The sequence below is a fragment of the Rattus norvegicus genome, chromosome 2, assembly GCF_021556685.1.
Source record: "Rattus norvegicus strain SHRSP/BbbUtx chromosome 2, alternate assembly SHRSP_T2T, whole genome shotgun sequence".
Taxonomy (NCBI): domain Eukaryota; kingdom Metazoa; phylum Chordata; class Mammalia; order Rodentia; family Muridae; genus Rattus; species Rattus norvegicus.
The window spans coordinates 113,038,950-113,107,890 of record NC_141535.1 but is presented as its reverse complement, the minus strand read 5'-3'; the positions used below and the strand labels follow the sequence as shown (position 1 = coordinate 113,107,890).

Genomic DNA, 68,941 nt, shown 5'->3' with positions numbered 1-68,941 from the left:
GCCTAACCCCAGACCTTTAAAAATCCCTTCTATGTATTTAACCCTGGTATGGAGAAAGGCATACAAAGAGTGGCTAGGTTCCCAGGTGTGCTCAAGACTATAAACAAATCAATTTTCTCATTTTATATTTTATATTCTTTTCTGTTGATGTGGGAAAGAAACTGAACACACAACCAGGTCTTTGGCTGGAGTGCTGGGTAGTAGGAAGACTCATTAAAAGTCTTAAGAAAGAGATCACCTTATTTAAGTAATAAATCAATCCAGCAAAACCCACTTCTCTATATTTTTATGGCAATATAGTTTGGCACAATTGTTTGGGAAGAAGAGACTGAAATTACCCTTCTCTTGTTTGCATATCAATGTATCTACTGAAAGTCCAGCTTAAAGAATATCAAATGTTTTTAACTGAAACACTGAGTTCATTGTCAAGTTGGATATGGTGATAAAATTATTTTAGAAAAGCTAAACGTTCACTAGCAGAATTATTTAAGTAAATTATGGTAAATTTATATGAAATACCTAATTTTTAAATATTAACTTTCAAAAGTCATAAAATTTATACAGTATAATAAAATCCAGGTTGAATGCATGTGTCTATGTAATTGTGTGAAGAAAATACTTTGTACAATGCTGCTAACAAACCTTATTTCCCTTTTGATATGATGACTTTTATACTGATTTGAGCAATGGACTACATTCTTAATTATCAAGACAGACAACTACAAGTTTGCTGTGATGGTTAATCTTAATTTCCAACTTTAGTGGATTGAGAAGCACTTAGACTATTAGGAAAGCACACCTCTGAGTGTTTCTGTGAGGCTGTTTCCTGAGAGGACTAATGAAGGGTGTACTGGTAGTCTTGTGTGTCAACTTGACACAAGCTGGAGTTATCACAGGGAAAGGAGCCTCAGTGGAAATGCCTTCATGAGACCCAACTGTAAGGCATTTTCTCAATTAATGATTGACAGGAAGGGGTCCAGCTCATGGTGGGTGGTGCCATGCTAGGCTGGTAGTCTTGAGTTCTATAAAAGAGCAAGCTGAGCAAGCCAAGGGAATCGAGCCAGTAAGAAGCATCCCTCCGTGGCCTCTGCATCAGCTCCTGCTTCCTGCCCTGTGTGAGTTCCAGCCCAGACTTCCTTTGGTGATGAACAGCAATGAAAACGTGTAAGCTGAATAAACCCTTTCCTCCCCAACTTGCTTCTTGGTCATGATGTTTGTGCAGGAGTAGAAACCCTGACTGAGACAAAGGGTAAGAGAGAACTTTTCTGAATGTAGATGGCACTACTGCAGTCTGTGTGTCTGGGTGGCCTAAATGGGGTGAAAAGAGAAAGCCTGAAATGAAGACAGTTTTCAGTCTTCCTTCTGACCACCATGATGTGAGCTGTTGGGCTCTACACTTTTTATGAACTACTGAAACAACTGCAAATGTGAGCCAAAATTAATCTCCTCCCCATTAAGGTGCTTTGAAAGGCACTTTGTCTGTGTGACTAGAAGTCTGATCACTGTAGAAAACTGGTAGCAAAAAGCTGGCTGTAATTAAACCACCTACATTGTTCTCAGGCCTTTGGAACTGATTTGCAGGAAACACTAGAGAAGCTGAGAGAAATGTGTGAGAAAAAGCAGCGAATGCTCTGAGAAGAGTGTAAATGGAAAATCTGGAGGAAACTCAGGAGACCAGAGCACCGTAAGAATGTAGGAAATGGGGGCTGGGCTGAGGAAGGATCCTACAGGAAGGAGGACTTAACTGGAAAGTAGATTTCAGGCCACAGGTCACAGTATTGCTTACATTTCCTGTGTCCTGAAACATGTGAGGCTGAGGTTAAAGGAGATCAACTAATCAATCTGACGAAGGAAATCAATGCAACTCAGCACTGAGGCAGTCGAGTTGTAGTAGGCTGCTTTTAGCCAGGCATCCAGGGAGAAGAGGAAGCAAAATGCAGAACTAAAATACTTGAGGACCTTGTAGTTCGATTAGAAAAGCTCTGGTTGCTTGACATTGTTGTACATATGGGGTCTCGAGCCCCTTCAAGCTCTTCCAGTCCTTTCTCTGATTCCTTCAACGGGGGTCCTATTCTCAGTTCAGTGATTTGCTGCTGGCATTCGCCTCTGTATTTGCTGTATTCTGGCTGTGTCTCTCAGGAGAGATCTACATCCAGCTCCTGTCGGCCTGCACTTCTTTGCTTCATCCATCTTGTCTAATTGGATGGCTGTATATGCATGGGCCACATGTGGGGCAGGCTCTGAATGGGTGTTCCTTCTGCCTCTGTTTTAATCTTTGCCTCCCTATTCCCTGCCAAGGGTATTCTTGTTCCCCTTTTAAAGAAGGAGTGAAACATTCGCATTTTGATCATCCGTCTTGAGTTTCATGTGTTCTGTGCATCTAGGGTAATTCAAGCATTTGGGTTAATAGCCACTTATCAATGAGTGCATACCATGTGTGTTTTTCTGTGATTGGGTTACCTCACTCAGGATGATATTTTCCAGTTCCCTCCATTTACCTATGAATTTCATAAAGTCCTGGACTCTAATCTCATAGGTAGAAATGAATATTCTAGTAAGAGCACCAGTGGAAGGGGAAGCCTTTGGTCCTGCTAAGACTGAACCCCCAGTGAACGTGATTGTTGGGGGGAGGGCGGTAATGGGGGGAGGATGGGGAGGGGAACATCCATATAGAAGGGGAGGGGGAGGGGTTAGGGGGATGTTGGCTCGGAAAACGGGAAGGGGAATAACAATCGAAATGTAAATAAATACTCAAGTTAATAAAGAAAAAACGGAAAAAAATAAATGTTAGTATCCATATAAAAATAAATAAGAAAAGTCAGCATAAAGTTGAGACTAAGAAAACCAGGGTTTCTTTTTTTGTAATTGTGTGTGTGTGTGTGTGTGTGTGTGTGTGTGTGTGTGCGAGAGAGAGAGAGAGAGAGAGAGAGAGAGAGAGAGAGAGAGAGAGAGAGAGAGAGAGGGGCATGAGCTCTCAGAGACCAGAGGTGTCAGATTCCCCGAGAGTATAGTCACAGGTGGTTGGGAATAACCCAATGTAGGTACTGGGAAACCAAACTTGGGTCCTCTATGAGAACAGTATGGCTCTTAATTACTGAGTCATCTTCCTAACCCCCAAACCACAGTTTCTAAAAGACTACTAGCATTAAAAACACAGCCAAGAATTTTGCATCAGGGCAATGACACATCTCAGGAACTAAGGAAACTCTACCCATTTTAAGCTCAAGAGTATGAAAAAAAGTAAATGCATCTGAAAGACTTTCCATTGAGAAGAGAGCATCTTCAGGGTACCTTGATTGCATAGAGCAGATTAGGAAAGTCCCACACTAACCCCGACGTTCCTATAACTGTGGTCAAAGGAAGCCCTGTTATAACTCGAGATAGCAGCAAACCTTGGCAGTGTCTATTTGGCAAAATATGAAAGTTATGAGGTGATAGACGCTCCAACTCAGGTTTCAAGGGAAATCCTGGGAGTCAAGCAATGTGTGACAGGGTCAGAATTCCTGCTGACACCCCTGCTGACACCCCTGCTGACACCCCTGCTGACACCCCTGCTGACACCCCTGCTGACACCCCTGAGAGTGCGGTGTGTGAACCACAGGGTGCAGGGGGCCTGAGCTAAAAGTGAGATGAAGATCCCAGGAAGCTAGACATTCTAGACTACAAAATGTCTGCTTAGGAAAGCCACAGACAAAACTTCAGGCCAGCCTAGAGGAGAGACCAGGCATTGTCCGTCAGGACAAAGATGCCAAATCTCTTGGGAATGGATACCTGGCCATGTGTCCCTCTTACACATGATGCATCTACGAGACTTCCTCCATGTCAGCCTTGCTGTTTTGGAATCTATTTTGGTTCCTTTTTTCTTTCTGTTTCTCCTTCTACCCCAGTAGAATGTTAGTTGTTTGCTAGAAGCTTCTGACTGGCTGTTTAAGTTTCACAGAGGCCCACAGCTATGTTTGTCTTGAGTCTTAGAAGAGACTTTGGGTCTTTGAACAAGGTTCAAACTGTTTAGGCAATGGGAGCTCTTGTCTGTGGAGCGATGGACGTGACCCATTTGTGAGCCAGCAGTAGAAAGTTATGGTTTAAGAAAATATGTCTGGGGACTGAAGAGATGGCTCAGTGGTTAGGAGGTCTTCTTCCAGAGGTCCTGAGTTCAATTCCCAGCATTCACATGGTAGCCCACAACTGTCTATAGCTGTGGTCTCATGGGATTCAATGCTGTACTCTGGTGTGCATGGATGTACATGTAGACAAACATTCATGCATGTAAATACACAGGTCTGTCTTTTTTAAAAAAAAATGTGTTTGGGTGGCACTCGGTCGGGCCGTGCACTTGTGATCACTAACTGTATCAATTGACTAGATTGAGAATGGCTAGGGTATTAGTAAAACGCATTGCTGAGTGAATCTATGAAGGCATGTCCAGGGAAGATTAATCAAACGAGGAAGAGCTGTGCTAAGTGTGCATAGCACCATCTCACAGGCTGGGGCATGAAGGATATTAAAGAGGAAAATAAAGAAAACCCCGAGTACAGCCATCATCTCTCTCTGCTTCTTGGCTGCCATGATATTGGCCACTGTGGCCTGCTGTGCCTCCCCCTGCCAGGATGGACAGAAACAATGGGCCAAAAATAAATCCTTCCTCTTTTAAGTTTGTTTAACTCGGGTGTGTTGCCATAGCAACAAAAGCCTAATATGTATGTCGACAACACAGATGTATTTAATAAGATTTTTGAGTTTATCTTCTAAAGTTAGAAGATAGAAACAAATTGTATATGGGACTTTTATATAAAATATATTAAGGCATTATCAATTACATTTTACAAAATCCCTATTTTTTTATTTTATGTGTTCAAAGTGCCACATGTGTACAACCACATGTAGTAAGTTTTCTTAGACACTGAGTCAGACCTTCAGCCCCCTTTTTAAAATTGTATTAGACAGAATCAGTTCCTTATTTTTTTTAAAAGACATGTCAGAAAAAGGCCTGTTAGGAACATTGAAAAAGGTTATGAGCATAAGTCTTGGATGTGTATCAGAAGTAACATGGTAGAAAGAGGTAACCACTGCATATTCCCAAGGATGCTGCCTTAGAATAATAATAATAATAATAATAATAATAATAATAATAATAATAATAATAGTGCTTGGAAATGGTTACAATGAAACACTATAAAGGGAACTCAGGTCTGGAAACAGAAACCTGAAAAGAAAATGATTGGTACTTAAGAATGAGGATGTTTATGAGGAAATTGGACAGTCATTTTTTTCCATAATTGATGTGTTTTGTAATTTCTCTTCAGTGCACTGTATCAGCAGGAGGTCCTTCTATCCGCATGTAGGAAGTACTGTGCAGAGATGTACACATACCAAAGAAACACAGTCCGTCCCTCACTGTACATTATGCTTGCTTTATTTCCTCTGTCTTGTTAATTAAAATATTTTTATTAATTCCTTGAGAACGTCATTCAATGCAGTTTGATCATATTCACCACAACTCTTTCTCCTTCATAATATGCTCCCATTTCCTACTCCAACAACTTCATATCGCCTTTGTCTTTTTTTAATAACCCATCAACTCCAATGTGTGTTGCCCATGAGTGAGGCTACCCACTGGAGTAAGGTCAACCCACCAGGAGCCACATCTTTAAACCGACTCCCTCCCTCAGAAGCCATCAACTCTCCATGGCTCTTCAGGTATGTGGACTCAGACTCCTTCCCAGTCTGTGTTGGAATGTTGATGGCTTGTTCTTGTACAGGTCTCATGCAGGCATCCTTATCTGCTGGGAGGCCATGAGTTCAGGACACTATTTTACTTCTCTTTAGAGAAGAGAAGGTTTTCTCTGGCCTCTGACTCTAACAGCCTTTCTACCCCCTCTCCTGTGGTGGTTCCCAAGTCTTGGAGAGATGGGTAATATTGATGTCCCATTTGTGCCCAAGAACTCCACGGATATTAGTCTCTGCACTTTGACCAGTTTTGAGTTTCTGCATTAACCACTGTACAAACAAACCTTTTTGATGAGGTCTCAGAGTGTCACCAATCTATGGGTTGAGAGACATAAATTTAGAGGTCAGTTTGTTACTCTATTCATTTAACAGAATAATGGCAATAGGTTCACACCTGGAGTCTGTGAGCTCCCTAACCATAGGTGTTGGTCAGATTTACAGTACTAAGTACACGGTCCCTCCTGTGGGGTTGGCCTTAGTGAGGAAGTGGTTGGTAAGCACTCACACACACACACACACACACACACACACACACACACACACACACACACACACACACACACGATTCCCACTCATTTGCATATCCTGCCACCCAGGGCGTTACTACAGTTCACAGCTTTTCTCTTTAGCAGTGTGCATAGCATCTTGCAGTGCTATGTATAAGCAGAGCAAGGGGACAGTGAAGGAACCACCAAAATGACCTCTCCATGGGTGGGGGACTTTTCATTGTAGACAGAAGAGGAAAACAAGCAGATTGGCGACTGTCAGGGCTATCTCAGAGCAGAGAGGACAGCAAAAGTGGAGGGAGAGTCCTGTCAGTTGTCCGGGGTTATGTCGCAGTGGAAGGAGGGTGAGTTAGCTGAAGCAGCCTGGGAACTAGCATAGTAGGGGTGGGGAATGAGAAGGGCCAGGAGACTAGCATGGGGGCTTTGGTATTTATAACAAATACATGTTACTAGAGGTTGGAGGAGTCTGGAGTTTAACGTGGGCTTAGATATGTGATGGCAGGTATATGACAAGGGAAATGGCTTTTTCTGGCCAGCAGGAAGCTGTTTCACAGGTCCCTGAGAGAAATGCTGATGGAAGGAAGACAGTCATCTTTTGGGGTGTAGCCTAGAGACAATATTTGGAATCCAGTACTTTATACATTTAAAAGAAGATAATATAGAACTGGATATCATGACATATATCTAATTCTGGGATAGTACTCATAATCACAAGTTTTAGAACAGTCAAAGCTGGAAAAGACACTTTCACTTGCATTCGACTGGACTACCAACCCCCATTATGGATGGGGGAGTGGGGATGGTGCAGATGTCCCAAGCCTCCCCAGGCTCGCTCTGGGCACGGTATGTGCTGGAAAGAAGAGGAGCCTCAGTGGTGTGGCCACTGTTACAGTGTCTCACTCAGGTAAACCACCTCCCGAGCACACACAGATAATCCTAATTGAATGCTCGTGCAAGGACCACGAAACACACAAATAAGATGTGAAAGTATGGGGGCGGGGCTTGGGAAATCGTGATGGGGGAGGGTAATGGGCCACTGTGATCAAAGAACTTTAAGCATAGGAATAAAATTCTGATTTTTTTAAATAAAAGATTTTTTTAAAAGAAGCTCTGTTTTTAAAAAGCTTGTATGTATATCTATATATAAACATAGGTGTGTGTGTGTGTGTCTGTGTGTGTCTGTGTGTGTGTGTGACAAATAGAAGAAATCATGTAATACTCTTCATGAAATCTTAGGCAATGCCTTCACTAACAAAAAGCAGTATTTTTGCCATGATATGTGTATAAATGCAAACTGATTTAAGGCTATGAAGAACTTCACTGCAATTTAAGTTATATTTTACAACTAAATGTTTTTTTTAAAAAAAACCTTCATTTTTTTAAGTAGTTTCAAAAATAATCAGGACAATTTCATATAAACAATAAATAAATTGTTTTGCCTGATTCATTTGTGTTGTGTGTAGTAAGAGGATTGGGGACAAATATTTGTTAATATGCATCACAAGTACTAACCATAATACACACTAAAAGGGATCAATTTATATCAGTTTATATCTTGGATTCAAGTGTAACTCGAATGCATCTTTTTCTGTTTTTCAAATATGACTTGTTGATTTTCTTGAGTTGCACATAAGGGAGTATGAAAGTATCTAGAAGTGTCTTAATTGAAATACTATTAAGATTGCTTTTCCTAAACTATAGTGACTCGAGCCCTTTTGAAAGGAGTCAAAGGCAAAAAAGTATTAAATATACTTATATCTACAACGAAGCCAACCAGATCAACGACTCCAGATTCAAATGCTTGAAATAACATGGCTATTCTAAAAAAATTATGGCATACACTTTTATAAACAACTCTTTCCTGTTTTGCTTTAAAATTAATTCTCTATAAAATATCCTCTTTCAAATAGGGCACAAAATTGTGCTGCATCAATGCTATAGCCCCACCTAGTGGCAAATGTGTGTGATTGCAGCCTCTGAGGATCCTGGAGTAGTCAATCGCTACAAAATGTTAGCAAAATGGCGTGTGTGGGCGGTCCGCACATGTGAACAAACTAGCATGCCATTGTAGACTCCTCTTTTTGTAATTATACGGGATTCAGAATACCCAGTCTGGTTCTTTTAAGAGCTTCTCTTTTCCGTGGGTTTGCCTATGACATATTAGTTTCTGCCCTATGTAATACTCAGCTCCCAAAGGTCATTTCCATTCCCTTGTCCACAGTCTCCTTACATCTGGAACTCTCAACCCTTAATTTTACGATTTGGAGAATCAGGGAAGAAAAGGGCACTAGAACTTATCAAAAGCATGGATCCTGTACCCTATCTGAGAAGATGTACAGCTGTCTGATATATTCTTGTACACTTTGTCAGCTTGAGTGCTGTGTAAAATGTCCCTGGTATGGTTTCCTGAGCCGTTTTGCTAGTTAGTGTCTCCCTACAAATATATTTTGCACGATATTTTCAGGCTGAAGTGTTACGTTTTCCTGTACAAATACACACATTTCCGTTTCACTTTCTTGCCCTCTTTCTGCCATCTCGAAGCCTCTCTCACCCTCACCCCAAACCCCCCCCCCCCCCGGTTCCATCCCTTTCCAGTCCTTCCATGCTCTATTTCCTCCTATATGTTCACATCTCATAGATGTGGCGTGGCAGAAGAGAGTGTGGTATCAGGCTGATGACAAAGCGCTTCAGAGTCCAGTTGTTCCGCCATTGTTAGGACTCTCAAATCCCGCTCTGATGGACCACCAGAGAGCAAGACAACGGGCATTAGAGAGAGGAATCAGGGTAAAGGGCTTGCCGCACAAGCATTAGGACCAGAATTTGGATGCCCAGAACCCATGTTAGAGCCTGGCTTGGCTGTGAATGGATGTAGCCCCAGTACTTGTGAGCAGTGGGGTGTAGGAGGGTGGAGGTGGAGGTATGGAGGAGAGAGGACCTGGAGACAAGCAGATCATCAGGCTGTGTGCATGGCAGGTTGGGGTCGGGCTCACAGTCTGACACGGCGAGCTCCAAGTTCAGTGAGAGACCTTGCCTCAAAAAGTAAAGAGAGTAAGTAAAGACATGGCCCAGCAATTAAGAGAACACGATGCTCTTGCAAGAGACCCAGGTTTGGTTGCGAGCACCCTCCTGGCAACTCACAACTGTCTGAATCTCCAGTTCCAAGGGATCCAGTGCCCTCTCTGGCCTCTGTTGGCACCAGGGACAGAGATACATACAGACAAGCAGAACACAGAGCTGTGTAAAAAGTAATGAATGTTAGAAAAAAGACTAAGGTGGAGAGCAACAGAGAAAAATACTCAAGTTCCACCTCTGGCCTCCACAGGTACGCACATGTGCACACACACACACACACACACACACACACACACACACACACACCACACACACACACACACACACATGTTCATACACATAAATCCACTGGCATACACATGTACACACTCACATTCATACAATGCATAATGCACACAAACAGAAATACATAGTATATCATACATATGTATATACTAAGTATATATTATATAAATTAATATATAACCTATAGTACTCATTATTGATGCATACATTAATATATTATATTAAGATGTTATTGATTACATTTTAATATAATTAATGTAGTAATTAATATATTATATTAATAAAAACATATATTAAGTCTTGGGCTTTACCCAATGGAGATTCCACTAACACTATGTGGTCTTGATTTATGTACCTGGATAACAGTCCTTTTTTTTTTTTAATTTTCTGTATGTGAGTACACTGTCAGACACAGCAGAAGAAGGCACTGAATCCCATTACAGATGGTTGTGAGTCAGTCATCCTGTGGTTGCTGGGAATTGAACTTGGGACCTCTGAAAGAGCAGTCAGTGCTCTTCACCGCTGAGCCATTTCTCCAACCCGGTAACAAGTCTTGAAATCAGGCACCCTGTTTTCTCCCACTGTACTCCAGTTCAAATTATTTTCACTGTTATGGGTCCTTAATCTTTTCATATAAATTTGACATTCACAGTTTTTTGAGTGAAAAAACTTGGGCTCTTGATTTCCTTAGGGAGGTCTACCTCTCCCACTTCACACATGCTGGGGGTAGGGGAGATATTCCACCCACTGCCTTCTACTCTAGTTACAGCTATGCCATCACTGGATTAAGTCCATCGGTTTACTCTCAGGATTGGCTTAGGGAAGGACACCTGGCTTAGTTCCAACCAAGGAGACTTTAGCCCTGAACTTCCTTTTTGCTTGTCAGATTGGGTTTTTGCTGTTTGTTCATTTGTTTTGTTTTTCTATCCTTTGCAACTCATCGGTGCTTAGCCATTGAGAGACAGCAGAGCAGCTAGGAGCTAGCTTGACACTCCCAGCTATGGTCACAAATTCTGTAAAAGAGAACATTTTTTTATAAAACATGCCCTGCAGACACAGGTGCTCCAACTGTGAAGCAGCAAAGCAATAAGAATTGTCTGAGCACAAACTCAAGATCGCTGACAAACCCACAAAAATAACAAAGTACGTCCTTTCTCAGACACACCAGAAGAAGTGCTGTTCTTTCACTGGGACAGCCTTAGGCAACTGATCTGAGCTACAATCTTCTCTGAGGTAAAATCATAAAGATGTCTGTCATGGCTGAACTTGGTTGTCAACTTAACTGGATCTGGAGTCAGGCTCTCCAGTGAGGGATTTTGTTTTGTTTTATGGTTGTCCATCTGTCTGTTTTGTTTTCCTTTTTCAAGACATGGTTTTTCTATGTAGTCCTGACTGTCTTGGAACTTGCTCTCTAGACCAGGTTGGCCTCGAACTCACAGAGATCTGCCTGCCCCTGCCTCCTGAAGTGCTGGGATCAAAGGCGTGTGCCCCCACTGGCTCAGTGAGAGGTTTTCTGCATCAATTTAAATGTGGAGGGCACTGTGTGGTGGGAGCACATAGAAAAGGACCTAGAAGAAGAAAGGTTTCTTGTTGCTCGATGCAGGTCACTTGCTCTTGCTCTGCTGATCCATTTGCTAATAGAATCTGCTCCCACATGCTTCCAACAGAGTCCCAGGCCAGATCCCCAGAAATCCTCCCATCTTCTAGTACCGGACTGGAATGGCCGAGACTCAGCCTTTGCTGAGACCCGCTGAATTCTCAGCCTCTCTAGGGATGAGACCGCCATTGTTGGGCTACTCCAGCCATATTGTGTAATCCCCTTTTAAATATATATTCATTCTGCTTGCTGTTCCTCTAGAGAACCCCAGCTAACAGTGTCCAGTCATAGGATGACTAGTACTTCCTGAAAGCCCTAACCTGAGCAAATGCCTACCTTGAAGTCATTGCCAAATCACCTGTTAACAACATTATACTCAGATGTCCCCCACAGAACCAGTATGTTTATGCAGTGTGTTCCCCAGAATGGCCCCAAACTAGTCTCCTCTGTTGTGTTATAATCGTGGCTTGTCTAGACAGATCACACCAGGCCAGTACAGTGCCATGGGAAAGGCTTATTGTGGGGGAAAGGACAAAAGGGGTGATGAAGGAAAAGAAGGGGAAGGTCAGAGGGCTCTGCTTTTTATTTGGGCTGTGATGTGACCGTACTGTGTGGCACACAGATAAAGGTGGGCGGGTGGACTAGGTGACTCTGGCTATTGCCATGGCAACAGATGCACCGGTCCATTATCGCTGGATTCAGAGCTGACCTGCGACTTTAAAGCTGGTTCCTGACTGTAAAGCCAGTTCCTGATGCCAACACCCTCCCCCAACCAAGTCACATGTTTTAGGCTCTGATCTATTATTATACATAGTAAAATACAAAACTTGCTTAAGTCTTTTTTTTCTTCCTACCCGATTTTATTTTCATCTTGGGAAGGGGACACATGCCACACATGCATGGTTTGGAGCCATTTTGACAGGTAGTTTGGGAGTTTTGTGTATTTTAAGATTTGTCTTATTTTTAATCATGTGTATTGGTTAGGGTTCGATGCGAGCTATAGGTACCTACAGGACACAGGTACAGGGCCCTCTGGACTGGATTTATATGTGTTTGTGAACCATTATACAGAGGTTCTGGGAATCAAACTCTGGTCTTCTGTAAGAGCATTAGCACTCTTAATGCTGAGCAGTCTCCCCAGCCCTTCTGCAGGGATAAGGAGGAAAGACCTAACGGAAGTAGACCAGAGGCAGGATCAGGGAGAAGGAGCTCACAGCTGTAGTTCATCTCTTCAGAACTCTGACTTCCTCTTGATAGCTGTTGTGTTGATAAGGGAAGCTCAAGCTTTTCCCCAGTTTTGTTTATATTTGTGTATCACATTAAATGTATTTCCACTGACATTCCTTACTAACTTTTTAAAGAGCTGAGTCTTCTTTGAGACTTTATCATCAAATGGCGTTTGACTTAAGAAGTATCACCCTCTTGAAGACACTGCTATGCACCAATGCTATAAACCTGAGCATGTGGATCCAGATTAATATATGCAAATGGAGCTAAGGATACAAGTATCTCCAGAGCAATCCAACAGCAGATAACACTTAGTCACAACCTATCAGAGAAGCAAAGACCTATCTGATAAGACAGACCATGAAGAACTGTGGGAAATCAGAAAAATCCTAAACTGCTTATGGTGGTTAGAATCAGAATGGCCTCCATAGGCTCATATATTTAGGCTTAGTCATTCAAGGGCAGTACTTGAGGATCTGGGGTGTGATCTTGTCGGAGTAGGGGTGGCTTTGTTAGAGGAAGTGTGTCAATGAAGGTGGACTTCAGATTTCAAATGATCCAGCCAGGCCCAGGGTCTCGTTCTCCACCCTGCCTTTGGATCCAGATCCAAACTCTCAGCTTCTTCTCCAGCACCATGACTGCTTGGATGCTGACATAGTCCCCACCATGATGATAATGGACTGAGCCTGGGAAAAGTGTAAGCCAGCCCCAGTTAAATGCTTTCCTTTATAAAGTTGCCATGGTCACCGTGACTCTTCACAGCAATAGGACACTGGCTAAGACACTGCTTTAATGTCCAGAACCATGACCAGACAGACATATGAAATATTCCAGCAATTAAAAACATGTAGTTGATAAATTTATAAAATGAATAGACTTACCTGAAGTGAAAACCTGAAAACTTCAGGTTTCTTTGGAAAGTCATGTCAAATGTTTTTCTTGGGTACACAGGTAAAAGGATGTTTTGCTAAAGGATTTGTTGAAAACCAGAACATTCTACCATCATATGTGCAAAATACATTTGTTCACGCGTATTTTCTGTACATGTAAATACTCTTGTGCATGCATCTTCTCATTTTTATTTTATGTACACAGGTATTTTGTCAGTATGAATGACTGTGTAACAAGCACTTCTGTGCTTGGTGCCCATGGAGGCCTGAAGAGGTCACCAGGTCCCTTGAACTGGAGTTAGAGACAGCTGTGAACCACCATGTGGGTGCTGAGAATCAAATGCAGGTCCTCTGCAAGAACAACAGTACTCCTAACAGTTGAGTCATTTCTTCATTAGGGTATGCAAATATTTCATCAGATTAAAGATACCCACCACAGGACATGTTGACTAATTGCTTTAATGGCAGCCCTCAAAAGAGACAGGCAGACCTCTACTTTAGAGGCCAGTCTGGTTTGTACAGTTAAGATCCTGGCCACCCAGGACTATAAAGTAAGACCATGTCTCAAAAATGAAAACATACAGGCTGGAAAGATGGCTTGGCAGTTAAGAGTACAGGCTGCTTCTCCAGAGAGTCAGGTTTCAGTTGGTTAACAACAATCTGAAGCCCAGTTCCAGGGGGTCCCACATCCTCCTCCACTATATGGGCATCAGGCATACACTGGGGCACACAGACATACAGGCAGGCAAAATACTCAGACACATCTTACACGTTGCTAATTTTGAGGAATGTTCTACATAAATCACTCCAGGTAATTACATTTTCACTGTTAAGAGACTCATTTGGTGACTGGAGACATGGCTCAGCTGTTAAAGAGCACTGGCTGCTGCTCTTCTAGAGGTCCCGAGTTCAATTCCCAGCAACCACATGGTGGCTCACAACTATCTATAATGAATTCTGATGGCCTCTTCTGGCATGCAGGTGTACATGCAGAGAGTACTCCTATGTGAAATAGATAAATCTTAAAAGATTAACTTGGTTGGACTCTTCAACCTCCAAGCAGTTTGAACCCACAGTATTCAGTACTGTATCTTTACCCCACCCAGCTCCCTCAGCTGCTGGATCAGAGATCTGCACTACCACAGCTGGTGCAACAGGGAACCTGGATTTGATTTCTAGCAACCATATGGTTCACACCCATGCCTAATAACTCTACATACATACACTTGCAATCTGGGGCTGAAGTTCTACTTAGTGTCAAGTTCTCAGAGGATGGAGACAGGCTTGCTGGGCAGTCGGTCTAGCCAAATTGACAAACAGTGAGCTATATGAGAAAGTGACTGCTTTTCAGAGGACAGGGCTCCATTTCTGGCACCCATGTAGTGGTTCACAACCATCTATCTATTAACTCCAGTTCCAGCGGATCCAACACCCTCTTCTCGCTTCCTCGGGCACAGCATACATGTGCGACACCAAAACACAGGAAATTAAGTCTTAAAAAACAGGAAAAAAAATCTTCAGAGTATCATATCCAAAATACATAGCCCAATCAAGAGTTTTCTCTGAATCAATGTTTGAGTTCTTGTCTTGAATAATTCTTGACCAACAAAGTACCCAGCAGCATATCCATACTGGATATGCACTTGGTGTTTCTGTAGTATTTGACACTCGATTACATCTGAATACAGCATAAAACCATAGCTTAGCTGACACTCACGAAAGCTCAACCACTCAGACTCCGCTAGACTGCTTCAGTTCCAGAGTCTCAAGAACTATGAAGATCTGAAATTTCCACCTTTGAACTCTTTCCCTGAGCACTCCTTTTATTTTTCGAATTTCCCCAGACTTCCTGTTGAGATCAAAAAGGGTCTGAAGGAGGGAGCAAGGGCATACTGGCCCCAGGTCTCTGGCTGTTCTAGCCTGGAGTGCTCTTCCCTCCGTCTTCCCTTATCTGCTGGGTTGGACACACTATCTTTTTAGGAACTATACTGCAAGGCTCCCTCCCCTGCAAAGCCTGCCTCTTTCCACTTACAGATGCAATCCCTTCTCTGTGGCCTGGTTCCCTTTATCTTCTTTACCTTTATCTTTCTTTAAAGCATATGGGCAAGAAACTACATTCAATTTCTTTTTCTTTTTCCACTGGGCTTAATAAGGTAGACATTTATGATTAAGGCAGTATCCAAACAATACCGAGCAGCAGCTACCAAGTTAAGTAAACGAGTATTTGTAACTCCTGATCAGTTTATGTATGTCTACCCAGGCCCTAGTACATAGTATTAACTGTAAAAATAACTTGGGTGCTTTCAAATACACAAAAGCTTCTTGTAAGGAAGCATGAAGGAAGTGATAAATACATCCCCAACAGCTCCAACCTATAGCCAGTCTCTTATCTTTCGGTCACTGCAATCACTTCACGTTCTGCCAGGGACATCTAAATTACTTGACATTTCTCCTTTTATCCTGGACTCATGCCACACTGAAATCAAGTGACAGGTGGTGGGGAATTTGGGAGGTGATTAATTAGGATACGAGTACAGACTCTTGATTAGGATGTCTTACAAAACTCATACCTTCTACCACATAAGGGCCTACCCAGCTGGTCCTATGAACTAGAATAGAAACTAGACCCTGCCCAGCCTCTACAAGATGGAAGGTAAATTCCTGTTTACAGCACAACAGAATTGTTACAGCAGCAAAACAAGACTAAATCAGTCCCACTCAATTATCTCAAAACCATTGAATCCACCCATTTCTTTCTCACCCTTGTCCTAAACCACTGCATACACTTCATACATGCAGCCTGCCTCCCACAGACACCTCTATCAGATCCCAACACCCTGAAATCGTCCTACTCCTCTTTTCTTCTCTACCTCGTTCCTCCCACCCCATATTGCCTACTGTTTAGGACAGACCCAAGTTTTTGTTGCCTTACCTAATCTGTGGTTCCTTTGTAGTGCGAGTATTGTGGTAAGCAAACAGGAAGTTTTTCATTTGCAGTTTACACCAACTAGCCCAATGCCAGAAGACAAAACATAAGCAGGTATCCAACTTTGTGGAAAGCTGAATAGGACACAAAAGCTAAGAAAATTCACGAGTCTTGTCACACCAAGGTTGTTGAGGAAAATTAGCAAGCACCTGGCACCTCGAAGCCAACCACTGAAATCTACAAACCAAGCTGGCAGACACACCAAGGACTTTGTAGGACAACCAGAATACTGGAAAAAACTGAAATTAAGATTTCTGCCTCATTTCCACAATCTGGATTTGTTCCAAAAACTTTCAAATCCCACTTATTGGGGAGTAAGGGCCCATCTAGGCAAGAACTCACAAATTCCTTTTCAGTGGCACCCAGCTGTTGGGTATCTAACAAGCAGTGAGCATGAATAATTCACCCACAATGAGCCATTCTGTTAATTAGAAACACGAATCACTCAATGACCCAACTTTTTTCTAGGCTTCTAACACACCGATGAACCATACTTGCTTTTATAGAGTAAAATGATTTTTATTTGCTCAACAAGTCTGATTTTAGGTTTCTTTAGCATATTTCCATTTTATTAAAAGCAAAGGCCAATTAGTCCTCAGACTCTGAACCATCTTCATCTTGACTAATTTGGAAGTAACGAAGTTCGTAAGTCTCCTTGTCAGATGCGACCACACGAAGCCAATCACGGAGATTATTCTTCTTAAGGTATTTCTTGGTAAGATATTTCAAATACCTTTGAGACAAAACCAAGATTTTATTAGATGTATATACAAGCAATCCCACCAAGACATGCACTGTCACATCTGTCTTGCAACTCCAATTCACTAGACTGATTTCAAGAAGTGACCAGGACACCATGAATCTGCTGTCTCTCTACCTAAAATACACCAATATTCCTTATGTTTGAAACTAAGCAGCGAGAGTCATCTGACTTTTTAAACAGATTAATATAATAATTTTAGCAGAATGCCTGCAACATACTCCATCATAACTTAAAACAGAACTGACCTTTTTGAGAACTGTTTCTCAGAAACAACTGTGATTTTATTCTTCAGGCGTTCAATGTGAACAACATTTCCAAGATTTCCAGTTTTTCCATTGACTTTAACCTTCTCCCGTAGAAACTGTTCCTGTTTTCAAACAGAAAAAATGCAAAACTAGGGAAGAAAACCCTAGTCACTAGGGAAGGTACCCTAGGAGCACAGCTTAGGTTAATACCGAGTACTATATTTAAATGCCAAGATCTATACAATTACAGTAAGATACTTACAAAATTTCCAGAATCAAAAATTCCATCTTCTACTGGATGAGTAAGGTCCAAATGAAACCTCCAGGTTGACTTCTTAGGCTTCTTGTCTTTCTGCTACAAACACAATTATGATGGTATGAAAGCAATTTATTCAGCTTAGATACTGAATACCCACCCCCGAATTTATCAAAGCAGCACACGTTGTATAATGGGGCTATACACAGAGTTAACCAATACCTAAAGGAGCCTGTACTACATGAAAAGGGTAACTTCATTAACTCGGTTTAAAGCAAGGTTTCAATTCCCACGGAAACTTCATTTTGCCAGTAAGTGCCTATCAAATGTAAATATATTAGAATATGTAGTGAGGAATGTTGCTTGATTCTGAAGAACTGCTTCCTACTGTAACTGAACAGAGAACCAATGTAAGTTTCAAATCAAAGCTCCCACCTGGTTGGTGTTTAACTTAAAACAGCATTTTTAAAGTAATAGGCTTCATTTATGGTTTGTTGTAATTGGTCCAAAGCACCTAAATGGCTACCAACTAGTAATAGTCTGCGTCCTCACCACCCTCCAATTATCACCAACCCGGAACTGGCATTTGAGTGAATGACGGGGCTGAACCTGCCCACTGCCGTGCAATGGCCAGGTAATCCCGATGGGTTTATCGTTAGACATTAGCTTTGAATCCTTACTGAGCAGCCTAATCTTTAACAGTATTTGGCTAAAGTGACTTTCCAAATGTTTAAACCATGCTCTTCAAGTTGCTAGCGTCACCCTGGCCACCCTGCTTATCTTCCGGTCAGCGACCACAGGCTATCAGAAACCAGGGAGAAACCAAGAGGCCCGGAGACCGACCTCGCCTGCCGATACTAAACTAGTCGCGGGCCCGGCTCCAGCCCCGCCAGGCCGCAGAGCACACAGGGCACAACTGGGGCTCTATTGTACCAGTAGAGAACCCCGGGACGACTCTATTATCACCGCTTTCTCTCCTGCCGCGCTCCCACTTGCTAGACCTAGCAAAAAGCTACCTTGTAGCCCCCTAGAAAGGCACGCGCACGTATACTCACCGGCGCCATGATGAGCAGCAGCCTTGAGAAGAGGACGGGCCTCCGCTGTACGCACGCTTTTATATAGGAACGTGCTGCGTCATACGCAGAGCGTGCGCGCTGCGCAACTCGGAACCGGATATCCACCGGAGCGCTCAGCAAGTCACCTAGGAAACGGAGGCGCGGCGTTGGGGGTGCGGATGCCTGGGCGTTTGGCTTCTGCCTGCGCCATCTAGCGGGCGGCGGGGGTTGACTGATTCTCTGCTCTGGCTGTGGACTTTCCAAACTAACAAACCAGAGTGGAATATGTTCAAGAAATGCAGGAGTGATGTGTCACAATTCAGGAAGGCAGAATCTCAATGTTGCTTTATGATCGTCTCTATTATATTGAGATTATAATCCTCAGAAGTTCTATGTTTTGTCTAGGTTTTAAGGTAGAGGATGTCCTTCTGAAATGAACATGTTGAGTATACTTTGGGTTTACAGGATGGGCATAATTTATTCTACTTTCTACTTACTGACTTGACAATTTGCTGAGATCTAATTATCAATGTTTACAAAGTACACAGGGCTGGAGGTATCTTGATGACAGAAAGAAAAACAACCTTTGAGTTTTGAGTGGTTATAAATTGGTGCCGGGCCAGAAAAGTGGTGAGCCTGTTGGTGTTCAGTAATAATACATTTCTGTGGGTGTGAAACTCTAGTATTTAGGGACAGGAGATGGGATGGATTTTAGTTGTACATTTGGAAAAGGCCCTAGAATGTACGAGTTGTGTTTGTGTTCTCTCCAAGCGATTGGTTATAGGCATTAATACAGTGGAGGTAGGTTTAAGAAGAAATCAATTTCATTAAAATTTAAAATCTGTTTGCCATAAGAATCACAAAAACTTTCCATTCCAAATGTTCAGTCAGGGATCCAGGTTGACATTTCTTCCTAAAGGGCTCTCTGTTCTGCAGAGCAAAATAATATTTGAGTCATTAGGTATTTTGAAAATAAGCCATTAATTGACATCTAAAAATTTTTGTTTAGCTCATCTTTGGTAACTTTCTATGTCATAACAATTAACACTTAATCTATTTACATAAAGGAGACATAAAAACAATATGTGATTCTAATTAACTGGTAATCACCAAATACTAAATTAGAAACCATAATGGGTGAAAATTATTAGACTTTTTTTCTCTGGATTAAAAAAATGTTAACCAGATAGCAAGAATTAATGTCAATAATTCTCTCTGAGCCCTGGATTTCCTACAGAGTGTATGGTGGCATATACGCCTGTCTTGGTGACTATTCTGCTGTTGTGCAGACACCATGGCCAAAGGCATGTATAGAAGAAAGGTTGTTGATGACTTACATAGAGGGTGAGTCCCTGACCATCAGAGTGGGGAGCCTGGCAGCAGGCAAACAGGCAGGCACTGGAGCAGTAGCAGAAAACTTCCACCTTGATGCACAAGCACCGAGCAGAGAGAACTAACTGGGAATGGTGTGGGCTTCTGAATCCTCGAAGCCTACACAGTGACACATCTCTTCCCACAGGCCCCCATTTCCATCCTTCCCAGTTGGGGCGCTCAAATATATGAGCTTACGGGGGCCACTGTCATTTAAACCACTTGTCTTTTGATTGTTTTTTGGTTTTAAAATGCTGAGAAAAATTAGAACAAGGGCAAATGTGCAGTCCCAACTACTTGAAAGTTATATTAGAGTCTCTCTCTCTCTCTCTCTCTCTCTCTCTCTCTCTCTCTCTCTCTCTCAGACAGGGTCTCACTATAAAGCTACGGCTAACTATCATAGAAGCTATGAAGACTGGGTTGGGTTTGAACCCACAAAGATACTCCAGCCTCTGCTTTATAAGTGCCGGGATCAAAGATGTGTACCATCATGCCTGGTAGACAGATATATTTCTAATAGATTATAAACTTAACTCACTGGATGTACTTGATATCAGATCATGAATAGCTGGATCAGTTAAAAAAATACAGGCTATTGTAGATTAAGTGTATTGCAAAACTCCATATTATATAGCCACCACCTAAAATGGGTAAGACATAATGTTATAAATGACTTGTAATGCATGGTTAAGATATAGTGAAGTAAAAGAATGTTTTGGAGGCCCAAAAGCAAGCTATGTTCATACATATCCGAAGTTTGAATTTTCACTTCCAAGATAGAATTTAAAAAAAAAAATCTAAAACTGCAGTTAATATGTGCTTGGACTGACACCAGAACTCTCTGCAGAAAAGCACCTTTGATCTTGTCAGGAAGAAGTCCCTGAGCTAAGCTCCCAGAAATATGAGCTGGCAGCTTTTTTCTTTTCTTTCCTTTTCTTTTTTCTTTTTTCTTTTCTTTTCTTTTTTTTCTTTTGGAGCTGGGGACTGAACCCAGGGCCTTGTGCTTGCTAGGCAAGCGCTCTACCACTAAGCTAAATCCCCAACCCCCTAGCTGGCAGCTTTTAAAATTACTAAATCCACAGGAAAACAAATACTATGAATAAAGATCAACTACCCATACCTATAATATAAGGCCAACAGAGCATAAATATATTGAAAATATCCAGAACATAAAACAAGTAGTTTCAGTATGATTAAGAGCTAAAAGTATCTCAAAGTACGAGGGAACTAGAAATAGTTAAATTTTATCAGTATTTAAAAAAAAACCAAAAAAGTATTACTTACACTTAAAGTATAAAAGTTGAATTATAATTATTTTATGATGAACAAGAGGAAGAATTTAGCTAGTAATATGTAATAGACAATTATAGAAGCTGAGTGTTGTGAGTGATCCCAGTAATTCCAGTTACTGATGAGTTTGGATGATTAAGGTTGCCTTGGTTCCAAGAGTTTGAGATGAGCTGACAGCATATTGAAACTCTGAAGAAAAACAACAGCAACAGCGAAATAGGAAGGACAAAGAAGGGAAAGAGGGACGGGGGAAGACTGATTAGAAGGTCTAGCAGGTAAGGTGCTTGTTCTGCAAGCCTATTTGAGCTATTTCTCTCTCTCTCTCTCTCTCTCTCTCTCTCTCTCTCTCTCTCTCTCTCTCTCACACACACACACACACACACACACACACACACACACACACACACACACACACAATAATGTTGGGAAAAAGGAGGGAGGAAGGATGCAAGGAGGCAAGCAAGAAAAGAAATTATAGATACAAACAGTAGAGACAAGAATGCCAGAATTTGCAAATGAGTGCATTTGGGAGATCCAGTAGGATGAACCAGAGATATTGGGAAAAGACAGATAAATGGTTGAATTCTCAGATCTAGGGAGTCCTTCAAGGTACAAAAACAAAAATATTTCCAGATAGCCCAGAGAGGGATCCAAAATATCACACTAGCAGCAATAAAGCTAGCAATGTGACCGCTATAAAGAATAAAACTGGAAGGTGCATTTCAGACATTTTTAGCCAGCCTGGTCTAGAGTAAGCTCGAAGACAGTCAGGGCTACACAGAAACACTGTGCACAAAACAAAACAAAACAAAACCCCAACAAATGTTCCATGTGAATCAAAACAATTAAAAGTATAAGTTATCACATGAAAAAATATGGCAAAGTAGATATAGAATTTCCAGAAAAATACAACTTACCAGAGCTTACATAAGAAGAAACAGAGTATCTGAATAGTCCCGTATCTCTTAAATGGATTCATTTTTGTAAACAAGACCTCCAAACAGGAAAAACAGTCACATTGTTTCACTGGTTACTTCTAACAAACATTTGAGGAAGAAATAATGCCAGTTATATTAGCTTTATGTTCAACTCACCTTTTGTCATTTCTTTTTCTAGAGGAAAGGATCCTTCTTCTCCCACTTTCCTGCCCTCCAAGGATAAATGCTGCCTTAAAGGAGTTAAAGCCTTGTACTTTCAGGCTGTCAGTGTGAATTCTGGTAGGAAGTGTGAGTTTCCACGAGTACACCATGCTTCATGTCCCAGAATCCTTAGGTAGAAGTGAGTAGTGTGTAAGGTGTTTCAGTCAAGCTGTATCCTTGCAGGTCAGAAGTGTAGTCTGCGGACTGTGGGACTCCAGCAGGACTGAATCTTGCTTGTCCCTAGTGTACTGCTCGTTGCTTCTTCTGCTGCCTAGTTTCTTATTTCTGTCACCTTGGATCATTCCTAAGTAAATCAGCTATATATAGTGAATAGGTGATGGCATGGATTTACTCAAACTTCCAGATAAAAGCTGGCGAGAGGATCAGCAGTTAAGAGCACTTGCTATGGAAGCCTGAAGGCCTGAGGTCAATTCCTAGGCCTTAAGGTAGGAGAGAATCAACTCCTCTGCCACCCCTCCCCCCCCACTCACAATGAACCATACTTAGCAATGTGTCATGCAGCAAACTGAGCATCTATAACAATGTATGATTTAAAGAATTGCTGTTGAACAAACTTAAAATCTACATAAAAATGGTCAGAATTGGTATGTGAGTTTATTAAGATTGCTAGATTAAAAATCAATATGTGACTCAAATGCTCATCTCTGTACCAGCAACAAGTTAGAAAACAAAATTTGAAGAAGACATTATCTCTAATAGCACAAAATATAGCAAACCCTGAAGAGAAAGGTGTCAAAAGATATACAGGATCTGCATGTAGAAACTGTAAAATTTAATTGAGAGAAATTGGATAAGGGAGGTTGAATAAAACTTCAATGTTTACGGATTGAAGGTCCAACACAGTAAAGTCAGTGCCCCAGTACTGTAGATTAATGTGATTTCAAGCAATAGCTTCACATGCTTATCACTGTTTTGACAAATCAATTAAAATTTGCACGGAAGCACCAAGAAAACAGAGTAGAGAAGATACATTTGAAGAAAACTAAAAGAAGGCTTTTCTATTAAATAAGAAATTTTAACACTTTAATTGCAGCTGTAGAATACTGTTTCTTGGGTAGATATAAGAAATGGAGAGTTCCTAGACAGGTATGTGTGGGTTTGTCAGTTATGGTAAAAATGGACATTCTCAACATGGAGAGAGAATACCTACAACCCTCATTACCTCTCATGCTAAAAGTGTAAACTGGTGTACTTGTGCAAAACCATTGGTGAGTAGACAACACGAGGTCCACACTACTGTTTTGTACTGGAAAGATAAACTACTTATAAATATGAATAAGTAATCTCATAAGCACTTGAGTGTGTGCCGATATGTATTTTGCACCACGAAAAACTGCACTGAATGTAGCAGGAGCACTCTGATGAGGCTTTTACTACGACCCATTTGTATTCCTACATCTGCGGCTCTGGCTGTTCTGGGCTTGTGCATCAGATGATGTTTTCTTACAGAGTAGAAGGGCCGCCTTTCCCTTCTTGAAAGGTCTCTGTTCCACTAACAGTACCAGGGATCATGTAGCATGTAGATGGGCTCTGTGTCTCTTCAATTTACGTATTCTTAAAGTCTCATCTACTTGCTAGATTTGCTGATTTGTAAAACCATCACATGTACTTGCTTCATACACTGTGATCTATGAATTTGCACATACAGCAAGGGACACAGAGGACAAGGTGTGGATTGAGTCCTCCATTCTGTGGGTGTGAGGGTCCAACTCAGGCCATTAGGCATGGTGACATGCACCTTTTACCTGCTGTGTTGCCACACCATCCCTTTGTTCTTTCAATTATCTGATTTGTTCATTTTGTTAACTTTTATTGTTTTTTGAGACAGTCTCATCATGTAGTTAGGGCTGGCTTGGGACTTGCTATGTAGACAAGGCTGACCTTGAGCTCAGAAAGATCTGTCCCCCACTCCCTACTCCTGCTTTTGTAAACTAGAAGTTCAATTGCTCTTTCTGCTGCTCTAGCTCCTTCGTTCCTGCTTCAATCCTGCTTTGTGGCTGGCTGTTTGATTCAGGAATGAGCTGACTTATGTTCACATGTCCATTTTTACAGATATAGAGAGAAATGCTATGAATTTTCCTGGTGCTACTTTATGGAGATTCTGAAACATGATGTTTTGTTATCTTTGAGAAAAACCTTACACAGACTTTGTTTTATTGCATGTTTCAAAATTTTCAAGCAGAAACTCCTTTTATTTTTCCAGTTTTGTTTTTAATTTCACTTGGAACTGTCATCACAATGCAAGTTGCATGTCAAAGACAAGTATCTTGCTATGTAGCCCAGGCTGGCCTTGTACCCAACCATCCTCTTGCCTCAGACTCAGGAGAATTAGGATTAGAATGATAGCCCTCTACCTAATTTTAAAATCTCTACAGAACCCTGTATTTCCTTTGTGTTCTCAATCTTTCAGTATTATTATTTTTGTGCATGAAAGTTCCCTATGATTTGGAAGGAAACGTTATTTCTCTAATTCAGGATGTAAGTGATGTGTGTGCCTACACCCACAGTGTACATGAAAGTACACACAATTGAAAACACAAAGACTGATGTACTATGAACATTACTTAAGCATATGCCATTCTCCCACCATGAATGGGTTGGGATCTGATGGTAACCGGGGTTGCCAAGCTTGTGGGCTCTCCTGAACTCCAGACCCAAATCACTTGAGTACTGGAAATCATCTCTGGGTATGGGCGGAATATTATTTTGATTATATTTTGAAAGAACTCCCAAGAGGTGGACAAGACCTTGGTAGTTGGCCTTCTGAGACAGTCCCCAGCAATTGTAGCTACAAACATCTGCTGAATGTATTGTGGGAATAGATGTTTTAATTTCCCAGGGAGCATGCCTGCATAACCTTAACATGTGGTGACAAAAGTTTCCCCATTTGGATGTCTAACAATGAAGGGACAGAGAGAGACTAAGACAGTGACACATAATCCATAATCTACCCTTCTTGCCTTCCTCATCTCTGCCATGTACTCTGGGAAATGGGAGCCCGGCATCTGCAAGTAAAAACAGAATGTGGGGACAGAGGATGGCAGCCTAAGTGATATTTCTTTCACTGTATACCTCTGGTTTGTATAGCTGGAAGGTTAAGGTTATTAGTAGTAATGATCATGGGTACACTGTGATAACTGATGTAGTAACCTGGCATGGCTTACAGTGCCAGAGAAAAGTGTGTGAACAAAGGCACAGAGGTACTTATAGTGAACCTGATCATGTGGTTCCCACAGTGAGGGAGGGGTCACTTCAAGGACTCATCAGTAGGCCACTGTGGAGAGAACGGCAATCCCTGCTGGCAGGGTATTGGACACCCGTGATGCCTCTGGAATGATGGAGAGGGTTGAGTAGGAAGATGGCAATATATTTTCTATTTTATGGTGACTCTGGAGACAAGCAACTATTTTACATACTCAAAAAAAATTAATGGCAACATGTGGGACTAGTATAATCCCAGTGTTCAGAACTTTGAGGAAGGAGTACCCAAAATTCAAGGTCAATCTGGAATACGCAGAGAGTACATATCAAAAACGAAACATGAACAAAACCCCCAAGATCAAACAAAAGCATCCTTTTTAGTTTTATACATATATTTGTAATGAAAATGACCTGATGACGTGATGCACATACATAACACATGCTGAGCACTCTCAGGTCCCTTGACTTCCTACTCTCCCACCCCTTTCCTTATGCTCAGGTTTCTCTCTCTCTCTCTCTCTCTCTCTCTCTCTCTCTCTCTCTCTCTCTCTCTCTCTCTCCCCTCTCCTCTCTCCTCTTTCTCTCTCTCTTCTCCTTTCTCTTTCTTGCCAGTCAAAATTCAGCATCTTATTTGAAGTATAAAAAATACACAACAGATTACAAAGACTTAGCCTTAAGTAACATCTCTCAAATGATTTCCTATATAAACAGCCTCAAAATACTTTTGTTTTATTTTTATTTATAATCACCAAAAACTGTCTTTCCACTGTAGAAGTATTTCAGAGCAGAAAATAAAATGTAAAGGTAAGATCTTTTTCATGTCACTGTAATTACTATACTTAATGACTTGATATTTTCCTTAAAATTTTATTATTTGTGTGTGTGCCTGCACACACATGTACATACATCTGTGCACATGTGTGTTCATGCAGGGGCCATTCTTCTGACTCTTGATAATGGTTTCTAGAAGAGAGTTCTATTATCAATCTAAACAATGACACATGGTAACAGCAGTTGTTTTAATATCTCGCGTGGCTTCTGTGTGTCAGTAGCTGGATGAGGGTTCAGCTGGAGGTTTACAGTCAGTTCTAGGATTTTCGTTGAGTTGTATAAGAAAACATGACTGAAAAAAACGCTGAGGCTTAACTTGATAACTGAATTTATGAGTGGTTTATTTGAGGTCCACACATGTTCAGGTTTCTTTAACCAGGGTCAGTTTAGGTTGGAGCCTAGTGGGCTCAGCAGTGCGCACAAAGTAGAAACAATGACTTTTCCCGCTCCCTAAAACATCAATAGCCAAAACAGTTCAGTGGTAAAGAAGACAGCCCTATGTGCATGTCTCCCACGAGTGACAGTTGAGTCAGCTGTGTGGGGGCTCAGTGCAGTGACTCTGGCTGTGAACCTGGTTGCTATGGTTTTGTCGAGTCTACAGGCCACCTTTGAGCCAGGGTCTTGGTACACAGCTTGGGTTGGCCTTCAACCTAGGAATACCTCCTGCCACAACTCCCTGTGCACTACCATGCCTGGCTAGCAAGGGATTCAGAATTTGAAAGGAAGACAAGTTCATACCTAGCCTGGAACTCAACATTAGAAATTACTCTTCTTGGCCATAAGGGCAGTACACTGAAAGTGAGGGCCTCGAATATGAAGTATTAAAAACAACTTTTTTTTTTAGAAGTCCTAGATGTAATGAATACAATTTTGTAGTATAAAAATATTTTAAGAACATACACATATAAGAATTGTGCACTGTTAAGTTTATTTTCATTTAATATAACATGAAGTTAACAGACATATTTTAAGGTAACAAATTAGTATAGCTGGAGATTTAACATTCAAAGTTACTTCTGAAATGTAAAACGTACAATTATAATATTCAGAACTTATTATAATTTTAAAGTTTTAACAAAACATTTGCAAGTAAATTCAATAAGTATCCTATATTTAAGACAAAAAATAATCCTAACAAAGTGCCAATGGATTAGACAATGTCCTTTGATCTGTTTTCCTCTAGGGAGGGGGAAGAGTACATGAGAATAGGGAAACAGTCATTTGTTTATCGTGGTTTAGAGATAGTAATGTGAAGCAGTCCTTGTAATAACGATGACCGCTTACTTGTAGTAGAATAACCACGATAAAGAATCAGCTTAAGAGAGCACAGCCACCATCTCTCAGAGGCTCTTCAGACATTGCTCAATAGTTCTGTATCCAGTGTTTTTAAAAGTACAGTTTCAAACTAAGATGACGAAATCCCGCCAGCATCTGGAAATGGTTTCTAAAAACTTCATCTACAGAAAAGAATCTCCCTTGTTACTATAAATAGGCCCAGGCCTGGTTTAAGTGTGAAGAGCAGTGATGGAAAAGTTTGGCAATGATTATGTTTATAGCAGGTGATGGCCTTTTGCACACTGCCCTACAATGCGTCCTCCACATGAAGAAAACATATTTATTAGATATCTACAGCTCTTTTCAGGTATGTGATCTCACTTGGTAGTTAAGTCAGTGTTTGGGTTAATGGAAAAATTAAATTACATAGTGACTTCAAACCCTGTTTCCACAGAACATCTGTGCTCCGTAAGCTAAGACCCAATGTTCCCTCTACAATCAAATAATAATGTTGTTTGTCCAATTCAGAGAATGCATTTCACAGATTTAAGTTAATAGATTCAATTTTAAGATTTGTCTACCATAGTTTAAAAAAAGTCTTTGTTGCCTCTTATTCATCGAAATGTTAACAGAAAAAGGGCTTAAGAACTATGAAATATTCTACTTAAATATTAGAAGATTTAAAAGTTCATGTCAGTATAGTATACTGTCTGTGGAAATACGCCTTGATAGCTTTGATCTTATACTAGACATCCATATTTTCTCATAGCAAGTGTGGATTCAGCATGTAAACATTTTCAGATACCCAAAACAGTATGGAATTTCCTGTCTGCTCTTGAATGTGTCTGAGAACACAGATTCAATGTCTAGGTCCAAAGCTCTCTTTGGCGTCCATGCCAGAAGCGCTCAGATACATCACTAAGAACAGGGCTCCAGTGGAAAGACCCCTGGGATTCTACTCTAGAGTAAAAGCTACAGCAAGATTCCAGTACAGCTGCTACTAATGCTCCCAGACATTTAAAAAAAATGCTTACCAGACAGCTTAAATGTTTTACTAAGAATTTTTATTTGTATGTATTACAGTATCATGACGTGGGAAAAACTTGCAATATATTTGTAGGCAGCTATCTTTAAATAATGACACTTCAGCTCCTAGCACAAACAGCCCTGAGAACAATGCATTTGAATTCCAGCTCAACTAGAAACAATCTAGTCGAGTAGCCTTAAAAGTCAAGAACAAATTCTGGAAAACTTATAAATTAAAAAAACACAAAAATCAAACCAACATTTGAGGCACTACCAGACTACAGTACATTTAATAGTTGGAAGGACTTTGAGAAATGAACAAAGCTATGTGTATTTATACACACACACTGTGCACTAGTGAAAAGCATGTATCCCCAGATTTTCTAAACATCGCATGCAGCGTGTTCTTAAAGATATCACGTCTGGCTGCGAGAGTTTTGGTCACTGATATCAAGCACTGGTATAGACATCTGTACTATGAAGGGGAACAGAGTCAAGAGCTTGGTTACCACTTCAAGAGACTGGCAGCCCCCAGGAGGCATGAAGGATGCAAAGACCAAGTCAAAGCCAAAAAGGTCTGACCTATGTCAGAGGGCACACAATTGTACCAGTGTGGCAAAGTCTTCATGGTGGAAATTAAGCTGTTATTCTAGAACAAAAATGCTCAACCTGTTAATACTGTCTACATGGCAAAGAAAGAAACACATGTGTACAGACACAGACATGTGGTGACGTCTGAATGAACTCCGTTCTCAACATGGTGCCTGGGAAACTGGAGATCTGCTACGAGTACAACAAATACTTGGAATCAACTCTTAGCATTTTTCTGATGTCAAAAGAAGCAATTTCTGTTAAAAAATACATGTTTCCTGCTTCCCTTTAATATAATTTATAAAGCTTTACTAAATGAAATATTATGCTTTAAGAGAAACATCTACTGACTTATGTGAAAATAAACAGTCCTGTATCTTTAAAATCTATAGTTACATGTTGGAGTATGTACACTTATATAGTATTTAAAATTAAATACTTAGGCCTAAGTAGCTTTTGCCATTCAAGGCATGGAGCTAGAGGTACATTGCTCTAATTTATATGTATACTACAATGAAAAATAGAGGTGCATGTGGAGTTTGATAAGTTAGGAAGAAAAATGGCATGCTACTCCTGGAGAATATGAAATCAAAACACCAGTGTGGCTACTTACTAGCCAGCCAATGACCAGAGAAGAGCAGAGAGAAATAACTTTCTGCAATTCCTACGTACCCCGTCAAGAGGCACTGCCAGGAACACATCCTAACAGCAGAAATCTAAAGCAGCACAGAGCAGATACCTGGGAAGAATTCAGCCTAATTCCTAATTGTGCTTTGCACGTGCAAAAGCTAAAGGGTCACACTAAAGTCAACTGGCGGCAACTTCAATGTTCTTGTGCTTTAGACACCTCTTCCTGGCACGTCTCGTACTGTATCTTGCTTCTTCTCTGGATTGGTTTGTGGAGGCCAAGACAAGATTTAAAACTGCATACAAATTAAGCAACTAAAATCTTGGGATCTTCCATTTGTAATGCTATTTCAAGTTGCTCATTAGATGAGTTACCTTGTCACACATTTTTTCTAGATGGGAACAAAGAGTCCAGACATGAGAAAGGGACCTGAGAGGAGAGCCAGCCTCAGAGATTTGAGGTGTTGTTCAGAGGACTTTTGCTCTAAGTTGTGCTCCAATGCCATGATTGTGATTTTGTCTGTTCCTCACAAGCCTACAACTATGTCTACAATTTTAGACACAATTTACACACGATCCAACAGTCTAAACAGAATGGAGGGGCATTACCTACAACGCAGCAAAACAATCCAGGTCACAGAACCCTTTCCTACTTATATTTCACATCAGTAAAGAACCAAGTCCCAAGAGATATAAGGTATGCACACACTTAAGCTAGTTTTCACATAAGGTAATCTTTCTTCCATGGTTCACACCTATCACTTTAGAGAAGTGTGCACATATTTAACAAATCAAAGTCAGGAATTCCAAATCAACTTAAAAATTCCTAATTTCAGTCTAATGTTAAAAACGAATTACTTAAAAAATTGCTGGAAGGGCTGGGTTACCAACACCATGACCACTTAGGCATTATGGCTGGAAGTAGTGAGTGTCTCTGCAAAGGTCACTGCTGTGCTGAGGCAGAGGCTGGGACATAGCCAAAAGCAAAAATACAACCAGAGCTCCTTCACTTTGTGTGCTGATTAAAAGGTCTTCAATAAAAGCTACAGCGTTAACCCCTGCTTTGCCTCTACCCTGGTCTTCTTCTCCACTTGGTGAACTTGCTCAGACTTACTCAGCAGTTCTGTTCCCTCCATGTTCCCTGTATGTCTGTCATCACCAACCTGGCACAGAAAAACATGATGAAGGGAATACATGGGGCACCTGGCCACCAAGAGAATGATAAAAAGAGTTGTTTCAAGATGTATGTTTGTCACACAGACCATTTTATAATCTATGACTCTGGATATTAAGTCTGAAATCAGCACAAAGCAATTTGGCTGAAAAGCATGGCACTTCCATTCCACTAGCTGCTACATTGCTGACTTTAAACCCTGGTTTGTTAACCACTTAAGTTCAGGAGTGATTTGCTCAGACAAGTGACATTACTGAAGCTGTTGTATTTGTGTCTTATGGTCACATGATGAAAACCACAGGAGTGTTATAGGAAAGATACTTATAAAATTATACATCTTGGTATATTCATTTAGACTTACTAACTGCCTGCAAACCTAAGCCAGCACATTTTTAAAACAATAAAAACATAACAAAAACAAACGTGAGGTTGCTTATGAAGGCCATAGCTTTGGGACAACTAGATCCAGACCCAGTGGACATGCTTGTGCTCAGGGCCCTGCCTATTTGCAGGGCTTTATGGCTACAGCGTATTCTTCACTCATGGCGCACATGACGGACACCTAGAAGGGGAGAGGGCAGGCAGATTACTGAGGAGGTCATACACAGGAAAGATGTGTTCACTAAACATGGTGTACTTGACTTGTGAACCTTCTATGTTGAATTGGGAAAGGTACAATCCACAGAAATTCTCCTCCCCGTCTGCCTGCCATTTCTTATACTCATGGGTGGATCTCCCAAACAGTATGGAGTGCCCTGTCAATCCAGAAGAAAGAAAACAAACCAACCAACAACAGCACCTCCCAAACTTGCTGTCTTCTCTGGTCACAGGTCTTTAAGAGTGTGGAGATCCCTTCAACATTTCAGCAGTGGTTTGAAGTTACAGTTCAGTTTTTGAAATGTATATATTGTGTTTGTGCATGTGAAGAGACAAAGAATCCTTTTATTGAAGGTGAAGAAGCACACATACAGCAAGGCACAGAGAGAAAGAAAGACCCCTCAAAGCAGAGGGGCACCAGGAAGCTGAAGTCTGTGCACAGTCTTTCATGCTAACTTATTCAGGGCCCGAGATGTATGCAATGGCTCGGAGACACAGCCTCCCCATGGCCTTACCTGCACATCTTCACCTGCATTGTACTTCCCTTCGATTTCTTTGCCCAGTTCACCTTCTGGCAGCTTGAGATCCTCACGGACTTCGCCAGTTTCTGTCAGCAGGGAAAGGTAACCATCCTGAATGCATATGAGCTACCAGAAGAAATTACAGGGGCGTACTGATTAGATCATATCCACCTTGATGTGATGTTTACACAGCTCAACTGAAACATATTAGTTTGGATAAGAAAACATCAATACATTAACAGATTTGTGGCATTTAAAAATGCTAACACAGCTTAAGCCTTTAGTACTAACATTAGGGACACAGAGGCTAGCCTGGTCTACACTGCAATCTCCAAGCCAGAAAGCCAGGACTAAATAGTGAGACCCTATTTCAAACAAACAAGAGAAAAAAACCAAACAAACAGGAAAATGCAGGATATGGGCTATACCTAGAAGAGATGTATACCCCACTTCCTGGTACCAGTCTCCTCCCTCTCCCTCCGCACTGACAAGGCATTTATATTCACATACATGATATACACAGAGCTATTCTTTTTTTTTTTTTTTTTACTTCTTGTCTACTTTATTGGATTATTTTCTTTACCATTCTTCCTCACCCCAATCCCTTCCAACCCACCAAAACTAGGTAAGCACAAAAGAAGGTTAGAGGGGAAAGGGGACATAGGTCTCTTTAGGCTACTTCCTAGGGATTAGGAATGTTGAGTTCCTGGTGGCAAGTTCAATCTTTGTTGTCCTGATATCTCCAACCAGAAATCCATCAGACAACAAAAGCAATCAGCAAACAGCCACAGTGAACCAGCAAGAGCTGCAGCAACAGCAGCAGGGGGAGCAGCAGGGGGAGCAGCAGGCACCTCTCAGGCCTCTGGCATTTATATACCCTCTCAGGAGTCCCAGAATTCCAAACATAAGCTATCTTCAGTTGGCAGAAAATCATACCTTTGCCAGAGCATGAAACAAATCATAGTCAGCTGCTGTGGACAATCTGAAATAGCCCCATATCCCATATCTGGGATCAAAACAAACAATATTCACAAAGCATTTCTGTGTTTTTAAAAGAAACCAAAATTCTCACTACAGGTATCTCGGAACCATTGTCTTGCTCTGCCCCTAGACCATATATTCTTGTGGAATCTAACAGTCTCTTCTCATGCCCTTCCTCTTGTAGTTATAGAGATGGCTGACTGTAAGTCTATTGAGAATACTGAAGAACTTCTGTGTATCCCTGCTGTTCTACTTAATTGAGTCTCTTGTTTGGAAATGCAACTAGATTTTAAGCACATGTAAAGCATTTAAAAAAATAGAATAGATACTTCCTTTCCCCTATTTCCCCTCCCGCTCCTTCTCTGAGAGAGTGGGCCTACCCCTGAGTATCTCCCCTCATCAGGTCTCTGAAGAGTTAGGCTCATGCTCTCCCACTGAGGCCAGACAGGGCAGCCCTGTTAGGAAACAGATTCCACAGATAGACAACAGCTTTAAGGATAGCCCCTGCTCCAGTTGTTAGAAGACCCACAAGGAGACTGAGCTACCCATCTGGTACATATGTGCCAGGGGCCTCAGTCCAAGGGTTTAGTCTCTGACAGCACCCAGGGGTCCTGGTTAGTTGACACTGTTGGTCTTCCTGTGGAGTTCCTGTCCCCTTCAGGGCATTCAATCCTTCCCCCAGCTCTTCCATAAGTGTCCCCAACCTCTGTCCAATGTTACACAGAGCTATTCTTAAGAAAAGTCATGTATTTCACTAAGTTTTAAAATGCTTTAAAAATTTTCCAAATCAGAGAATATAAACCTATCTTCCTTTTACCACCACACACGTGCATGAATATACTGTGAGCAAATTTTCTAGTTAGTGGGCATAAATTAGTTTTTCACTATTAAAGTTATACATTTTATAATTTGGTTACAAGCAAGGTGAAGTAAAAACTTTTGGTTTTCAGGCCACTGCTAACAGATTTTTTTTTTTTTTTTTTGCTAACAGATTTTTAAAAACATTTCCATACATGTAGTATATATACATTATATATAATATATTTTATACATATATAGTATGTATTTTGCTATTTACCCACACTACCATCCTCTGCAGCTGATCTCCATTAGTGAGTCTTCTATTTTTATCTCTTCTTTATTTTTTGGTGACCTGATAAGTTTCACTAGAGTTGCTTATGGAAGCAGAGGTGAGGATTTTTTTAATAGGATCCTGGACACTTTCTCAGTGGCTATATGACAGAAGAAAATGTCTCTCCCTCCACTACTGCTCAGGGACCATCTATAGACCCTCAGGAAGGGGTAGTAGTGATATGACCTTATCTTATGGTAGTGATGAAACAAACCCAGTCATGATCTAACCTGCATAAAGCATATTTTTCATATATAACGCTTAAAAAATTAGTTTTCCTATTTGTGTGTGGCTGTGGGTGCATCTGTGTCTGTACGTGTGTAGGTCACAGAGGTCAAAGTGCCTAGATCCCCTGGAGACAGTTACACACAGGGTGTTGGGAATCGAACTTAGGTCCTGCTCTTAACTGCTGAGCTGTGTCTCCAGCCCCTTGAACAACTCTTTTATTTAGGAGTGAGGAAAACAGCAAGTCCCCACCATCAGTGTACCTACAATTCCGAGAGACTAGGCTGCTAGTGCATATAAGGGAATGAGACATGGGCCCTGATGTGGCCGACCAGAGCAGTGTAAGTCAGCAGACCATCTAGGAGGAGTGTCAGAGTGCTCCAGCATCAGCACCGCTTCACTGATCACGATTCTGCAGATATAAATTTTACAGTGTGGTTACCCCAAGAATGGGGACACACTCTTATGCAAGTTTTCAAACTAATCTAGTATTCATTTTCAAATGTGCCAGTTGTTCTGCTCCTGTTCCTGGATGACACCTGTGGCTTAGTGCTGTCATGTGGGTTGTATTTTTTTTTCTGTGGAGCAGTTTGATCATCCTGTCTTTCAAGGCATTGATACTCACTTGGTTTACAAACTGTCTCTCAGTCTGGATCTGCCTTGTTGCCTTATAATTCATGGAATGAGTAATTGGACGAAATGCTATCTAGATGACAGAGTACCTCTGTCCTCAGAGTACCAATCACATCCGGAGGCAAATGTATGTATCCCACTAATGGTGATGCTAACAACTGACTACTAGGGTGGTATCTGCAAGATCTTTATAGTCTAAATATAACTCTTGCTCTTAAAATAGAAGGAAGGAGCCAATTGTGTTACTGTTAAGTCTCAAATATGTTTGTGCAGAATTCTATCTTTCCACACAGCCTTTGGGACTAGAACTCACACAGTGGGTGTACCAGACTCTTGACCAGCATGGTACTAGAGTGCAGCACCTTTTCTTTACTGGAAGGTCTTACTAAAATAATGGAGGGTTACTTGGGAAAATAGGAGATTTCACATCCAGAGTGGGAACCCGGAACGAGCTGTTTACTAGAGTATGAGGAACTATCATGACTATGGATTAGGTACATTCCAAAGGACTCAGGAATTAGCATGATCAAGTTCCCAAGGCCAGTAAGAAAACAACCCATAAATCAATATCATGACAAAGATAATGTACTGAATCTCAGGTGTGTTGCTGCCTGAGTTTACACTAAACTGTCACTGACTTCAGTGGGTCCTGGGAACCTGTCATCTCACAACTGATAACGGGAGAGGGTGAGATGCTTCAGTGGGTAAAGGAACTTACTGCCAAGGCTGGTGATTTGACTTCAATGTCTAGGATTTACCCAGTAGAAGGAGAAAGAACTCCTGTAAGTTTTCTTGACCTCAAAGTTATATCACCATATATGTATATGGCCCTTTTTGCACACATGTATGCGCATGCACACATACATTTTTTTAAATATTAAAATCTCTGATAATGACAGGCAGAGGGAAGTATTTATGTATGTATATACACATGCATGAGAATGTACTCAGGAGATACACGACCAGGTCCTAGAGGTAAAAGCATAACAACAGATGAAGAGTTTCCATAGCAGCAGTCTGGCTTTCAAAGAAACATTCTTTGTTTCCTCTAAGTGGAGTGAGGCAATGATGTGTGTGTAATAACCTTACAGAAAGAAGTAAGATTCTATGGGGGTTGCATGCCCTTGACCCCTTAATCCCAACTCCTGGAGGCAGGGGTTGGTGGATCTGAGTTTGAGGCCTGCCTGGGTTTGAGCAAACAGGGCTACACAGAGAAAACCTGTCTGGAAAAAAAAACTAAAAACAAAACCCAAGAAAAGTAAGATTAATTTACCTAATACCTGATAGGTGTATAGAATTTCAACTGTGGAGTAGCCCTACGTAAGCAACAACCACAAAGAAGGAAACAAAAGCTAATCTGACTCTGAACTGTCCGTCTTAGAAATACAGAGGAGGGTTGTGGAGACGGTGAGGACGTGCAGTTAGTTAGTAACATCTAGACCCTGAAAGTCTACAGAACAAATGATCCAGTCTCTTCACTCAGACACTGCAGCGAGCTAACGAGGAGGGGAGGGGGATAAGACAGAACTCAGTGCATGTGAGAGAAATTGCAGAACACAGAGTCAAAAGCCCTATACATCAACTTCATTGTGTAGACCTTATTTAGGTCTGCATTAGTTTAATTCACTATAAAGTAGAATCAGTAGCTACCATACTCCCAAAAAGCAATAGAGAGCAATTAGGAAACTGTCAGAATGATGGGGCACTCTCCAGGAGCTAACAATATTTTAGCTCTGATAGTGTGTCTGGCTTTGTTCACAGCCCTTAGCCCTTGGAGACATATAATAAAATAGAGGTAAAATGGTAAGTATCTGAGATTTGCTTCAAAATAACCAAGAGGAAGAGCACATATGAAGAAATAGCAAATGTGGGATACATGCCAGCATGGTAGCACATACCTTTAATCCTGGCACATGGGAGGTACCTAGAGGTTTGTAAGTTCAAGGCTAACCTTAGTACCTGAAGAGATCCTATCTCAAAAACAAACAACCATACCAACAAGGCAATATTACAGAAGAGGAAGAAAGACTGTAAGAGCCAGCTATCTGGGAAGACTGCTGTGTGAAATAGTGTCATCTGGGCATAAAGAGCCTTGCATTCAGGGACTCACAGCAGCTCTGGTTTCCCATGCAAGATCTGCACACCATCAAGTCATCGACACTCTAGCCCAAAGAACTCATGAGGCCCACCTCTAACTGAGAAGCCAGCTGATGGCCACTAGGGAAAAGAAAGCCAGTTTTCTTTAGCAGGGTGGGCCTTGGTTTCCCATACTCCTATGGATGGTACCCTATGTCATGTGTTTGTGGCAGCACTAACATAATTATATATATACACAATATTCTATCTATCTATTTATCTATCTATCATCTATGTATTTACTTACCTATTAACATTAATCCATCTATCCATTCATCCATCATCATTATCTACCTACCTACCTACCTACCTACCTACCTACCTACCTACCTACCTACCTATGGAAGGAGATGTAAATGGGAGGAGCTGTGGAAGGGGTGTGCCCAGGAGGTATTGGAGGAGAGGGAGTGGATATCATCTAACTCCATTGCATTAGTGTATGACATTACCAAAGAATAAGTAAAATGTTTTTCAAAGGACTGGGGTACAGATAAGGCAGGATTTGTCACATATTGATAAGCATCAAATCTGGCTGATCTGTATACAGGATTTTGAAACTTAGAAAATTCTCACAAAAAGGGTAATATCTAGCTGGTGAGAATGTTCAGCAGGTAAGAGTGCTTGTTACAGAAGCCTGATGACCTATTTGATTCCTGGAACCCCCAGGGTGGAGGGAGAACTGACTCTAACCATGGCACAAGTGTGCATGAATGCGCATACACACACACACACACACACACACACACACACACACACACACACACACACACACACACAGAAATAACAAATGAAACAGTAAAATGGGAACAAAAGGATGCAGGATTCTAGAAAGTGGGAGCATGGAAACTACTAGCTGTTGCGAGGCACAGAGGGCTGAGAAAGAGAAAACAGGAAGGGTCGGGGGAGGGGAGCACGAGAGTAGCTACAGACCCTGCCAGTGATGTGCCTAGAAGAAGAACAACATAGAGATGGGGATTATGGGAAGGGTGGTTTTTCCTTTTGCCCGTATTTGTATTATTAATATACTACAAACTGCATGGGAAGATTATCACTATGAGTGGCTACACATTCTAGTCCATCACTGTGCGGCCACCACTGTGCAAGGTAAGACTTCTTTCTGTCCTGGTTTGCCTGCTTCCCCAGCACTCTTTAGCTACCTCCCAGAAGTTACCGGTCCCTGATACAGTGAATTCTTCAACATTATTATATCACCTAAGTAATAAGATACCATTAGCTGGCGTGTTATCTGACCCGGCAAGTCACTCTGTTGGGTGTGCATGATACATGTCATCAGCATGTGGGAAGAACATACATGAGATGACGTGAGCAGGTCCTAAAGCACCGATAGCTTGATATATGGCCTAGACTCAGAAAGCACTTTCTCCCATGCTGACCACTTCTCCCCTGGAACTTACACCAATGTCCTGATGGAGAACTCTCCCTGGCTAGTTGACTGTAAAGACAATGTCAGAATGGTTTCTAGTGGCTATGTATAATATGCGGGACCATGCAGAGAGGGCTGTGAAAAATGGTGGGGGGAGGGGAAACTGTACCATGTGGATTTCTACTGACTATGGGCAAAGAGTCAAGAGCTGGGTTGGAAAGTCAAGGATGCTGAAAAACCACGCCACAGAAATTGTGAGTAAGGTCCAGGGTAGTGGCGTGTGCACAGACCTTTCCAAATGTTAGCAGATGTTCACTGGTGGGTGCCAGCAATATATGTGAGACTCTCCATTAGATAAAAAGGTAGTGAGTGACATTCAACTTTCTGTTATTGCTGCCTCAACCACGCAGCAGGCTCAATGACACAGCTTTCTTTCACTAAGGCTGACAGAGCATGAAGAGCCTCACAGAGGGAATGATACAGGGTCCTGGTGTGGCGGCTTTTCCCTTGCAGGAACAGCTAGTACCTGATCCCACTGCAGAAGCAGGGAGCCTCACTTCTTGCAGTAGACCCAGTCTACACATGGCTTTGCTTTTCCTGTCTGTGATGCTTCTGCTAAGCCTCCAATAGGGATTAGAGTATGCCTCCTCTCTGTTATGGCACCTATTTTCTGAATAAAATACTTGTTTACAGGCAAAGTAATGAGACAGTAAGATGCTGCCCTAAGACGTCAATGGTTCACGAATTCCACCTCTACCAAAACTTGCCTACTGGATTGACCTTGAAGACTCATTTATGGCACCTGCTGGGTAATGTGTGGGCCTAGGGTTCTGTATTACAGATTACAGTTTATTACATGCTGCTTTTTTTTTTTTCCTGTAAGTAGAACACACTGACGTTGCAACCTATCATGGCTTTTCTGTTGTTGTCCTGTAGCACATTTGGTGCTTCTCCCTAAAATATGGGGCTCTTCTGGTTTAGTGGTTTTCCATTCCCAGAGAAAGAATGGTTCTATGAAGAACATGAGATATTCACAAACACATTAAAATGATGAAAAGACTTCAAAGCACAGGCAAATCACAGCATCGGTATTTTCTTTATTACTACTATTTTAACAACAAGGCTGATGTCTTGACTTACATCCCTAGGAGTGAGACCCAACTCCTGGGAATTGGCCTCTGACCTCCACATGTGTGTGTGTACATGCAGGCACACTAAGTGTCTAACCTTCACATGTGTGTGCGCCCACTAACGCGCATGCGTACACAAACACACACACAGTGTCTGACTTCCACATGTGTATGCATGTGCGCACATGTGTATGTGTGCATGCAGGCACACAAATATACTAAGTGAAATAAGTGTATAATCTGGATTTAAAAGTCATAGCTCTGGCAATCCACTGATCACCTGAAGATCTGTAACGCACTTTCTATTTCCTATACTAAGCAGTTTTCCCTGTGAGCAGTGGGCTTCAAACGACAGATAAAAGTGCAGCAGATCCAGAAAAGATTGAATTTGGAGTTAAGTGTACAGCAGTACAGACATTAAAAAAAATATGATTCCAAAGAAGAGGCCAAACAAGCCATTTCTCATTTAACAAATTGGGAACTCCCTCCAAGGGTCTGAAATCATTTTCTATTTTATACTACCACAGAGCCCCAGACAATTATAACTTCTTTTGAGAAAACTAATGAAAATTAGCAATTCGAATCTGAGCCAATCTTGGAATGGGAGTCAGGAGACACACTTTCTTGCATCCTGAACTTATTTTAAGTATACACAAATTACATCTGTAAATATTAACATATTTTTCTCCCAAATCTTTTATTTTTTAAATTATTAAAATGAATAGATGTTCACAATCCACTTTGGCTGGCTGCCAAACTGGCACTCAAAATATTGAATTCAGCAGATGCAAAGGAACTGCACGTAGCCAGATAATAACAGAAGCAAAGATTTAACAAAGGCACATGGATAGAAGAGTGAAGATCACCAGAGCATAATAAATAAACCAGAAAGCTCACAGGACCGATTCTAAACGAGTGACCAGAAATGAATATCTGCCGGCCATTCTGTAAGAGGGGAGCTGCAGTCCTGAGTCCTTCCCAGGAGCCTAGAGCAAACCTGTGAGAGCTTTGATTCCACTTCCCAATTTTATGAAGTAAAAGAGACAAGAAAGGTCAAATAACTGGCCAGCCGAGGTCACACCATAGTAAGTCCCAAAGCAGAGACCTAGGTCCAGCGGCCTGACCGTCACCATCCATGGCTATCCACTCTGCCATGTGGACTTCCAGGGTTGGGACTGGAACAAACTAAGCAAGGCGCCTTCTTGGGTGCATGCCCGAGAAGACACCCAAACACCTCAACCACAGAACAAGGAAAATTTAAAATGAGAATACAAAACTCACATGACAAAACAAAAATCTGAGACGGAGACAGGATGGCAATCTTTAATTCTCCTTCTGCCCAAGGCTAATCTGTGGTGGGCATTGTTTTAGACTGAATGTGCTTCACCTCTGCACAGGAGCTGAGTATGCTGGGGCCTTATGAAATATCCACATAAAATCCAAACCAAGTAGTCCTCAATGGTTCATTAATTTGGTAATAATAGTGAACTCTGATGTAGCCTGCTGAAACATCCAACAGGTAGAAGTGTGGAATAAAAACTACACATGGCTTTGCTTTTCCTGTCTGTGGTGCTTGAATATAATGAATACTAAGAGCTCACAAATCAGGATGAGAAAAGAAGCCCATTTTGGCCAACGTAAATTCTATACTTAGCCTTAATCTGACATGTTACTCTTACACAGTGCTACACTGAAAAAGGTGTATTTAACTAGTGTTTACTGAGCACATCTAAAGCCAATGATCTAAGAATAATGAAAGTAGGATTCTGATATAGGATACATGAAGCAGAACAAGAACTTGTTAACGCACATCTACTTATGGGCACATCCAACCCACATATCACTCTGATTTGTAGATGCAAAGGCAGAGGTTTAGAGAAGACAAATACTTTGTAAAAGACCATCTAGCCAGAGAGTGCCAGAACCAGTTCTAAGCCCAGATCCACTTGACTCAAAATGTCACTTTCTTTGGTGTTTGATATAAGTATCAAATTATTCTAAATTTTTACAGATTTAATACAGAATACAGAATTTAATCGGCACTGTGAAAATATAAAACTATTCATCAAATTAAAACTAGAAAAATATGTCTACATTGTTTTTACATTACAAATTTACATTATAAGTCATTGAGTAAATGCAGTTGATACCAACCTTCTTAAATCTTTCTGGTTCTCCTGCCTCTAGATGCTACATTTAAAATTTCTACTTATACTTGTTTATCTAGTGAATGTTCATATGCGGGTATGTGTGTTTCATAGCTCAAATGTGAAGAACAGTTCTCTCTTTCTGGAATTGAGCTCTAGAGTCAGGCTTGACAGAAAGTACCTAACTAAGCCATCTCACTGGTTCAATACAACATTTTTAAAATGCAGGAATAGGAATAGAAATGAGCTAGAGAGATAGCTCAACTGTAGGTTGCTTGCCTAAAGCATGCGCAAGGCCCTGGGTTTGACCTCCAGTACAGGATAGCCAGGCACGAAGATGCAGTGGACAATCTCAGTACTCATAGGCAGAGGCAGGAGGGTCAGAAACTGAAGATCATCTTTGGATGAATACTGAGTTCAAGGACAGCCTGAGATATATGGTCCCCTAGTTCACAACAAAAAAGGCACAAAGTATTAAAAACAAAACAAAACAAAACACTATTCCTCTAATCTGTAAGGTAAGTGGAGTCTAGTAATTGGTAAGGTACGTACTCTATAAAACTACTCTCAAGTCTTGTCAAACTACTACTAAGGAGGGTGTTTACACACTTCTGAAACACTGTTCAGGAAATCAGTACTTACTTGATAATCATTTCTCTTAATGTTTGGAACATCCATGTTGTGAGTGGAAGGACAAATATCTTCATATTTTTTGCCAGTGAAAATGTCAATTCCAACAAGGTGTACCTAAGAGAGGCAGGAAGGGCAGGAACATGTTTAATCTCTGTCAGCTATGTCACTCCCGACGCTGACTGTAATGGATCCTATCACCTCTCTCCAAGGTCGTCTCACTTTCTTTAAAAAAGTTGCAGTGGCACAGAACTGAGATTCAGTAAGTACCCCAAACCAGAACAGTTTCATGGCATCCAACTCCCAACACACTACACATCTCAGCGCTTCAATTACGAGAGTCCACAGAAAGTGAAAACCAAGTCTCTTAGAATTATAAGAACAGGCTTGTTTCAATGAAACAAGACGTTTTAGAGCACCAGAATTCAAAAAAGTTTTAGTTTCCAGTTAATGAGACATTCTAAGGGACCAATTAAAGGATAGTTTTATTGGGAGTAATGCCTGATCATTCAAGAGACCAAGGGAAGAAAAAAGTTATTTTAAATATAGAAATCTTATGATGTAGAATGGAATACATAGGATCTTATCCAAGAAGCCAAAGAGTGACCTGGAAGCGCTTACCTTGGCATGACCATGCTTCCCAGTCTTGGAAGTTGACATCTCCACGATTTTGCATGGACGCCCTTTGAGCACCACGAAGCCGTTTTTGCGCAGGGCTGAGCACTGCATAGGATAAGTGCTGGAAGCCCCTGCATCTCCAGTAGTGAAATCAATTTCGTCTGCCATGGTGGGCTGGGGAGATGTGTGGTTTTTCTGAGGGAACTATGCGAAAAGTTTGTTTGCTTTTTAATAACGGGCATGCAGGCGGGTACGTCTCATTTTGAAGACGGATAACAAGCCGAGCATCACTAGCCCGTTATTTTGGCATTATAGGACACCCACTCTGAGTGGTGTATACTTTGCCATTCAGGCCTCTGAAAACTTTTCCAGCCCTTGGTGGGAGGTGGGGAGGGAGCCGCAGAAGAGCTCGCCGGAGAGTGAAGGCGACACCAGCGCCGGGTCGGCAGGTCCGGTCCCCACCACCCTATCACAAGAAGTGCCGCGACCTTCCTGCGCCGGGCTGCCGGGCCCGGTGCCACCCTCCACCCCATCCCCACTGCCAAGGCATCAGCCAGGCCGCAGGTCCGGGAAAGACTGGGACACGAGCACCCGGCCGGCTGCACCTGGCCCTCAGCGCGCCTAGGACCCGCAGCGGCGCCGCCCTGGTATCCCGGTTCGGCCCAGTGGCGAAGGGCCCGAGCCCGGCGGTCCCGCGCTCGTCTGCCTTCTAGTTCCCAAGCATCTCCGCTCCTCCCCTCGCCCGGACCCCAGCATCACCAGCTGCGTCCCCCGCCCCGCCGGCCCGGCCCCTGGTCTTCACCTTCCGGCCCGCACCGCAAGCCTTTGCTGCGTCCGCCCGGTCCCTGCGGCTGCGGCGGCGCTGGCGGCCGCGGCTGGTCCAGGAGACGGGGCGGGGCCGCCACGCTTCCCACACCCGGCTCCCCGCCCCGGCCCGCCCCGCCCGGGCCCGCCCCGCCGCGGCTACACTTCCGGGATAGGCCCCGGCCCGCCACAGGCCCCGCCTCCAGATCTTCCATTGGCTCGAGGTTTTCTGAGGTCCCGCCCAGTCACGTGAAGCTCGCCCTGGCAACCCCACGTGCTGCGGATTAGTGCACTTCCGGCGTGCAGAGCTGCCTGCAGTCGACTGCTTGAAGCTTCGCTGAGTTCCCGGGCGGGATGCATCCTTATGTTCAGTTCCGGGCCCAGTTGACCTTGGGGACGACCATTAGGACCAGGTAGCTCGCTCTGGGCTCTAGCACGCGGGTGCATGGATGCTGTCCTTTAATGGTCTTCAAACTCTCAAGTCCCGCGGATTTTGCAAGAGTCCCGTGTGTCGGTGGAGTGGAACTTTGACTCAAGCTTCCGGTACAGCTTGCGGCCCTCCTTGGGGGTTTGGAATCCATGCTTGGAGCTCGAAGTTGTGGTGTGCTGTTTCATGACTCTGCGTTGTAGTTCCTCAGGACTCCAGAGGCCCTATGGTGAGGTGCTGGTGCAGCCTGGAGAGTCAACAGTGTACCTAGGGGCAGGAAATCCCATGTGCCCAGAGACTTTATGCTGCCCTTTGATCTTCTTGGCGTCTAGGTGCCCTAGAGTTTGGAGTTTTGTTGTGGTTTGTGTTGTTAAGGAATAAAGGCAAAGATTCCTGAGAAGTGTGCTTTCCGATCATAGCTTCATCTCTCACCTTGGAGAGAATCAAGGTAATGAACTTACTACCCCACACCGCAGTTCGTGTTGTTCAATAATTGCTGTCTTGTAAGCAAATCTAGTCTCATACTCATGTATACGTCTATACAGAACACATTTCACTTGTGTTGTTTAGAAGCAATAAGCACATGGTTTCCGTAAAGTAAACTCTGCCTCTTGTTACTCTATGGAAGAGCCAAATTATAACTCCAGGCTTCCGAGTTCCCTCAGCTTTTCCTTACTTACACTGCCTAACTTTTCCCTGTTTTTGTTGTTATTACTGCTGCTAATACTTAAAAAAGAATTACAGAGTGTACTGTTTTATCTCCATTATTTAATCTTGACTACTAAAGTTTTTGTTTAAACTAAGGTTAATGTTAGAATTTATTTGAAATAAGGTTTGGTTTTCTACGAGTTTTGAAAAAGAAAATCAGATATACAATTATCTTCCTATAATCAAGATAGAGAATATTTTCGCATTCCAAAATTCTCTGTGCCTCTTGGTCATCGGCCCTGTTTTCCACCTCTACCTTACACCCAACCAGACCTTCCCAATCACTAATAGTTACTCTTATCCTCATTTTTGAATAATGGGGAGATTACACCCAGCCAGACCTTCCCAATCACTAATAGTTACTCTTATCCTCATTTTTGAATAATGGGGAGAAGGCCAGGACAATGAAGCAAGTTGCCCCCAATCGTATAGCTCGTCAAAGTCAGCCAGGATTAAAGTTGAAATCACTTCTTTGTCTGCCACCATATTCACATAAGATTTGTATGCATACTCAAATGACTATTAATTCAACAAATACAGTGACTTCTCCTGAGGTCTCTAGAACACTGAAGTAGCCAATTCTGAGCCCTTGATTCTAGGAGAGTCACAGTCCTAGATTCCTTATACGTTCCTTGGCCAAATCTCCATGGTGAATGAGTGATTGTCATGTTTAATTCTATTAGAGGCACTTTATTTCGTATGTGGTTTTTTTTTTTTTTCTCGGAGCTGGGGACCGAACCCAGGGCCTTGCGCTTGCTAGGCAAGCACTCTACCACTGAGCTAAATCCCCAACCCCTCGTATGTGTTTGTTAACAGTGGGTGTGTGGCTGATAGCACTACAGTGTAAGCCTAAAGGTATTTTATCTACACACTTCTCTATTTGGCACAACAGAACCTTGTGCATAGGAACACCAGAGAGCTTCTCAGCATAGTACTTGGGGGCATTTTAAGCAGGGAAATCACCCACAGGGTGCATAAGGTGCAAACCAGAAATCAAAGCTCTCACAAGCATAGTAAATATACCAGAAAGAACACGTATGTGCAGTTCGATAGTTGAAACCATCAAAGAGAACACTGCTGTGTTTGGCCTCAGCTCAGATCTCTGCACAGGCACAGACAATGCAGGAAGCATGTTCTGGATATTTTCTTTTGGTTCTTTATGCAAACCCACAAGTGTAGAATTCAAAAATAGTGAGCTTTGAGTATTTTTTCATTCATTCATTCATTCATTCATTCATTCATTATAATTTATTGACTGTTTATTTGACCATTCTTACTTCTGGAGTTTCCAGAAGGGTATAGCAAGCCCCTTGTCCACAAGCTGCTCGCAGTCTGTCTGTCTAGTAATTCCCAAAGATGAATAGTCCTGACATGACATGGAACACTGACAAAAGGAGCTCCTCCTTTTTAGCCTGTGTGTCGGTCAGGGGGAATCCAAGGCAGTCTGCATGTAATTTTGAGTTTCCTACAGATAGGTTAAAAGGATTTTTAAAAGCTGAAATTAAGCCCCGTTAATATGTTTAGTTTAACCTAATCAATATGTTCAAATATTCTTCCACATATAACTATAAAATTATTTACTAAGCTATTGTACATTTTTTTTTAATTAGTACTAAGTTTTTACAATCTGGTGTATATTCTTCATTTAACATCTACATTCGCAGTAGCCACATTCTGGGTTTCACTGCAAGCTGTATGTGGCTGGTGGCTTGTCTGTGGACATCATGGGTTGGAAAGTATAACTATAGCTTCTCTGGAGGGGATGATCTAATTTGAGATTTGAAGTTTGGGTAGAAGCCAGCAGTAAGAAGTGGTAAAAGTTTGGATGAGCAGTTTCTCCCAAAAGATAGACAGACTGAGACCCTGGATCCTCAGCTGGTGGCACCATTTTGGGAAAGTTCTGGAAACTTCAGTGGGTGGGACCTGACTGGAGGAAGAAGACCATCAAAGCTGTGCTTCTGATGTTATCTTGTCCCATGCATCTTCCTAGTTTCTCTGTTTCCTGACCGTAATGGGGAGAAGATGCTTTCTGATACAAACTCTCAGGCCATGATGCTGTCCAAGACATGGGGCCAAACCATGAGCCCAAAGAAGAACTTCCTCCCTTAAGATGTTTATGTCAGGCATTTGGGCCACAACAGTAGAAAGTTAGCACAGTGGGTGTTTAGAAAATGCATTAAACCAAATGCAGTGGAGGTTCAAGAGGCCAAATGACAGAATCATGGTTTTATCTTGCACTGCAAATGGATTAGCATATACTGTAAAGAGATGGGTGAATTTTTTGTTCTAAGGGCAGTGAATGCTAAAGTAACACAGATGATGAAATGATAACCTTTTTTTCTTTATTTAGAAAGGCCCCCCCCTTTTATAGGGGAGAAAACTAGTAGAAGTGGGGAATTAATTACAAATAAAATAAAGTTAATTTTGTAAACAAGTTGTGACTGTGAAGATACAGAATCAAGAGAGTTTTCAAGGGAAGAATGGAAAAGCAGTCATAATTGAATGTTGGAGTCACAGAGTGTAAAGAATTAAACTAAGACACTTGGTTATGCATTCATATACCATCCACTGACATGGAAAATTCAGAAGAAGCCAATTTCAAGGAGAACAGAGTTCACTTTGAGGGAAAGTGAGTGAAAATTCATGTGGGACGTGGGATCTCCAAAAAGGAGATACACATTGGCGAGACATTGGCGAGCGTGTGATGGTGTGAACCTTAAAGTTGTAGCATAGCTTGACCTTCCTTGAACTATCTTGGCATAAGGAGGTGCAGTTGTCTTGGTCCTTCTGTTGCTTGATGGAACAGTATGATCAGAAGCAACTTGAGGAGGAAAGGGCTTATTTCAGCCTGCAGCTTCTGGTCTGTCAACCCAGGAAGCCAGGACAGGAACCTGGAAGCAGGGACTGATGCAGAGGCCATGGAATAGTTTACTGGCTTCCTCTTCATGACTTGCTCAACCTGTTTTCCTTATAGTACTTAGGACCACCAGCCCAGGGGTGGCACCACCTACACTTATCTGGGCCCTTTCACGTTAATCATTAATCAAGAAATATGCACCCCTGGCCTGCCCTCAGGCCAATCTGATTGGGCATTTTCTCAATTGAGGGTCCCTTTCAAAAATGACTTTAGCTTGTGTCAAATTGATACAAAATTAGCAGATACAATGAACCCTTGTCAATATGACACATCACTATTCAGCTAGAATCTTTCCTTTCTCATTTGTCCCCAAGACGGCATGTTAATATTAATATCACAACTTTAAAGGTCCCATAGTCCTTAAAATTCCAAACTTTTTTTAAAAAGTTCAGTCTTTTAAAAATATCCAAAGTCCCTTTTAAAGTTCCGTGTTTCCCTAAAATTTCTACAGTCTCTCTAAAACTCTTAAGTCTCTTTACAAGTTCAAAGTCTCTCAGTTGTGGTCTCCTGGAAAAATCAGAATCAAAATGTTTTTACAAGTGGGGAGGACCGGGGTATAGTCACAATCAGAGCAAAATAAAAATCAGCATTATGAGAAGTTCCGTGCTTAAACTGGGACCTGCTGGCGACCTCTTGGCTCTCAAGGGCCGAGGTCGCTTCTGGCTCTGTTTTCTGCAGCACACCCAGCTTGGCTCCTAGGGTCAGCCCAGCACCACACCTGCTGCTGCTCTTGGTGAGGGTTCTATAGTTTTTGGCATCTCTAAAATGTCGGAGTCCCCGCTGCACCAATAGCCTCTCATGGGCCATCTTCAGGGACTCAGACCCTGCCACATGGTGCTAACCTCAACTCCTTTTCATGACTATGGTTTTTACTGTGCCTCTCTCTGCACCTTCACCATTGGCCTGCCCTGGTTTCCTATGGCGACAAGCCTCAGCTGTTCTCCATGACCCCTTCCTACCTTCAAAATCAGTACCATGTGAGATACTCTTAACCCTACTAAGTTCAGCTGCCAGAATGAGATGCAACTTTGACGGTCTCTGGACCATAGCTTCTGAGGGCTGACCGTGAGGAGACACTTTCCAGATAATTTCAGTGGACCCAGCAAGGCAAAGGTTTCAATGTTAGTGGTTCTAGTCTCATCAAATTATTTAGGTCTAGGTGACTAGAGCCAGAGTCTTATTTTCAAGATATCATATAAATAGTGCTGAGACAGTCTTTGATACCTCTGAAACTTTACAAGCCAAGACTCCTTATTTCCACTGTCAGCCTTCTTATCCCTTGGGTTCCCATAGACCAGTCCACTGAGCTCTGAGCACTAGATGGCTTTTGTGTCTCAAAGTTCAGTTGCTATCATAGTCCTCCCCAATAACATGGTCAGGTCTACCACAGAACTATTCTGTGACCTCATACCAATTTATATTTCTGTGATAAAACTCCATGACCAAAAACAACTTGGAGACGCGAGCATTTATTTTAGCTTAAACGTCCCAACATCATAAAAGAGCTCAACAGTGACCTGGAGGTAGGAAATGAAGCAGAGGCCATGGTGGGGAGTGCTGCTTACTGGTCTGCTCTTCACGTGTATTCAGCCTGATTTCTTATGGTACCCAGAACTACCAGCCCAGAGGTGGCTCTTCCCACAGTGAGCTGGGTTCTCTCAATCATCAACGAAGAAAATGCACCACTGGCCAGTCCAGTCTCCACTGTTCCAGGGTGTGTCGCAATTGAGCTTCCCTTTTCTCACACAACTTTAGCTTGGGTTGACATTAAAACTATCCGGTGCAACAGTGAATACAAGAAGAGAACCTCAAACAGTGCCCTGACACGTTTAAAGGCTATCCAGAGGAAGAGTGCGTTCACCGTGATGAGCATGGTGACTTAGAAGAGAAAGCCCTGACCTGGGCTTCTGGCTCCAGAAGGCGGAGTGAAGACATGGTGGCAGAAACTGTTGAGAACTCACGTCCCAAATCCAAGCAAGAGGCAGAGAGCTCACTGGCATGAGTCTTGGGTGTGCTCAAAGGCCGCCCTAGTAGCACACCATGTCCAACACTCTTCCTGATATTTCACAAACAACATCTGGAGACCGAGTTTCCAAACACTATAAGTTAATGGAGGTCATTCTAATTCAAACCACCACGTTAAGAGAGTAAGAAACCATATTGAATTTCTTTGGTGGTAATCTATTTATTTATTTGAAACTGTAAAGTACTTTATTAATTTACTTTTGAAAATTAATTGATTAATTAATTAATTTACATCCTCACCGAAGTTTCACCTCCATCCTCTCTTCCCAATCCTTCCCCTGACCCACCCCGAACCATCCACTTCTCCGTGTCTCTTCAGAAAACGGAGAGCCTCCTGTGGATATCAGTTGGCCTTGGCATATCAACTTGCAGTAAGACTAGATGCATCTTCTGTCAAGGTTAGAAATGGCAGCCCAGTTAGGGGAAAGGGTCCCAAAGGCAGGCAACAGAGGCAGAGACAACCCCTGCTCACATTGTTAGGAGTCCCACATGAAGACCAAGCTGCACTGCTGTCCCACATCTGCTTTTTCCTGGGGGTAGCCAGGCACACTGCGTACTGAGCTGGACTGGAGGGAGGGAAGCTTAGTCAGGCACCGGTAGGTGCTGTGCAGGACCTCAGTGGGCAGCGAGGGCGCATGCCCTGAACACACCCTGGAACAGCTTTGGAGAAGTGTCTCATTTATTGTGGAGGAGAAAGGAATATTTATGTCAGGGTCTCTGGGGCAAGGTTTGTGTACCCATGTACTCATCTATACACTCAGGAGTTGTGGGGCTGCGGAGTGTGCTTGAGGGGAACCTTAATAAGCTCAAACAAGGAGATAAATTTATAACTGTTGGGGTAATACATTCTTACTGAGCTGATGGTGGGGAGGCTGGCTTTATGGAACCAGGTTGGGAGGAGAGAGGTAGCCAACTCCTCCCGTCCTCATGTTTGAGGTATCCAGGGTTAAAGCTCCCTCACCTCTTCCTCTGTAGCCCTGTGCCATTATTGTCTCACATGTACAACTGTGACATATCCGGTTCGGGCTCTGTATTCTCCATTGCTGGGAGTCTTAGCTAGATTCCTGAAAGTTTCCTTTGCTCTAGGTTTCTAGCTGGCCTCAGAGATGCGCCCCCCCCCCCCCAGCCCGGTTGTCTCTCCCAGTACTCTCTCCCTTTGTCCTCCCCTGACCTGATCCTTCCTATCACCACCTCCAGCCCCACCCAGTCCCTTCTCTCCATTAACTCAGGACATCTCTCTCTCCTTCTTGGTGAGATTCATGTATCTCCCTACCCCTTGCGCCCTCCTTTCTGCTTAGCATCATTGGGTCTGTGGAGTGTAGCAAGGCTAGCCTCTATTTTACAGCTAATATCCACTTGTAAGGGAGTACATACCATGTTTGGCTTTCAGGCCTGGGTTACCTCACTTTCTTAGTTCCATCCATTTACCTGCAAGTTTCATGATGTCATTGTGCTTAATAGCTGAATAGTATTCCACTGTGAAAATGAACCACATTTTCTTTATCCATTCTTCAGTTGAGGGACATCTACATTGGTTCCAGTTTCTGGCTATTATGAATAAAACTGCTATGAACATAGTTGATCAAGAATCCTTGTGGTGTGGTGGAACATCTTTCGGATATACATCTGAGATGCCAAATCTTTTAAGTTCAGACTCCATTTTAGAGAACCTGGCTTAAATTTGAATTCAGGTAAACTTACAGGCTGGTACCTAACATTAGTTTCCAAGTCATGCCTCAACAAAACCTGAGCCTATAGCTCCAGTCTCTAGGCTAATCCCCAACAAGACCAGCGTTTCCAGGTTTCACCCTCAACAAGATCAGCTTCTCCAGGATAATCCCTCAACCAACCCGTACCCCCAGGTTATAAGCCCACCCCTCCCCTGGTTACAACCACCAATGCAGAGGAGGGCAGAAATTAAGTTTATGACGTGACTCCCAGCATCAGCCAATTACGATAAAGCCACACTAGCTTTCCAATTAGATGCTTACACATGTACTCCTTGCCTGGTGCTTACTATAAAGCCTTGTCTTGATAGATATTCAGGGCTCCCCCACCAACAAAACCATCCTGCGTGAAGGTGATTGTTGCAGTTTGTTGCAGTTTCCTCTCCAACCCGAATCGGCCAGTACAAAGAAAACGCAACTCAATTAATATGAAAACAATCTAGCGTCTAGATTGGGCAGATCCACCCTACACTGTCCTATTCCTAGCTCCCAAATCCCTCATCCCTTGCACCTTTTATTTGCCAGGTCTCCAGCTTCTCCTTCTCCCATGACAACTCTCTCCTCGCTCCTTTCCTTTTTCCTCCCCTGACTCCTCCCCCTCCTGACTCCTCCCCTCTCCTGACACCTCCCCTCTCGCTCCCGACTCCTCCCTCTGCCCAAATCTCGAGCTCTTGCCTTTATTTTACAAATTCAGAGAGAACTCCAAGGCAAACCACAACATTTCCCCCTTTTTGTCCAGTTAAAAAACCTTTTCCCTATACATATGTGAACTAAGTATTATTACCATTCTGCAATTTATAAAACCAACAATACACTTACCACCCAGTCCATCAATTTTGTTCATTAACCATGTCATCTATACTAAAATCTATACCTGACTATATCCTGGTTCTAGATCCTATGCCACCTGAAAACCACCCTAACAGATTTATCATCTTTCTCAATACTAAACCGCTTGGGTTGTCTATGAGACTACCAGTCTCCAACCACATCAGAAATCCAAGAATGATTAATATTACCTGAAAATATGGGAAGCACAAAACATGGCTTCCAAGCTTAGCCAATTTATAGAGACTGCTGATCACCTGGACAGTCCCCCTATTCCTTAATATGTCGGAGCATCAGTCTTCAGCCTTCTGGCCCAGGATCATCTGACAGACCTTCGTAATGCAGATTTTGAAGGGCTGATCACCCTGCCTTGGCAGAGATTATCAGTCGACTATTCTGCATAATTTGTCCTTTTCTGGACAGTGTTTTGTCTGTAGATGAATTGAAGCTATTTGCTCAGTGGCTGTGTCACCACGATTTGAGCAACTCCATTGATGCTCAATTTCTTCTTCGAGTCTAAGGGGTCCTGTCAGGGGCAGACAGGTCTTTAGTCAAATAATCTAGATGAAGAAATGTCCATAAACGGGTTATTCTGTGGATTTCTGACGCCCTTGAAGATTTCCTATCTACATAGGCGTTTCTGAACTGTTAAGCATAGACTACCGTTGGCCCTCTCTAATCGAAGTATTTCCAAAACCCATCTAAACTGACTCAGAACCATGACTTTGCTATCTGGTCTTTAGCTGGTACTGGTTAATCAACTAAAAATAATGTATAACAGCAGTTATAGGACTGGGTCTAAGACTTATATTCTTAGATGCATAGTGGAGGCACAATGCTTATGTTAAAGTAGCAATATTAATCTCAATTATAAATCAATAAGAAATTATACCAATGAAAACCTCGCATTTGTGTAAAATGCATTCTATACCAATGAAAAGATTGCAGCTTCAACTTTGTATCAATTACAAACATTTCTATCAATGTAAGATATAACTGTAAAATTTTGTTTAAGAGTAAGTTTGCTAATCTATCCCTGTTTGTCTATTTCTCTAACTTCTATGTATTACTATATCACCCCCCCCTTTTTTTTTAACTAAGAAGGATAGAAAAGAGGAAAGGAAAGGTAGCAATCCCTGAGTTTAAATTCTCTAGTTCCCCCTGCCCAAAGCTACATTTGTATAGTATCCCTTAAAAGAAAACATATCCACAGCTCTTAGAATAACCAGAACCATCCACCCAACATAAGGAACTGGGACGACGATCTTCCTCGTCTGTTTCCAGCTGAATTGGGGTGAAGAATTCTCTTCTGGGGCCCAAGGGGAATTAGGAAGAGTTGGCTTTGTCGAAGTAGAGCTAGCCGGGATTTGCCTGCCAGTCACTCTGTGCTGAGAAAGTTCATCGCTTAGCTGACCTCTTGACTATGGCAGTCTGAAGGGCTGGATAAGTAAGCTGGCCATTCTGGAAAGGTCTGAAAACAAGCCTTTAAATGAAGCAGCTTCAGTGTCATTGAGGGAGTATCAAACACGAAGTTGGACTGGAAGGTCCCGGAATCTCAGCATCCCAGAGTGTGGATCATTTCAGGGCTGTCTTTCTCTTCTTTCATCCTGCAGCATACAAGACTGACAAGCATCAGATAGTTCTGTAAGCGCATCCACATGGAGTAAGCAGGGTGCACAGCTTAGTTAATAAAGATCAACAAAGAAAGGTGACTGCCTTTCTCCAGGTTAGTTTGATCGTATAATCAAACCGTAACATAATTTTGTAATACATGCCATTTTACAGGATGCATGTAGTAACAAGTTATGAGAAATTCATACTCAAAATGTTACTGGCTGTTTATAGACAATTTAGTCTCAGCCTGTTCATACACGGAGACCTAAACATCCTCATATATACATCACCTATTTGTTGATTGTCTTAGTCTCCCTTTTCTTCTGTGTTGCCGAGAACTTCAGGAGGTCTCCCCTTGTCATGTCTGATCTTTATCAGCTTGGAAGGAACCCACAGCTTTTCTCTTCCTGTAGAAACATAGGCATAACCCCTTCCCCAGCGTAACACATTTCCCATTTTCCATTCTGACGTCAGAATATCCTTAATATAAGCAGGCTGGTTTAGTTCAGTAGTCTTTTCCACAATCCAATGTCTTTCAGCAGCTGTGCTGTTTTGTTCATCAGCATTTAAAAAATTTAAGGTTAATAAAGCACTATGTAGCCTATCTCTGGGAGTTTTTGTTGCCCCTTTTTGCCTGTTAAGCATCTCCTTTAGACTTCGATTAGATCTCTCCACAATCGCTTGTCCTGTAGGATTGTGTGGTATACCTGTAACATGTTTTATATTATAATATTCAAGGAAGCGCTTAATCTTGTTAGAGATATATGCTGGACCATTGTCCATTTTAATTTGTATGAGTATTCCCATTATAGCCATAACTTCTAACAAATGTGTAATTACAGAATCGGCCTTTTCTGACGCTAAGGCAGTTGCCCATTGAAATCCTGAATATGTATCTATAGTATGGTGTATGTATTTCAACTTACCAAACTCTGTAAAATGGAGAACATCCATTTGCCAAATTTCATTTCTTTGGGTGCCCTTAGGGTTAGTTCCTGTAGGCAATGGAGTTTGATTATATAACGAGCAAGTAGGACATTGCCTCACAATCTCCTTGTCTTGTTACCAAGTGATAGAGAATTCTTTCTTTAAGCCTTTGCTGTTAACATGGTGCTTTTTATGGAATTCTGAAGCCTCTAGTACACTTCCTATCAGTAGCTGGTCAATTTCATTATTACCTTGCACCAGAGGGCCTGGTAAACCTGTATGGGATCTTATGTGTGTTATATATAGTGGGTAACTCCTATTTCTGATCTTTTGTTGTAGCTGAATAAATAGTGATGTCAATTCAGAATAATCCTGAATAAGTTCAGCAGTCTCTATGTGTAAAACAACCCTTTCTGCATATTGTGAGTCAGTTACTATATTAAGAGGCTCTTGAAAATCTGACAACACCATGAGTATTGCATACAATTCAGATTTTTGAACTGACTTATAGGGACTCTCAGTCACCTTGCTTACATTTTCTGATTTATATCCTGCCTTTCCTGACTTACTGGCATCAGTGTAAAATGTAGGGGCTCCAGATATTGGAGTTCCCTTTATTATATGAGGGAGGATCCTGTTAGTTCGTTTTATGAACTGAAGTAGCTTGCTTTTAGGGTATCTGTTGTTAATCTCTCCTAAGAAGTTACTGCATGCTCTTTGCCAATGTTCATTTTGTACCCACAAAGAGGCAATTTCTGCATTAGTAAAAGGTACCACAATTTCAGCCGGATCCATTCCAACTAATTGTCGAAGTCCCAATTTTCCTTTAAGTATCAATTCAGAGACCTTCTCAATGTAGGTTTTCAGTTTCTTACTCTGTTTATGTGCTAAAAATATCCATTCTAAGATATAATCTTCCCTCTGCATGAGAATTCCTGTAGGGGAATGAGTAGAGGGTAAGATGACTAATATGCAGGCCATCTTTGGATCAATACGATCTAGATGTGTGTCCTGCAATTTCCTTTCTACCAAAGCTAGCTCTTTCTCAGCCTCAGCTGATAGTTTCCTTGGGCTATTTAAATCTTTATCGCCTTGTAACGTTTGAAATAAATTGCTCAACTCTTGAGTGGTCAAGCCAATCACAGGCCTCAACCAGTTAATATCTTCCAGTAGTTTCTGAAAATCATTAAGTGTCCTTAATTGATTTCTTTTGATTTGCACCTTTTGTGGCCTAATCCTTTGTCGACTTATTTTATACCCTAGATAATTAATAGAATCCCCTCTTTGTATTTTCTCAGGGGCGATTCGTAATCCCCAGCAAGGTAAGGATTTTTTCACTTCATCAAACATTTTTTCCAGGATATTTATATCTGAATCAGACAATAAAATGTCATCCATGTAATGATAAATAATAGATTGGGGAAATTGTTTGCGAATCATCTCCAATGGCTGCTGTACAAAATATTGACACAAGGTAGGGCTATTCAACATTCCTTGTGGCAGGACTTTCCATTGATATCTTTTTATGGGGCGACCTCTATTGAGGGTAGGCACTGAAAAGGCAAACCTTTCCTTATCGCCTTCCTGTAGAGGAATAGTGAAAAAACAATCTTTTAAGTCAATCACTATAATAGGCCACTCCTTAGGCAACAAAGAAGGCAGTGGGATCCCAGGCTGCAGGGAACCCATCGGCTGAATAATCTTATTAATTGCTCTGAGATCTGTCAACACCCTCCATTTGCCAGACCTTTTTTTAATGACAAATACTGGAGAATTCCAAGGGCTGGTGGACTCCTCTATATGCTGAGCCTCCAGCTGCTCCTGAACTAGCTGTTCTAATGCCTGTAGTTTTTCTTTTGTCATAGACCACTGATCAATCCATATGGGTTGGTCAGTCAGCCACCTTAGTGGCAAGGCTGTTGTTGTCTTAACAGCAGTGGTTCCTTGGGGTAGCACTAAATTGTCAGCCTCTGCTGTATCTTGCTTATGGACAGCTTGGACAGTCTCTAACTGTCCTTGGTAACATTCCCTGACTGATTTAAAGTTTTTATTAGGAGCCTGATGAATTTCAGGGCCAGACCCTGAAACTGAGGGGATATTAATTTGAGTTTTCCACTGCTGTAGTAGATCTCTTCCCCATAAGTTAATGGCTATATCAGCCACGTATGGCCTTAATTTTCCTACCTGACCTTCTGGTCCTATACATTTAAGCCACCTGGTGCTTTGTTTTATTTAAAGTGCCAACACCTTGAAACTGCATATCCACTCCTTGAAGTGGCCAACTAGTGGGCCAAGATTTTGGAGAGATGATGCTAACATCTGCTCCAGTGTCAACCATTCCTTCAATTTCAATATTGTTTACCAGTATTTTTAGTTTTGGCCTTTGGTCCTCTATAGACGTTTGCCAAAATATTCGTTTTTCGCTCCCTTTGAGGCTTTTGGAATTGTCCATAGGACTTCCCTCAGCCTCCTCTGGTCCCAGAACATCTATTTTTGAAGTCCTGCTGTTTAATTGTTCTGAGGAAGAGAACTCTCCCTGCCTGGCATTGGGGCCTGCGAGAGGCCCCCCTGGGAGTTTTTTGGCAGGATGCGGCCCCATCTGTCTGTTATTGCTCTACATTCCTTAGACAAATGTCCACCTCTGCCACATCTTTGACACATTCCAGGAGGCATAGTCCCCCTTTTGGTATTACTTTGGTTTTTCTTGCAGTAATATCTGAGATGACCCTGCTCACCACAATTAAAACATTTGAAATCTTGGGTCATCTCTAGCTGCCCAGTGGCAGCTTCTCCTATCACAGTCCTATCAGGAGAACAAGATCCAACAATAGCTGTATATCTAATCCACTCATCTATTGGTGCGGACCTTGCCTTCAGTGGTCTGTTTACTTCCCTGCATTCGGTATTTGCATTTTCAAAGGCTAAAGACTCAATTATCACCTTTCTTGCTGCTGAGTCTGATACACTCCTTTCCACAGCTGAGGTAAGCCTTTGTAAAAAGTCAGGGAAGTTTCTTTAGGACCTCGTATGACTTGAGTGAATGTTTCTTTTCCCTGGTTCTGCGACTTTGTCCCAGGCCTGTAAGGCTGACAATTGTCACCATGCCAGAGTTTCTTCATCATATACAGCCTGCACCTCTACTTCAGCAAAGCGGCCTTCACCAAGCAGTTGATCTGTGGAAATCTCTCTGCCCCTAGCTCTATTTTGTCGTGCTATCTCCCTCACTTCTTCTCTCCACCACGAAATCCATTGTAAATTTTCAGCAGGCTCTAGAATTGCTCTTACCATATCTTTCCAGTCTTGGGGGATTACTCTATTTTTAATAGCCCAAGAAATCAAGATTTGTTTTACAAATGGTGAATGCATTCCAAAATTAGTTACGCTTTCCTTAAATGTCCTCAATTCTAACACATCCATGGGTTGCCATTCAAATTCTTCATAACCCTGTGGATGATCATCGTCTGGAGGCCTTTGTTGTACACTAACTGGATAGACTAAAGTTTGTTTCCTAATAACTTTAGGTTGGCTTTCCCTAATTTTATCTTCTGTCTCTACCTGAGTTTTTTCTTTAGTTGTAATTTTAAATTCCTCTCTTAAAGTCTGTACCCATGCTTCAGATCTCTCCTTCTGTCTTTCTCCCTGTTCCTTGAGTTCCTGAATTCTCTGTTCAAGGCTTTGCTTCCACACTTTGAATTTTTCTTTATATTGTACTTCTAATAATCTGCTATCCATTATCTTTTGATTGATTAATTTTAGTAAGTTATTCTCCAAGTCTTGCTTCCAAACCTCATTACTTTCTCTCTGCTGTTCAGTATGACCTGTGAGCTGTTGTATGTTCTGTTCTAACATCCTTTCTAGTTCCTGTCTACCACCTTCATTTTCATCTTTCTGTCTCTTATTCTGATCTATAATTTCCTGTGTCTTCAATTCTAGTGTTCCTTCTAGGCTACATTGCCAAGACTTAATTTTCTCTTTCTGTTGTTCATGTTGCTCCATAATTACCTGTATCTTCTGTTCTAAGCCCTGCTTCCATAAACTTAGCTTCTCTTTATGTTGTAATTCTGATATTGCAGCCTCTGCCTTATTTTGATTTGCTAGTTTTAGTAAGTTATCCTCTAGACTTTGCTTCCAGATTCTATCTCTATCTCCCTGCTGTTCAATTTGATTTATGAGTTGTCGAATTCTTTTTTCTAGCGTCTCTTCTAGCTCCTGTTGCCAAGACTTAAGCTTATCTCTCTGTTGTTCAGAGTCATCTATAAATTTCAGAAATTTCTGTTCTAGCATTACTTGTAATTTCTTTTCTAAGGCTAGAAATTTGCTATTTAGGGCCCTGTCTTTTGAGAAGATATAGTAAATCACAAGAATGAATATTGCAATACTGGTAAATGATAAAGTGTCTATTTCCTCAAAATTCACAACCGTCAGACCATTCAAAATATCATTCCGTAAGGCCCAAAAGATATTCATTGTGTTTCTCATCTTTAAGTATCAAAAGGTTATATATCTCTCTTACATCAAAGTAGTACCTGATCCGAAGCCCTTTATACCTTTTTCTCCCTCCGTCTCAGAACACGTGCAGTCCTCTCGATTCTTTGTTCCCAGGGAGGGGCCTCTTTGGGTTGTCTCCGGCTTTGCTTGGTTGTGTGGTGATCTCAGGAATCCTGTTCAATGTGCCGGCCAGAAAACTCCCTCACAGGCAGTTGTGCTCTAGGTTCTCCTATCCCTTTCCTCTACTCATCCCCCTACAGGTGATTTGTTGGGGGGCAGGGGGCGAGCTAGCTCGAATAGAGTAAGGACCCTGCTATGAGTTGCACCAGATTGGCTCTTGTCTGTTTTGGGGAGATCACTAACATTTCCCTGGCACTACATGCCCAAGTATAGCTGGGTCTTGAGGTAGATCCATTCCCAATTTTCTGAGGAATCCTCATATTGATTTCCAAAGTATCTGTGCAAGTTTGCTCTCCTAGCAACAATGGAGGAGTGTTCCCCTTACTCCACATCCTTACCAGCATGAACTGTCACTTGAGTTTTTGATCTTAGCCATTTTGATGGTTATAATATGGAATCTCAGAGTTGTTTTTGATTTGCATTCCCCTGGTGGATAAGGATGTTGAGCATTTCTTTAAGTGCTTCTCAACCATTGAGATTCCTCTGTTGAGAATTCTGTTTAGATCTGTGCCCCGAGTTTAAATTAGATTATTTGTTGATGTTTAGTTTCTTGAGCTCTTAATATATTTTGGATATCAGCCCTCTGTTGATGTGGGGTTGGCGAAAATCTTTTCCCATTCTGTAGGCTGATATTTTATCCTTTGGTGGTGTTCTTTACCTTACAGAAGATTTTCAGTTTCACGAGGTTCAAATTATTATTATTTTTTAGCTTTTTTATTTTTAAATGAAGCAACACTTTTATGTGTGACTCTTCATCCTATTATCATCTTTTTTCTTTTATTGGATATTTTCTTTATTTATATTTCAAGTGTTATCCCCTTTCCTGTTTTCCCCTCTGGAATTCCCCTATTACATCCCCCTACCCTCTGCCTCCTTGAGGATGCTCCACCACCCACCCACCAATTCACTCCCTCCCACCTTCCCACCCTGGCGTTCCCCTACACTGGGGCATTAAGTCTTCGCAGGACCAAGGGCCTCTCCTCCCATTGATGCCCTACAAGCCCATCCTTTGCTTCAAATGGGGCTGGAACCATGGGTCACTCCATGTCCACACTTTGGTTGGTGGTTTAGTCCCTGGGAGCTCTGGGGTGTCTGGTTGGTTGATATTGTTGTTCTTTCTATGGGGTTGCAAACCCTCTCAGTTACCTCAGTCCTTTAACTCCCCCATTGTGGACCACATTCTCAGTCGAGTTTTATAAGTGAGTACATACCATATTTGGCTGCAGGTATCTGCCTCTGTGTTTGTCAGGCTATGGCAGAACCTCTAAGGAGACAGCTATATCAGGCTCCTGTCAGCATGCACCTCTGGCATCCCCAATAGTAACTGGGTTTGGTGACTGCATGTGGGGTGGATCCCCATGTGTGGCAGTCTCTGGATGGCCTTTCCTTCAGTCTCTGCTTCACACTTTGTCTCCATATCTCCTCCTGTGAGTATTTTGCTCCCCCTTCTAAGAAGGACTGAAACATCCACACTTTTGTCTTTCTTCTTTTTGAGCTTCATGTGGTCTGTAAGTGCTATCTTCGGTATTCCAAGCTTTTAGGCTAATATCCACTTATCAGTGAGTAAATATCATGTGTGTTCTTTTGTAATTGGGTTACCTCACTCAGGATGATATTTTCTAGTTCCATCCATTTGCCTAAGAATTTCAGGAAATCATTGTTTTTAATAGCTGAGTAGTATTCCATTGTATAAATATACCACTTTTTTTTGTATCTATTCCTCTATTGAAGGACATCTGGGTTCCTTCCAGCTTCTGGCTATTATAAATAACTGTGGCGGTTGGGGATTTAGCTCAGTGCTAGAGCGCTTGCCTAGCAAACGCAAGGACCCTGGGTTCGGTCCTCAGTTCCGGAAAAAAAAAGGATATAGTAGAACATGTGTTTTTGTTACATGTTGGAGCATCTTTTGGGTATATATCCATAAGTGTTATAGATGCGTTCTCAGATAGTACTATGTCCAATTTTCTGAGGGACTTCCAGACTGATTTCCAGAGTGGTTGTACCAGCTTGCATTCCCACCAGCAATGGAGGAGTGTTCCTCTTTCTCCACATCCTCACCAGCATTTGCTGTCACCTGAGTTTTTGATCTTAGCCATTCTGACTGGTGTGAGGTGGAATCTCAGGTTGTTTTGATTTGCATTTCCCTGATGACTAAGGATGTTGGACATTTCTTTAGGTACTTCTTAGCCATTCGATATTCCTCAGTTAAGAATTCTTTATTTAGCTCTGTAGCCGATTTTTTAATAGGAGTTCTCGGGTGGAATTTTTGGGGTCACTTAAGTATACTATCATGTCATCTGCAAACAGTGATATTTTGACTTCTTCCTTTCCAATTTGTATCTCTTTGGCCTCCTTTTAATGTCTAAATGCTCTGGATAGGACTTCTGAGTACTATATTGAATAAATAGGGAGAGAGTGGGCAGCCTTGTCTAGTTCCTGATTTTAGTGGGATTTCTTCAAGTTTCTCTCCATTTACTTTGATGTTGGCTACTGGTTTGCTGTATATTGCTTTTACTATGTTTAAATTTGGGCCTTGAATTCCTGATCTTTCCAAGATTATTAAGATGAAGGTATGTTGGATTTTGTCAAATGCTTTATCAGCATCTAATGAGATGATTGTGTGTTTTTTCCTTTGAGTTTGTTTATATAGTGGATTACATTGATGGATTCCTGTATATTGAACTATCCCTGCATCCCTGGGATGAAGCCTACTTGATCATGGTGGATGATTGTTTTGATGTGTTTTGGATTCAGTTTGTGAGAATTTTATTAAGTATTTTTGCATCTATATTCAGAAGGGAAATTGGTCTGAAGTTCTCTTTCTTTGTTGGGTCTTTAGGTATAATTGTAATTGTGGCTTCATAGATTGAATTGGGTAATGTTCTCTCTGTTTCTATTTTGTGGAATAGTTTGAAGAGTATTGGTATTATGTCTTCTTTGAAGGTCTGATAGAATTGTGCACTAAACCCATCTGGTCCTGGGCTTTTTTTGGTTGAGAGACTTTTAATGACTACTTCTATTTCTTTAGGGGCTGGGAGAATGTTTACATGGTTTATCTGATCCTGGTTTAACTTTGGTACCTGGTATCTGTCTAGAAAACTGTCCATTTCATCCAGATTTTCCAGTTTTGTTGAGTATAGGCTTTTGCAGTAGGATTTTTTTTGAATTCCCTCAGTTTCTGTTGTCATGTCTCCCTTTTCATTTCTTGATTTTGTTAATTTGGATACTGTCTCTGTGCTCTCTGATTAGTCTGGCTAAAGGTTTATCTATTTTGTTGTTTTTTCAAAGAACCAGTTCCTGGTTTTGTTGATTCTTTGTATAGTTCCTTTTGTTTCTACTTGATTGATTTCAGCCCTGAGTTTGATTATTTCCTGCTGCCTACTCCCCTTGGGTGTATTTGCTTCCTTTTGTTCTAGAGTTTTTAGGTGTGCTGTCAAGCTGCTAGTGTATGCTCTCTTCAGTTTCTTTTTGGAGGCACTCGGAGCTATGAGTTTTCCTCTAAACACTGCTTTCACTGTGTCCCATAGTTTTGGTATGTTGTGCCTTCATTTTCATTAAATTCTAAAAAGTCTTTAATTTCTTTCTTTATTTCTTCCTTGACTAAGTTATCATTGAGTAGAGTGTTGTTCAGCTTCCATGTATATGTGGGCTTTCTGTTGTTTTTGTTGTTATTGATCCTTAGTCTGTGGTGATCTGATAGGATACAAATTATTATTCTAATCTTCCTGTATCTGTTGAGGCCTGTTTTGTGACCAACTATATGGTCAATTTTGCAGAAGGTACTATGAGGTGCTGGGAAGAAGATATATTCTTTTGTTTTAGGATGAAATATTCTGTAGATATCTGTTAAGTCCATTTCGCTCTGTTAGTTTCACTGTGTCTCTCTTTAGTTTCTGTCTCCATGATCTCTCCATTGATGAGAGTGGGTGTTGAAGTCTCTCACTATTACTGTTTGAGGTGCTGTTTGTGCTTTGAGCTTTAGTAAAGTTTCTTTTATGAATGTGGGTGCCCTTGCATTTGGAGCATAGATATTCAGAATTGAAAGTTCATCTTGGTAGATTTTTTTTCCTTTGACAAGTATAAAGTTTCCTTCCTTGTCTTTTTTGATAACTTTTGGTTGAAAGTCAATTTTATTGGATATTAGAATGGCTACTCCAGCTTGTATCTTGGGACCATTTGCTTGGAAAATTGTTTTCCAGCCTTTTACTCTGAGGTAGTGTCTGTCTTTGTCATTGATGTGCGTTTCCTGTATGCAGCAAAATGCTGGGCCCTGTTTACATATCCAGTCAGTTAGTTTATGTCTTTTTATTGGGAAATTGAGTCCATTGATGTTAAGAGATATTAAGGAAAAGTGATTGTTGCTTTCTGATATTTTTGTTGTTAGAGATGCAATTATGTTTGTGTGGCTATCTTCTTTTGGGCTTGTTGAAAGAAGATTACGTTCTTGCTTTTTCTAGGGTATAGTTTCCTCCTTGTGTTGGAGTTTTCATTTGTTATCTTTTGTAGAAAGATATTGTGTAAATTTGGTTTTGTTATAGAATATCTTGGTTTCTCCATCTATGTTAATTGAGAGTTTTGTTGGATATATTTAGCCTGGGCTGACATTTGTATTCTCTTAGGGACTGTATGACATCTGCCCAAGATCTTCTGGCTTTCATTGTCTCTGTTGAGAAGTCTGGTGTAATTCTGATATGTCTGCCTTTATATATTACCTGACCTTTTTCCCTTCTTTGTTTTGTGCATTTGGTGTTTTGATTATTATGTGATGGAAGGAGTTTTTTTTTTATTAACTTGAGTATTTCTTTTTTTTTCTTGTTTTATTACTATGGTTCTGTGGAATGTTTTGAAGTAAGGTTTTTTTTTTTTTTTATTAACTTGAGTATTTCTTATATACATTTCAAGTGTTATTCCCTTTCCCGGTTTCCGGGCAAACATCCCCCTCCTCCCTCCCCTTCCTTATGGGTGCTCCCCTCCCAACCCTCCCCCCATTGCCGCCCTCCCCCCATAGTCTAGTTCACTGGGGGTTCAGTCTTAGCAGGACCCAGGGCTTCCCCTTCCACTGGTGCTCTTACTAGGATATTCATTGCTACCTATGGGGTCAGAGTCCAGGGTCGGTCCATGTATAGTCTTTAGGTAGTGGCTTAGTCCCTGGAAGCTCTGGTTGCTTGACATTGTTGTACTTTTGGGGTCTCGAGCCCCTTCAAGCTCTTCCAGGTCTTTCTCTGATTCCTTCAACGGGGGAACCTATTCTCAGTTCAGTGGTTTGCTGCTGGCATTCGCCTCTGTATTTGCTGTATTCTGGCTGTGTCGCTCAGGAGCGATCTACATCCGGCTCCTGTCGGTCTGCACTTCTTTGCTTCATCCATCTTGTCTAATTGGGTGGCTGTATATGTATGGGCCACATGTGGGGCAGACTCTGAATGGGTGTTCCTTCAGTCTCTGTTTTAATCTTTGCCTCTCCCTTCCCTGCCAAGGGTATTCTTTTTCCTCATTTAAAGAAGGAGTGAAGCATTCACATTTTGATCATCCGTCTTGAGTTTCGTTTGTCCTAGGGATCTAGGGTAATTCAAGCATTTGGGCTAATAGCCACTTATCAACGAGTGCATACCATGTATGTCTTTCTGTGATTGGGTTAGCTCACTCAGGATGATATTTTCCAGTTCCAACCATTTGCCTACAAATTTCATAAACTCGTTGTTTTTGATAGCTGAGTAATATTCCATTGTGTAGATGTACCACATTTTCTGTATCCATTCCTCTGTTGAAGGGCATCTGGGGTCTTTCCAGTTTCTGGCTATTATAAATAAGGCTGCGATGAACATAGTGGAGCACGTGTCTCTTTTATATGTTGAGGCATCTTTTGGGTATATGCCCAAGAGAGGTATAGCTGGATCCTCAGGCAGTTCAATGTCCAATTTTCTGAGGATTCTCCAGACTGATTTCCAGAATGGTTGTACCAGTTTGCAATCCCACCAACAATGGAGGAGTGTTCCTCTTTCTCCACATCCTCGCCAGCATCTGCTGTCCCCTGAGTTTTTGATCTTAGCCATTCTCACTGGTGTGAGGTGAAATCTCAGGGTTGTTTTGATTTGCATTTCCCTTATGACTAAAGATGTTGAACATTTCTTTAGGTGTTTCTCAGCCATTCGGCATTCCTCAGCTGTGAATTCTTTGTTTAGCTCTGAACCCCATTTTTTAATAGGGTTATTTGTTTCCCTGCGGTCTAACTTCTTGAGTTCTTTGTATATTTTGGATATAAGGCCTCTATCTGTTGTAGGATTGGTAAAGATCTTTTCCCAATCTGTTGGTTGCCGTTTTGTCCTAACCACCGTGTCCTTTGCCTTACAGAAGCTTTGCAGTTTTATGAGATCCCATTTGTCGATTCTTGATCTTAGAGCATAAGCCATTGGTGTTTTGTTCAGGAAATTTTTTCCAGTGCCCATGTGTTCCAGATGCTTCCCTAGTTTTTCTTCTATTAGTTTGAGTGTGTCTGGTTTGATGTGGAGGTCCTTGATCCACTTGGACTTAAGCTTTGTACAGGGTGATAAGCATGGATCGATCTGCATTCTTCTACATGTTGCCCTCCAGTTGAACCAGCACCATTTGCTGAAAATGCTATCTTTTTTCCATTGGATGGTTTTGGCTCCTTTGTCAAAAATCAAGTGACCATAGGTGTGTGGGTTCATTTCTGGGTCTTCAATTCTATTCCATTGGTCTATCTGTCTGTCTCTGTACCAATACCATGCAGTTTTTATCACTATTGCTCTGTAATACTGCTTGAGTTCAGGGATAGTGATTCCCCCTGAAGTCCTTTTATTGTTGAGGATAGCTTTAGCTATCCTGGGTTTTTTGTTATTCCAGATGAATTTGCAAATTGTTCTGTCTAACTCTTTGAAGAATTGGATTGGTATTTTGATGGGGATTGCATTGAATCTGTAGATTGCTTTTGGTAAAATGGCCATTTTTACTATATTAATCCTGCCAATCCATGAGCATGGGAGATCTTTCCATCTTCTGAGGTCTTCTTCAATTTCTTTCCTCAGTGTCTTGAAGTTCTTATTGTACAGATCTTTTACTTGCTTGGTTAAAGTCACACTGAGGTACTTTATATTATTTGGGTCTATTATGAAGGGTGTCGTTTCCCTAATTTCTTTCTCCGCTTGTTTCTCTTTTGTGTAGAGGAAGGCAACTGATATTTGAGTTAATTTTATACCCAGCCACTTTGCTGAAGTTGTTTATCAGCTTTAGTAGTTCTCTGGTGGAACTTTTGGGATCACTTAAATATACTATCATGTCATCTGCAAACAGTGATATTTTGACCTCTTCTTTTCCGATCTGTATCCCCTTGATCTCCTTTTGTTGTCTGATTGCTCTGGCTAGAACTTCAAGAACTATATTGAATAAGTAGGGAGAGAGTGGGCAGCCTTGTCTAGTCCCTGATTTTAGTGGGATTGCTTCAAGTTTCTCTCCATTTAGTTTAATGTTAGCAACTGGTTTGCTGTATATGGCTTTTACTATGTTTAGGTATGGGCCTTGAATTCCTATTCTTTCCAGGACTTTTATCATGAAGGGGTGTTGAATTTTGTCAAATGCTTTCTCAGCATCTAATGAAATGATCATGTGGTTCTGTTCTTTCAGTTTGTTTATATAAGGGATCACGTTGATGGTTTTCCGTATATTAAACCATCCCTGCATGCCTGGGATGAAGCCTACTTGATCATGGTGGATGATTGTTTTGATGTGCTCTTGAATTCGGTTTGCCAGAATTTTATTGAGTATTTTTGCATCGATATTCATAAGGGAAATTGGTCTGAAGTTCTCTTTCTTTGTTGTGTCTTTGTGTGGTTTAGGTATAAGAGTAATTGTGGCTTCGTAGAAGGAATTCGGTAGGGCTCCATCTGTTTCAATTTTGTGGAATAGTTTGGATAATATTGGTATGAGGTCTTCTATGAAGGTTTGATAGAATTCTGCACTAAACCCGTCTGGACCTGGGCTCTTTTTGGTTGGGAGACCTTTAATGACTGCTTCTATTTCCTTAGGAGTTATGGGGTTGTTTAACTGGTTTATCTGTTCCTGATTTAACTTCGGTACCTGGTATCTGTCTAGGAAATTGTCCATTTCCTGAAGATTTTCAAGTTTTGTTGAATATAGGTTTTTATAGTAAGATCTGATGATTTTTTGAATTTCCTCTGAATCTGTAGTTATGTCTCCCTTTTCATTTCTGATTTTGTTAATTTGGACGCACTCTCTGTGTCCTCTCGTTAGTCTGGCTAAGGGTTTATCTATCTTGTTGATTTTCTCAAAGAACCAACTTTTGGTTCTGTTGATTCTTTCTATGGTCCTTTTTGTTTCTACTTGGTTGATTTCAGCTCTGAGTTTGATTATTTCCTGCCTTCTACTCCTCCTGGGTGTATTTGCTTCTTTTTGTTCTAGGTGTGCTGTCAAGCTGCTGACATATGCTCTTTCCTGTTTCTTTCTGCAGGCACTCAGCGCTATGAGTTTTCCTCTTAGCACAGCTTTCATTGTGTCCCATAAGTTTGGGTATGTTGTACCTTCATTTTCATTAAATTCTAAAAAGTTTTTAATTTCTTTCTTTATTTCTTCCTTGACCAGGTTATCATTGAGTAGAGCATTGTTCAATTTCCACGTATATGTGGGCATTCTTCCCTTATTGTTATTGAAGACCAGTTTTAGGCCGTGGTGGTCCGATAGCACGCATGGGATTATTTCTATCTCTCTGTACCTGTTGAGGCGCGTTTTTTGACCAATTATATGGTCAGTTTTGGAGAAAGTACCATGAGGAGCTGAGAAGAAGGTATATCCTTTTGCTTTAGGATAGAATGTTCTATAAATATCCGTTAAGTCCATTTGGCTCATGACTTCTCTTAGTCTGTCGACATCACTGTTTAATTTCTGTTTCCATGATCTGTCCATTGATGAGAGTGGGGTGTTGAAATCTCCCACTATTATTGTGTGAGGTGCAATATGTGTTTTGAGCTTTAGTAAG

At 41.6% G+C, this 68,941-nt stretch overlaps 2 protein-coding genes across 4 annotated transcripts; both read right to left on the bottom strand.

Moving 5' to 3' along the window:
* Window positions 1-16,788: 16,788 nt before the first annotated feature.
* Window positions 16,789-18,725, bottom strand: Rpl22l1 (ribosomal protein L22 like 1). 2 transcript variants are annotated; one of them, NM_001108548.1, is made up of 4 exons: window positions 18,610-18,725; window positions 17,561-17,653; window positions 17,299-17,420; window positions 16,789-17,023 (listed from the first exon to the last, which is right to left on the bottom strand). In NM_001108548.1, the coding sequence occupies exons 1-4, from the start codon at window positions 18,616-18,618 to the stop codon at window positions 16,879-16,881; spliced, it is 369 nt and encodes a 122-aa protein (NP_001102018.1). In that variant the 5' UTR covers window positions 18,619-18,725; the 3' UTR covers window positions 16,789-16,878. The 2 variants fall into 2 exon arrangements, with proteins under 2 accessions (NP_001102018.1, XP_087482289.1); XM_087626163.1 differs by having other exon boundaries at window positions 17,561-17,650; window positions 18,610-18,642.
* An 8,642-nt stretch (window positions 18,726-27,367) lies between these two features.
* Window positions 27,368-44,174, bottom strand: Eif5a2 (eukaryotic translation initiation factor 5A2). 2 transcript variants are annotated; one of them, NM_001100697.3, is given in 5 exon segments: window positions 27,368-31,717; window positions 32,268-32,399; window positions 42,684-42,788; window positions 43,293-43,493; window positions 44,092-44,174. In NM_001100697.3, coding segments are annotated over 4 exon segments (462 nt in total). In that variant the 5' UTR covers window positions 43,458-43,493; window positions 44,092-44,174; the 3' UTR covers window positions 27,368-31,657.
* Between the last annotated feature and the right edge of the window lie 24,767 nt (window positions 44,175-68,941).

Bases quoted from the DNA above. Each gene is read 5' to 3' on its own strand.
- Eif5a2 (XM_087621982.1), bottom strand. From the start codon at position 43,457: ATGGCAGACGAAATTGATTTCACTACTGGAGATGCAGGGGCTTCCAGC. The intron at 32,400-42,683 runs GTAAGTACTGAT...TTCTTCTGGTAG, and splicing joins TTAAGAGAAATGATTATCAA to CTCATATGCATTCAGGATGG. The intron at 31,718-32,267 runs GTAAGGCCATGG...CTCCCCTTCTAG, and splicing joins ATGCAGGTGAAGATGTGCAG to GTGTCCGTCATGTGCGCCAT.
- Rpl22l1 (NM_001108548.1), bottom strand. The intron at 17,421-17,560 runs GTAAGTATCTTA...GTTTGAAAACAG, and splicing joins TTTTTGATTCTGGAAATTTT to GAACAGTTTCTACGGGAGAA. The intron at 17,024-17,298 runs GTCAGTTCTGTT...TTTGTCTCAAAG, and splicing joins GAGAAACAGTTCTCAAAAAG to GTATTTGAAATATCTTACCA.